Here is a 56,223-nt window from a genome sequence, read left to right on the forward strand (position 1 = left end):
CCACCCGTGCTTCACTCTGAAGATTGGCCGCCAGGCATATAGATGTGAAACCTCCAACATTGGCCAGTGTTTCAGTTTCATTGTCCAACCCCTGTAGTACTCTTTAGAAGTGGCATCTTCTGGATTTCTTTGATGCAAAGTCTTTGATCAAATCAGTAAAATCCACTTAACGTAGAAGGTCACTCTCTATTGACATCAGAGTGAGATGATTTCATTTCTGCAGCACAATTGTGGATCTTAGTCTAATTTTTACTAGTTTCAGTTTGGAGAAACTGCACTCCCCACTTGCATTTGTGACAGGTAAAGTCTGAGAGCGACATCCACGTTTGGGAAGATGGTCTGTTGTTCTCTTTTTTTTAATGCACAAAAGAAGTTCCCAAGCAGATGATGGCTCATCATGGCAGATGAATTCTTTGAACTGGATGATTTCTTCACAAAATTTATTTTCCAGGTCAGTATCTCTTCTGCAGATCTGTTGCTTTTTTACGAAGATGTTCTGCAGAGAGGGTAGGTATGTTGTTCAAGAAACCAAAAGTGCTGTTGAGGTTATTATAGGACTGAAAGTTCAGTTCAATCAAGTTCAGCCAGCAGCCTATCCATCACAACTAGAAACACAGCAGATGAGAACCGTTCTCTTCCTGATAAGTGAACCCCAGGTGTTGCAGACTCACCAACATGAGTCTTTGTGTGTCTTGTATGTTGCTGAAACGGTGGGAGACATTCAAACCAACAATATATTCCTGCAGTGACCTCACCAAATCAACAGCATTGCACAGGTCCAGATCCACAGCTTGAAGTGCAACACTTGTCCCATTAAAACGTTGGAGAACATAATTCCACATAGTGCAAAGAAAAGCAGTCGTGAACAGGTCTGTTCATGTTTTTATGCAGTGACCAAGCCTCATTTTGTGTGGTCGGGTTCTGTTTGCTTTCTTCTGCAATGTTCATCAGTGACTCTTGAATATTGGCATAATTTCTGCACAGCCTTGGTGGCATGTGTCAGAGAGAGATTTTAGTGTCTCAATTCGGTGGTTTTCATTAGACTGCCAACTTCCATCTAGCTGTGGATTTCGAGCAGAATGAATGGGAGTCAATGGGGTTTCACCCCCAGAAATCCACTTTTCTCAGGATGTAATTTTTTGTCAAGTAATCTGAAAGTTGCATTCAAAAAGGAGGGCTAAGAAAATACACTCAGCTGAAAATTGCATTTTTAAGTTCACTTATCTATTCTGAAAATCTGTGATGACGTCACACAATAGCAGAATGCTAGCGTGTCCCGGCCAACAACAGCCTAACCTGTAGGAGATCAAAAGGACATAAATACTCGTTCATTCGACTTTTGGCCTATAATCTATATTGAACTTGCGGAATCAACAATAAAATCTATTTTGATTTAACGACAAGCAGGTGAAAGAGACACATTTAGCCGTTTAGCCCCATAGACTCCCATTCATTCTGCTCTCGCCCGTGATCACCCCCAGTGGAATTCTAATGGAACTGCAACCAGGATGATACACAACGGGGCTAATAGGAAGTGCCAAGGCTCTCCGTTAGACGGGCTCTGACATTTCTCAACTTTGTAGCGTCGCTGGACACGCCCCATCGGTCGCTGTCGCGCGTGTCGTCGGAAGTCGCCCGCTCACCTGAATGAATGGTATCGCGTCGCTTGGTCCACATTATATTGTGGATAATGAATAATGAAGTTTGTAATGAATGATATCGCGTCGCTTGGTCGCGTGTAGTGTGAACGGGGCTTTAGGTCATGGTTAAATAGTGGACCTAGTTTGGACGTCGAATAGAAGGATCCAATATAGACATGATCTGCACGTCTAACCGATGTCCAGTGTTTAGTGGAATATAGGATATTATCTTTATGCTTAGTTCTTTATATTGCTGTCATTTTTGTATCATCCGTGTTTGGTGCATTTCAATTGTCAAAGTCTGCGGTTGATGTATTCTGAAGTTGTAAAAAACGTAATGCTTGCGCAAGTAACAACAAGCCCAGACAGAGCACCGCTGGCAAACCCAGATGAAACTGGTTGGTTTGGTTACTTTATTAATACCCGTAGGTAATTGGTTTTACAGTCTAAGAGGCAGGGCATCCTTAGAACATTGTTGACCACAACATGACATACGACACACAAAACATTTAAACATGTAAAAACAGGCAATTAAAATAAATTAAAAGAAGGAACAGAGAACAGTGCATGACCAAAGTTCTTGTGCGTTTTTGTGCAAATAGTAATTGTACAGCTTGTTTAACAGAGTGATTGCTGCTGGTACAAATCGAGTGGTTCAACAAATAGGGACTTTCAACCTTCATCCCGAAGGAAGACTCTGGAATTCCCTATTCAGAGGATGTATCATTTGTGATAGCCATAGCTAACCTCTGTAATTGCTTTGCATACAGAGTCAGGGTGCAGCTGAGATTCACCAGTCAGCTTACTCGACCACTTTACAATTTGGTCAACCCGGTCTCACCCCAAGACGTCATATAACTGACGTTTTGGGACGTCTTTTGACCATACGTCAATATTCGCCTTTTTAGGACCCCCTTAAACGTCGGTAGATGAGGTTATGGGATCCTAACTCTACCCCATACCTAAACCTAACCCTAAACCTAACCCGTCACCTAACTGACGTTAAAGGTAAAGCGTCAGTTGTATGACGGCCCGGGATCGCCATCTACCGACGAAGGCTGATATTGACGTATGGTCAAAATACGTCCCAAAACGTCAGTTATATGACTTTTTGGGATGAGACTGTGTTAATTTGGTTTAGGCGATTTTTATGCTTGACTGAGACACAACCAAACCATGACAAGTCAAATGAACTGTTTCAATAAAAGACTTAAGGTCATCATGGTCTTGTCTATATTGAAATGATGTGATTTTCTCAAACAGTATAGGCGCTGTTGTCCTTTTTTACAGACAGCCTATAATTGTCCCTAGGTATCTATAAGATTGTACTTGGTCCACTAGTTGACCATTTATAACTATTGCTTCATATCCTGTAGTTTTTCCAAAATCAATGTACATATCCTTTGTTTTGGATATGTTCAATTGAAGATGTGACTCCTCGCACCATCTGACAACGTATTCAATTATTGGACCATGGCCTCTTTCATTTTTATGGAGCAGACTCATATGGCGGTGTCATCAGCATATTTTATAATGGTCCTATTTACATATTTGCTCTAACACATATTTGTATAAAATGAACAAAAGGGGTGAAAGTACACACCCCTGTGGTGAACCTGTAGAAGAGCAAAGCTGACCAGATAGAGCTGCATTCACCTTCACTCTCTGTGTCCTGTTTTTGTTAAAAAAAAATCCAGAATCCAACCAACAAGATTAGAAGAAAAATCAAATTGCTCAATAAGACGATTAGCTAAAATGTATGGTTGGATTGTATGAAAAGTTTATGACCGTTGTCATTAAGTGTCATTCGGTAAATTATGACACTTTGGCAAAGTTGACATTGTTTAAAATGTCTTTGTCATGACAACTTAACCAATAAATCATAACCTGTCACAAATATGTCATAACAGGTATAATTATAACACTTAAAGAAGGTATTTAGCTTTGTGTTAACATTATATTACCTTGTCAAATGTGATGGTTGGTTTTAACTTTAGTTGTCATGACACCATTATATCTGTGACATGAATATTTTACTTGTCCTCAAGTAAAGTGGAACACATTGTACTAGTTATAAAGATGTCATTAAGGGTTATTACACTGTCAAATGCTTTAACAACCGTGTCATTAATATTTCCCTTACCTCAAGTAAAGTGGAACACGTTGGACTAGTTATCATTTCTTGGTTAATGTCAAGTTGTCATAATCAAGACATTTAAAACAATGTCAACTTTGCATTAAAAGTGTCATAATTTACCGAATGACACTTAATGACAACAGTCATAAACATTCATAAAGACTCCTTCATGTTCATGACAGGTGTTATGTCATGTTTATGACAGTGTCGTGTCAGTCTTATGCACACCCCTTCAAATAAAGTGCTACCAAAAAAACACACCTACTTATACACCCTAATTAAGGACAGCTGCTTTATTATCTGAGTTGATGTGGTGACTAAAAAACAGGGTATTCCCAAATATCGGACATCTACTGACCAGTTTCTTAGCAGACACCCTGTGGTGGGTTTTCAACCTAACTGGCAATTAAAATTAATGTGTTTGTGCTATTTCTAATTTCTTCAACATTTATGCTGTGTTTTGGGGGATATTTTGTTTCTGGATATTGATCTAGGTGTTAAAGTTCTGCCATTTGCTGGTTAGATGAAAATACCGTATGTTGGAATCACAATTTTAGAAAAAAAAAGGTGTTTTGACCATATATATCCACCAGAGGGCCACAGAAATTCATTTTCTGAACGTGACCAACTGCTCCTATCACAACTTATTTAAAAAAATATATATATTGTGTGAATATGTCTATTTAAACATTATAAAATACATTAAAATGATTTGCAGTAATGGCATGTGAATTAGCAAAAACATAACTAAAATGCAGTGAAAAAAACTAGTCCAATTATATTCACAAATTTATTTCAATAAACCAAATTTTAAAAATCACTAACGTTAAAATAAGAAATTTGTTTAAAAATTGAAAAAAAAAAAACGTAAATGAGACAATTAGCAGTTAGCAGAATTTAACGTGTGTGTGTGTGTGTGTGAGCGAGCGAGCATGTTTATTCCACATTGCATTTGTGGTCTAATACCAGACCTTCATTTATGTGTGGAAACTTTCAGATTTATTGATTTTAGAAAAAAAAAGAAAATATTTCTGTTTTCAATGTTTGGTCTGTTAGGTCCTGAAGACATTTTTTACACACCTTCAGAACAACCAAATCAGCCAAAGTGTGTGTGTTTAGATAGATTGTGAGACAAAATTCACGAAATCTAATGCAGCAACAATAGCTGAGCTGAAAGAAACTATTCTTTTTAGCGAGGGAAACATCAAATGTCTCGATCAAAGACCCAGTGAGGGTTAGCCTACTTCCATTCCTAATGCAACAATCACTCAATCGTTGTCTGCGGTCTCCTGTGTCCTGTTCCGTACTGCAGTTTCCTCGTTCTGTCTGCATTACTTCACCCATTCACCAGCGAACTTCACTGCTTCACCACCATTCATCTGTGTTGTCCGTCGAGGTCCCTGAAGCTGTCCCAAAGCTTGCCTACTCTTTGCTACACACTCAAAAGTATGTACGTTTTCTTCACAAAAAGAGTACATACTTTTAGGGCGTAGTATAAGTAAGCGAATTGGGACGCAGCATGTGACACTTACATTGGCCATTGACTTACAACCTGAATGTGCATAAGTACAGTGGATAGATATGCCCTAAACACATCACAAAAAGATTATAATATAATTACACAAAATTAATAATATTACTAATAAACAATGTGTTATTAAGAACTAAGATATATTTACTTCGTGATTTACTAATTTAGCACTATCAGAAGTAAAGAAGTAAAGTACGTCACTCTGTACAGCTCCTCGAAACACAACTACTACTAATGTTTTATTTGATTTTATATTTGAAAAAACTTTGAATATACTGTAGAGTTATAAAACAAAAGAACATTAACCATTTTTTGTACTTATAAGATACGCATGACATAAACCAAAATTAAACGAAAACAATTTTCTCGATTGTTATAGGAACTTTATAGTGGACTTTATAGTTTATGCAGTGAAGCCGGAGCGGGATACTTTCTTCTTTCCAGTAAGTGTGAGTGGTGTGGATCTGTCGACTGATCGTTGAATGCTTTGAGTGAGGAGAAGAAATTGTTGTTGAACAATCCCTTCTGAGAGTGATCCAGTTTCTCGTATATAAAAAAAAGAGGAAAAGGATGGATTACATATTGACAGCAATAAACAGTTAGCAATAGAGATGAATGAAAACGTTCAACAGTTGCGATAACAAATGAGAGGCTGTACAGGGACGTGCAGAGAGTTCCTGAGTAAAAAAGGGGCATATATATAGCATTTTAAGTATAATAGTATATAAGTAGCCAACCAGCCTTTTTAAAAAAATACAGAAAAAAAAAACAGTAATATTGTGAAATATTACTTCAATTTGAAATAATTGTTTTCTGTTATAATATACTTATAACCTTTGATAGTTTTTTCAGGATTATTAGTTAAAAAAAAAAGAACAGCATCTATTTAAAATATAAATATTTTACCACAGCCATGTGCAAGTGATCTGTGGGCACAGGCACTTTGTGGCTGTAGTTACAAGAGGTAAAAACGATATAATACTGTTCGTTTTCTCATACAAACCGCTCGTTTCGTGTCTTAGGCCATCAATGTGTACTTACATTTACGAGTCATTAAATCATGTTTAATTTGGACTTCTCTGTGCATGCTCTTTGAGGTGGTGACCATAGACCTCCATTATATGATTGACAGACAAGAACGGTTTGACCTAAAAATATCAAAATTGAAACTACTGTGGAAACAAAGACACCTACATCTTGGATGCCCTTGAGGTAAGATAAAACATATCAAAAATTAATTTCAAAGGAACTATCCCTTTAATTTTTTATTCATCAATTAATCCTGAAAAAAAGTATAAAAAAAAACATTAAAATAGAAGTGTCCAAATATTTGACCAGCAGTGCAGTACTATTATACTATTTCTGCATAATTACCTAGTGTAATTATGTTAAGGCTACAGTGTATCAATTTACATAGACAAAATTCAAGTGACTTGTATACTAGTATAAATGCTACTTTTGGTGCAGTGCTTTGTAGCAATTAACATCCAATGATTCAACGACGCAGATTCAGATCGCTTCATAAATGTAAATTCATCTGTCCATGTAATTTTCAAACAATTTATGAATGACCTGAAAATTACCGCTCCACTTGAACTTGTTGTGCCAGATGACGATTGGTCGGTGTATTATACATGACAAACAGGCTTCAATGAATTATGTAATATTTAAAAATGTGATATGTGGATTTTTAATTGAATCGACACACGTTAGCCTAGTTTGTTATTGAAAAAACTATATAAAAATACTTGTTACTGAAAGAACCATATTTGTATCGCGAGCATCGGTTCCCGAGCAGCTGTGGAAAAGCCAATACCTAAGTTATACGTGTACTCCAGTGCATTTTCATTTTAACTAACTTTCATTACGGTTGCGCCTGCCGTCCACAGAGTTTTCGACCCTTGAAAGCGGAGATTGACCTCTAATTTTATCGGGTTTGTCTCGGGTCTGGTTTTTCTTTTATAAAAAGTTATTTATGCACGTAGGGTTCGGGTAAGTAGAGATTGACCTCTTCAGTGAGTCAAGTCCGAAGCAAGACAGTCACATACAAGTGACGCAACCCACAGCAACGCCAACACATTATGGCAACGACACCCCAGACTGACAGAAACGTAAAAATTAAGGGTACTTTGGTCTTGTACACATTGTCATGTTAATTATTATCAAAATGCATTTTGTTTTATTGACCACAATATTATCATTGATATTTGTTTGAGAAGGCACTTTTGCCTGCACATGCCTGCTTCTTTTAAAACATGGCCCAAATATTTTATTGGTACCAAATAGTTGTAGTCTTTGCTCATAAAATATCTGTGTAAGTGACGTACCATCTACTGACAAAAGAAGTTGAGCTTCTCCTCACAGTCTCTGTGTGTCCAGTCCTCTGTTAGCAGGTCCAGGGCTCCACAACGAAGGTTTCTTGCTGGACACTGGGGCAGTCCCGTCTGAGGCCAGGCCGTAAAGTCAAGATCATCTCCATCGACCCATCTCCACTCTCCTGCTAGAAAGCGCAGACCAGTCCACACATATCCAGTTTCAGCCAGTGGGATTTCTTCTGAAGTAGAATTCATCATGTTCATTGAGTTCAGACTCGCCAGATCATTATGATGTTTTCTGCAGTATTCCAGAGCGCCTTCCCAGCTCTCATTCTTCAACACCAGAACAAACGTTTTCATGCAGAAGAATTTAAGTTTAACATTGCATTGTTCGTCATGCAGCTGCTTAGAACTGCTGTGTATAAAAGCACAGTTTTCATTAGGAACTAACAGATTAGAACTATCCCAGATTATTTGTGTTGCTTCTTCTCCTCCGGCCCACTTCCACCCTCCTGCTTCTTTGAGGAGACCAACCCAGGCATTAGAAGTTTGACCAACTGCATCTTTCAAAAACTGCTGCTCCTCGCTCTCAGTGGTGAAGGTGGACAGCTCTTGAAATAAATCTTTGCAGTGCTGTCGCGCAGAATCCCAGTCCTTGTTTTCATTGACAAAGTAATGTTGTTTAAGGAGACCGGAGGAAAGTCCGTAGAGCTCCAGGATTAGGAGCACAGCGAGTGTCGTCTTCATCTTCATCCAGTGACGAGGTTTGGTGATTTTTCAATGATTAGTTGAGGTAGAGGCCAGAATTGTGCATGATGACACTGACTCTCTTTTACTTAAACTGACATACAGCCAATGACAAAAGAGTGTGAGGGTGTGACCAATCACAGCACACCTTTACAGTCAGAACAAACAAATCAGCTGCATTTAACCAACCAAATAACCCTCACAAAAATAAATACACTAAAACGTATTTGACTTACACTTATTTTATGCTAAGTATACTACTAATACATTTACATATAATTTTTTATTCTTAATATAAATACCTTGCAATTGTACTTTTTGTATAAATTGGTACATTTAAAGTCTGCTTAATTGGAACAACTAATGTGTTACTTTATACTTTAATAATCCAGAAATAGTGCTGAGGTCCAACTAAAGATATATTTTAGTATATTTGATTGTGCTAAAGTCAAGTCAAGTCACATTTATTTATATTGCGCTTTTCACAATACAGATTGTATCAAAGCAGCTTCACAGTGATAACATGAAAGTAGTACAACACAGATCAACAACATTGCTAAACACTAAATAACCCCAACTGAGCAAGCCCAAAGCAAGGCGACAGTGGCAAGGAACCAAAACTCCATCAGATTGGATGGAGAAAGGTGAACTGTTGAAAGTAAACTTTAAGTACACTTTAAAAATCTGTCATTTAAAACCTGCTCTTATGAAAAAAGTACACTTAAATGTATTGAAAGTGTGCTTTTGTGTACTTCAAGTCTACTTTTTTTTTAAATGCACATGCAGATTATATGTTCAGATAATATGTTAACATTTTTTTTTACAAACATAGACTATAAATTAAAATACAGTTATTTTACTACTCACTACACTAGACTGTAACTTATTGTGCACTTTCTTTGTGGAACGTTTGCATTCACGGCTATATTACACACCATAATAAGTGATAAAGAAATGTACATTGGGCAATAAAGAAGTACTCAAAAAAAGGTTAAATTATTATATTAATATGAGTCTTAAGCGATATGCAAGTAAATATGTTAATGGGTTTGTTGTAGAATGCTTGGTATAAATTAAATGTATTTTCAATTAGAAAGAACCTGTGGGCAGATAAAACTGACATGAAAGTTTTTTCATGTGCTTCCTAGTTTGGTTAAAGTAGTGTTCCCAGATTAGGCTCTCATTTGATCAACAAATATATATATATATATATATATATATATATATATATATATATATATATATATATATATATATGAAGAGTTCAGATGCAAATGGTATTTGAAATTTTCTTCTAAAATGGTCATTTTTATTAAGCTTGTATATTTAAGTTCAGTAATTTCACTTAAATGACAATTAATAGGTAATCTTCATTGCCATTTAAGTGAAATTACTGAACTTAAATATCCAAGCTTGATAAAAATGACCATTTTAGAAGAAAATTTCAAATGGCACTTAGAGGCTTTTGCATCTGAACTCTTATATATATATATATCAGCTAGTTCCACTATAACCCTTAAAAAAATAGCAATTCTGGCATTCTGATATACCTCTGTGTCTGTTATCACCTGGCTTTCTCTCATGTACGCTGTTTTACAGGATTGTATTTACATAGACAAGAAATATGGAAAGGTATGGAAATGCAAAATATGCTAATCAAATCCAGTAAAATCAATCGTGAATGCCATCCAAACAAGCTGTCAAACATTTTCCTTTGGAATCAGTGGTGATTGATGGTAAGACAATCTGCAGACACTGAAGGACTATCCATGAACAATGCCCATCAAATGAGCACAAACACCACATTGCAAAGATCAGAGATTCCCCACCGAGCCATTAGAGAGTCGTAAAAATAAATCCATGGTGCCCTAATTTGCTGAATTGACCATCTCTCCCATGCTTACCTTATCTAAAACACCAGGGTTTGTGATGAAATTTCTAATCAATAAAGTAGACCTTCCTTGTTCCACAAAATTAAAAGCCCTGCATGACCAAATGGCCAAGAGACACCTTTGTAACTAAATGCATAAATCCATGTAGTAGTAAATTTATTTGATTAGGATAAACCCCTTGAGATGCAACATCTCGTTTTCGAGGGGGTCCTAAAGAACATCACAGCCATCACAAAAGAACACCAATCAAATAAGCAAACAAACAAACAAACAAACAAAAAAACAACAATTACACATATTGGACAAACAAGTACATACAGAACCACAAAATAAAAACGAAATATGCAGAACTTTACAACCACTAGATCAAATTGGCAGAAATACATTGTATATAGTATATATATAAGCATTTTGTGTCAGCATCATACATTACAAGAGCAGTCAGTCATAAAGTAAGAAGACAAAGTATACTTAAACATCCCAAATGAAATGATTGATCTAATATCGGAAGGTAAATTATTCCAGTCTAAAGTGGCTTTAAACATAAAAGCTCTTTTACCAACTGTCTTCTTGGCTCGGGGGACAAAAAAATAAAGCTGAACAGAGTGCCTCAAATGATAATTTGAAGTATTAAGAACAAAATACCGTTTTAAATAAGAAGGGTAATTGAAATGGATACATTTGAATATTAGTTGAAGCCAATGGATTTGTCTTCTTATATTTAAAGAAGGCCAATTAAGAGCGGAATACATTGTGCAATGATGTGTATAAGAAATAGGCATCCCCAAGGACAAATTTGCACAGTCTGTTATAGGCTGTTTTGAGACGGGAAAGGTCTGATTTTACAGAGTTATGATAAACAACATCACAATAATCAAAAATCGGAAGTATAAGTTGAGAAGCGAGTTTCTTGCCCACACTATAAGTAAAGCAATTATGAGAACGATATAAAGCATTAATTCCACAATTGACTTTACGTAAGATATGACCAATATGAATTTTGAAAGAAAGCTCAGAATCCAGCCATACACCAAGATATTTGAATTGTCAGAGAACAGAGACTGGTGAAGACAGACCCAATGCCCAAATCAACACAGTCCGAAAGAAAGACATTTATTTTCTCCCGTCAGGGCACCTCCTCTTCCCAGCAGCACGTTCTAGAGACATTATTAAACCAGCAGAGACTTCAACAATTTCTACCATTAAGCTGAATTAATCACCTGTAGTTGCCTTAGATATATCTTATGAATCATGTATGTGTTATACCTGTTACTAATTGTGGTGTAACAGTGGTCGAGTATATAACTGTCTCTGGTAGGACATGTAACATGCTGTCTGTATTTTGGCAGTTCACGGGAGATATTTGCTTTGTTAAAATCCCCAAGAGTGATTTATAAAGACTCTGGATTAGAGGTCTTCACGGGTCCACTTGGATCCGAAATCCCGAGGTCCGACCCGAGACCCGAGCGGGTTCGGGTCCAAAACTCCGACGAGTGTCTCGGACACGGGTCGGGTTCGGTATTATTGGTCTCAGGTAATTTAAAATAAATATGCCTTTCCAAATGGACCCGAGAATACCCAAATCATTTTAAACTATGTTGGGCATTTAACAAAATTGCAGTATTTAAAATATCTTTTTTAAGTGAGAGAGCGAATCCGCGCTTTTACGTGCAATTGGATATAAGCATAAGCACGGTTACTCAGTTGCTCGCTCCACATAACCAACCCCTCCGTTTGCCAAGAAGAACTAGTGCGCCATCATGTGGATGGATGGTTGACTACATGCAAGTATTTGAATTGTCGTTAAGCCAGGCCTGTCAATCAATTTTAAAAATACGCAACGCTAGCCATGTTTCCATCCACTTGCCCAGACAGCAAACTGACCTTGAATCAAATTTATAAAGACTCTGGATTAGAGGTCTTCACGGGTCCACTTGGATCCGAAAGGCTGAGGTCCGACCCGAGACCCGAGCGGGTTCGGGTCCAAAACTCAGACGAGAAGACCGAATTATTTTAAACTATGTTGGGCATTTAACAAAATTGCAGTATTTAAAACATCTCTATGACATTGCTCTCTGACTTTTTTTTAAGTGAGAGAGCGAATCCGCGCTTTTACGTGCAATTGGATAGCACGGTTACTCAGTTGCTCGCTCCACATAACCAACCCCTCCGTTTGCCAAGAAGAACTAGTGCGCCATCATGTGGATGGATGTTTGACTACATGCAAGTATTTGAATTGTCATTTTAAAAATACGCAACACTGCCAAGCATGGAGGCGATAACAGACAAATCCTGAAAAAGGTGAGGGAGAATTTGATTGAAAATCTTTTATAGGCTACATTTTAAAAACAGCCATCGGTAAATTTAACCCTGTGGTGGTTCTAATCATCGTATGGTCAGGTAAATAAAATTATGCCAAATTTTATAGGACGTAATGGGTAACAGTGATGTGTGATTGACATTTAGCACTTTAGCGCTTACACTTGCGCGTCTATATTAAGTGCATTTTCAACCCGATCTCACGACCAAGTCGTACGAATTCGACGAATGATTAAAAAGTGGCTAATTCGTAACAATTCATACGACCTCACTCGTATGAATTAATACGATTTTGCTAAATCGTACATATTTTACGAATTGGCCAATTCGTATGAATTCGTAGGAATGACCTACCCCTTACCCCGCCCCTAAACCTAACCATCACGTGGGTTTAGACAAATCGTACGAATTAGTACGAGTGAGGTCGTACGGATTAGTACGAATTAGCCACTTTTTAATCATGCGTCGAATTCGTACGAATTGGTCGTGAGATAGTGTTGGCATTTTTGAGAAACGCAGAGCTGCAGGCTGTGCACAATAGCCGCTTTCCGACCAAGTAGTTACAGGAACTTAGTTATAGGAACTGTCCACTTCTAAACAGTTCTAAGAACTACTTTCCCCCAAACTCGGTTTTGCTGCTTGCGTTCGCACTGGCCAAGTGACTATAGGAACTGGTAGGACGCAAGCACGGCGACGGTCTTTATGGCTTCATCACTAGACGTAGTGCGGCCACATACGACAACAACAAACCAGCATGGAGGAGGCTATTGCAATGTTCCTGGTTCCTGTTCTGCCTTGCCGGGACCTTAATAACGGAGAACGAACGGCGGCATTGAAAGATTCTGTACAGCGTTTGAGTTCTGTACAGAGAAACACAGAAGACGAAGGCTCCAGCGTAATATGATATTAAGTAATATGATGGAAGAAGATAAAAGAGCAGAGCGCAGGAGGCAAACAAAACGACGGGTAAGTTTAGCTATTATTAGCAATCAGCTGGTTGAAAGCGTTATGTTTGTCTTAATCCTCGTTGTAATGTTTTGCAAAAACACACTGCGTATGGCAGACGGCGCGCTACAAGTGCCGTGTTGACCGTGGGCATGACGTATAAGTTGAACCAATCAACGTAGACCTAGGGAAAGGGAACTAAAAAAAGTCCTCGCTATAGACTAGGTACTGAAAGAGTTATAGGAACTACGGTCTGAGGAACTAAAAAATCCCCAATTTAGTCCGGTCGGAACACGAGAAAAGCCTGAGCTCCTACTCCGCTGGTCCCGTCCAGTCCTGAGCCAATCCCAGAGCATGTTCCTGAGCCTGTCACTCTCCCCAAGAAAATTTTGGGGGGGTGGGGATATAGGACTCCGCCATGGCCACCTGGAAAAAATAATCCACCCTGGGCCCCTGCGCTACCTGATCCACCCTGGCCACGCCCACGTCCTGCTCCGCCCTGGCCACGCCCTCAGCCTGCTCCGCCCTGGCCACACCCTCAGCCTGCTCCGCCCTGGCCACACCCTCAGCCTGCTCCGCCCTGGCCACACCCTCAGCCTGCTCCGCCCTGGCCATGCCCTCAGCCTGCTCCGCCCTGGCCATGCCCTCAGCCTGCTCCGCCCTGGCCACACCCTCAGCCTGCTCCACCCTGGCCATGCCCTCAGCCTGCTCCGCCCTGGCCACACCCTCAGCCTGCTCCGCCCTGGCCACACCCTCAGCCTGCTCCACCCTGGCCATGCCCTCAGCCTGCTCCGCCCTGGCCACACCCTCAGCCTGCTCCACCCTGGCCATGCCCTCAGCCTGCTCCGCCCTGGCCACACCCTCAGCCTGCTCCGCCCTGGCCATGCCCTCAGCCTGCTCCGCCCTGGCCACACCCTCAGCCTGCTCCACCCTGGCCATGCCCTCAGCCTGCTCCGCCCTGGCCACACCCTCAGCCTGCTCCGCCCTGGCCACACCCTCAGCCTGCTCCGCCCTGGCCATGCCCTCAGCCTGCTCCGCCCTGGCCATGCCCTCAGCCTGCTCCGCCCTGGCCACACCCTCAGCCTGCTCCACCCTGGCCATGCCCTCAGCCTGCTCCGCCCTGGCCACACCCTCAGCCTGCTCCGCCCTGGCCATGCCCTCAGCCTGCTCCGCCCTGGCCACACCCTCAGCCTGCTCCACCCTGGCCATGCCCTCAGCCTGCTCCGCCCTGGCCACACCCTCAGCCTGCTCCGCCCTGGCCACACCCTCAGCCTGCTCCGCCCTGGCCATGCCCTCAGCCTGCTCCGCCCTGGCCATGCCCTCAGCCTGCTCCGCCCTGGCCACACCCTCAGCCTGCTCCACCCTGGCCATGCCCTCAGCCTGCTCCGCCCTGGCCACACCCTCAGCCTGCTCCGCCCTGGCCACACCCTCAGCCTGCTCCGCCCTGGCCATGCCCTCAGCCTGCTCCGCCCTGGCCACGCCCACGTCCTGCTCCGCCCTGGAGGCTTCCTGCTCTGGATAGGCCTCGCCCGGGTCAGCCCACCCCCCCACCCCATTGAAGTTCTACGGCGCGAGGTCGCGCCTTTTCGGGTAATGTTACATGTGTGTCCTTAAATCCCCCATTTTTTGTGTATTTGGTTCAGTCCTATTTCTATTTTCCCGCTCCTCGTTTGTATTCAATCCCTTCACCTGTGTTTAGGTTAATTTGCCCCAGCTGTGCCTTGTTCCCCTAGTCTGTTCTAGTGTATTTAAACCCTGTGTTCTCCTCACTCCTGGTCCGTTCTCGTTTATGTAATGTGTGATATTGTGGTTCCTAAGTTTTGTCTCCTCGTGTTTCCAGTATAACATGACCGTAACAGTTAGATGTTTTTATCACTTATTACAGTATTTATTTTTATATTTTAATCATTTCTAACTAATTAACAACTTTGTTCATTGTAATGTCGGAGTCACCACCCACTACCAGATCATGGGAACAAGTAAAAGGGAAGTACTACTAGATTTACATCCTGATAGCAATCAACAATAGAGGGGTCTAAATATTTAAAAAATGTACATATATCTTATGTGGAAGTCTCAGGACTAAAAAAATGTAATCAGTACTTTATTAGTACAGTGATAAAAGTCAAACGTGATGAAAACGGAACACAAAGACTTTTATTTTTGTAAAACCACTAGCCAAGTCAAAGTAAAAGCAGTTTTAAGCTAATTCTACAAAAATGTGTCAAAATGTGTAATGTTTGATGGCTTAGTGACTAACCCTGAGCCTCAAATCATGCAAATTTTAGTCACTGTTGCATTTAAATTTACATTACATTTCCATTTTGGTTCCTTCTGAGGAAAAACAAATGCATGTCTAAGAAAACCAGCAGCAAAAGGGACTTAAAGTATTTCATAGAATTAAGTACATTTTACAATAAAGAATTGTATTTCAAAATGTTTTTCCATCATGTCATTTTTTCCCATTATAATTAAATTTTTATGAATCTAATAAAATGAAAAAGCTTTCACTGAATGTTTCCATTTTATTTTTTTACGTTGTTTAAGAGTCTTTGCAGAATTTCTCTTTCTGTTCAACCTTGCTATGCTTTGTTAATTACCATCCCTTGGGTCTAAGAAGTTAAAGTTCAGCAAATTGTTACATACAACAGGCAAATGCATACTCGTCTGTAACCACTTCCCATGCAAACATATTTATTTAGTCCTCACTTTGTTTTAAAGAAAATGGTCTTGATTTGTTTTTGAAGTGAACTTTGAGTGAATGAAAGTAGCAACTTTTTAGAAAAGGCTGCTTTGTACTTACCCTCGTTCACAAAGCAGATTCGCAGAAACAAACACAAACACAGACTGGGGGGCACATTACCTTCAAAACCAAGAGCAATCCACTGTGCCTTCAGCAGCTCAGATGTTGGGGGTAAATGACAACTGCCTTGGTAATAAAGAGTACTTCACAATCAACAGTCTTGTTTCTACCACTTTCACTTAGGAGAAGAATCTGCTTTTAAAATTGAAGACAAAAAAAGATCATGATAAGTACTGAATATTGTATGGACTGTGAAAAACCTGTTTCACAGGTTCCTCGCTGTTTCTTGACAGCACTAAAACTGGTATGGTCTTTTTCACTATAATTGCTGTTTCAAGACAGCAGTAAGATTGTATCATCTACCTTTTGGGAACTGGAATCAACGTTATTGATCCCATCAAGTTTCTGTTATAAGTGGTAGAGAGAGAACCCAAAAGCGAGGTGCGGCAATCAACAGTCTTTAATATTGATTCAACTGTCCACAGGCAAAAGAGACAATAGTTCAGGGGAAAAACAGAGAAATCAGGAACGGCCACACGGCTCTTAACGAGAACAGAAATCCCCTCTTCTGAACAGCATATAGCGCAGATGCGGTCGGTGACTGGTGATTCAGAGAACCCTCCAGCCTCCCGTGAAGAGAGTGGGAGCCGGTTGCAGGTCTAAGGCGAGGCAAAGGATCTCAACGTCCAGACAACTGGGCAGATAACAGAGCAATAGAGTAATCCTTGCAGGTAATTAAGCTCCAGCACAAACCAGGAGAGGACAAGACAGGTCACGAATGATGAGAGTGAGCAATCCGTGTGAGTTTAACATCAAATAATCTAACAATGACTACATTTACATGCAGCCAATTTTCGGGTTATTGTCGGGTTAAGGTCACTATTCGGGTTTCTAAAACATTAGGAATAACACGTTTACATGTGTGAGCAGAGCAACCCGGTCTCATCCCAAGACGTCATATAACTGACGTTTTGGGACGTCTTTTGACCACACGTCAATATTCGCCTTTTTAGGGCCCCCTTAAACGTCGGTAGATGAGGTTATGGGATCCTAACTCTACCCCAGACCTAAACCCTAAACCTAACCCGTCACCAAACTGACGTTAAAGGTAAAGCGTCAGTTGTATGACGGCCCGGGATCGCCATCTATCGACGTTTAAGGGGGCCCTAAAAAGGCGGATATTGACGTATGGGCAAAAGAGAGAGAGCGTGAAGGAGAGTGCAGGTGTGTGTGTGTGTGTGTGTGTGTGTGTGTGTGAGAGAGAGAGAGAGCGTGTGAGTATATGTGTATAACCACAAGAGGGAGACTGAGAAGGAGGAGAGAACCAGGATCATGACAGTTTCTCTCTCACACGCACACCGCAGAGCTCATGCCAGTCCCCCGACCCCGCCTCAGCCCTTCTGTTGTCATGTAATTCATTTAATGTAATAAGCACTTGATGTCTGATCACGTTTGTGTTTAGTGTGATCATTTGGAGTATTTTTTTGTGGATTGAGTATCTAGTGGAACTTTGTTGATCAGTTTTGTCTTCTGTGTGCAAACATCAGGGACAATCAACTGATGTGAACAATTTTATTATCATAGTTTTTTTGGCAATGTCGCCCAGCCCAATGTTAAAGGCATACTGGGTAGATTGTCACGTGGAACAAAATGAACCTTGCGCTGTAAATATAGACCATGTTCATGCCTGTAGTATTCTCTCAGATTAAACTTGAACTAAAAAAAGTTGGACAGTGACACGAGGCGTTTCTCAATGTCAAGGAAGGATCCTCGGAAGCCGGAATTTCGAGGATGCTACATCATCGATGTCCGTCGGAGTACTGTTCCAATGTCGAGGATCCTCAGAATTTCAACCAAGGACTGAGTCCTTCGTTCGGAAAATATCCCATACACAGGAAAGGATGCATGTGTGTAGCCTTCGCGCTCTTAAATCACCCACAATCCTATGCGCAGCTTTGCTATCTTGTTCAAAAACTAAAAAATGTCGACCGTTAGCGGAGTCGGAGTGATAACGGCAATATCTTTCAAATGTAAGCAAGTATAATTTCAGTTTAGCCATTTATTTAATGTTTGTTAAACTATTTAACATATCGGCTCAAATTTGCTGAGGGGATTTAAAGCTGTTCCCTTTTACTGGTGATTAACTTTTTAATTTTTACTTCATAGCCTTTTTTGTTGGTCACACATATTTTATATTTTACACATATTTTGCATGTGTTTTAACAGCTAACGTTAGATCATGTTGCTATGGAGGTTCTGTTAACCCCGGTAATATAATCGTTTTTGAATGAATAAACTCCTTTTTAAATTAATATTTTGTGTCAAATTATTGATTTATTTGGAAGGTAGCCATGTTATAAGTGGGAAAATGTATAGCGAGGCGGTTGTTACAGCGAATACAACCGGCTGATCAAGACCCCTCTGCTTTAGAGTTTGCGGGGTTGTATTCACTATAACAACCGCCTGGTTACACATTATCCCTTTATTTATTTATTTCTATGAGGACTGACAAGACAAAATAAGGACTGTCAAGTGTATTTAAACAGTACGGTACACCAGCACTATGATTTTTGCAGCGCCGAAGCGGACCTTTCACTGATGTAATGACGCAATGACGTGCACTTGCTAGCCTGTTCCATTTACATGTTCTCCGAACGCTAAAGAGGACCCTTGCCTAGCCTCTGAAGGAAATGACTTGGAAGGACCCGTCCTGCAAAGGAAGTATCCTTGACATTGAGAAACACCTTCAGTTTTCTTTCATGAACTCACTTTTACTCTACTTCTCTTTTCTTTTGGCACAACATGTGAACAAACCTACAACACCATCTACTGGACACAACAATTTCCATTTCCTTTTTTAACTTAATTTTTTTGTACAAAGCAGTCCAAACACAATTATCATCATTTCTTCTTGTCTGTTGTCCACCATATTTGAATACTCTGAAATCATGTTTGATCGCAGGACTTTTTGTGAGATTCTCCGTGTTCACAGGCAGGAGTGTGTGCTGTGCTTTTTAATTTTTTTACGTATTTTTTATCATCATGTTTGTGATCTTGCACATTTTTAAAATCTGATAATGTGTGGGCCAGCCTTTTGTTGTTTGTCGGTGTTTTCTGCATTTTCAGATCATAAACGGCACTTCCGCATTGTAGACATCAACAGAAAATGTAATCTTGTAACAGAAAAGCTCTGATTGGGGGATTTTAATTCTTGACATCTGCCAACTGCATGAAAATCTATAGGCTTGTTAAAACAGTCTGTAATATTTTGTGTCCTCTTTTTATTCGTAGAAACCAAAGAGGGATTTTGGTCAAGGTTTTATTTAACTACATTTTAGTCTTGTCTTTTTTCATCAATGTTGATATAGTCACAGTTATTGTTTAAAAGTGTTAGTGTCACCTCATCATCATCTCATCTAAGATATGAGGGAAAAAAAATTAATCAAAGATTTAGTTAACGAAAATAACTAAGTTAACACTAGCACAAGCCTTCGATCATTTGAAAATTGCACAGAATTTTAACAGCATTTTAAAACAAGTTTAAGACAGAAAAGCACCAAAATAACTTATATCCAAAAACACAGGCAAAAGACACTGACAGTGGCTCTTCTTTAGAGTTCCCAGTGAAAATCCATTGTATATTATCAGCAACACTTACATCCAGTAAATCGGATTATAAAACATACCATTCTGGGGTGCGTTTCCCAAAAACATAGCCAACTATGGTCACAAGTTTTGTCGTTATCAGCAGTTCAACAAGTCGATGTTGGACTCAAAAAAATGCGCCAGTGTTAGTGTTTATGTGTGTCTGTGTGTGTGTGTTGCACAACCATAATTGCAAAGGGGACGCGATTACAACTCTATAAGTACATAAATGTATCAAATAACCATACCGAGATGTACTGGTCCATTCTCATTTGCGTTTATTCTGCCGGAGTTTCTTCATACTATTTATGTATTCCGATTCAAACGTACGCTGAATGACGTTCAAAACAGCGGTTTCTCACTCTCTCAGCCCGTCTGCTGCTTAGAGTGACTGCCATAGGTATCAAGTGACGCCCTCGTCCAAAGGCAGGGCGGGAATATGCATTTAAGGTGGTATACACCAAAACAGGTCACTTTCAAACAGGCCCCAAAAATGACATTTTCAAATGGTTGTAATAAATTAACTGTGGGGTATTTTGAGCTGAAACTTCACAAATACATTTTGGGGACACCCGAGAACTATATTACATCTTGTAAAAAGGGGGCATAATAGGTGCCCTTTAAAATGTAGTGAGACCATTAGTGCATGTTCCTTGAGGCGGTCACTGAGCTGTGCCGAACCATGGATCTTGCTCCCTGGGCCACCAAACAAGCTGCTGCTGCGATTGGTCAGTCGATGGCAGTGATAGTGGCCATGGAGAGACATCTGTGGTTAAACCTGGCCGACATCGGGGAGAAAGAGAAGGCTTTTCTCCTCGATTTGCCGGTTTCACCCTCTGAACTCTTCGGCACCTCCATTGGGACTAGAGGGTAAGGACTTGCTCGCTTTCAGTCAAAGACTTGTGCCTGGAATTCAGGCCGGCTATCTCTCACGAGCTGAGACCCCATCCTGGATATGTGCCCAAGGTTCCTACCTCTCCCTTATTCTGGGACCAGGTGGAGACCCTGCAAGCACTGCCTGGATGAGGCAGACCCAGCCATGGTTTTCTCTGTCCGTCCGCTTCATTGCGCTTTTACGTGTACAGAACGCAAGCCTTAGGACCTCAGACCAGCTCTTATCTGGAAATCTGCAAAGAGGGAAGGCTGTTTCCAAGCGAGGTTGTTCCAGTGCAAGTTGCTGCCTTCATCTTGGTGAAATTCCCGAGATGCACATGTACACTTAGGTGGTGAGCTCCTCTTAAATGAGTGTGTGCTCCCACTTAGGCGTTGTCACAGAGTGCTTCGCTGACAGATATTGTAGAGTTGAGGGCTGGGCGAGACCTTAGTCGAACCGCTGCTTTCCAGGGGACAGAAGATCGCGAGGGAGCTGGAGAACCATAGTGACACTGCTGGGCCAGAAGGCAGAGGTCGAGTCAAGGGGTCCAAGGACGATGGCAGAGCCAGGAGCTGGGGCTGGAGAGAGCGAAGATTATGGTAGAGCTGATGGGATAGAGGAGCCTGATGAAATCCACAAACCCAAAAGTTTGTGCAGAGAAAGTGCAGAGGAGCCAGAGGGGATGATGAATCCAGACAGAGACGTTAGGATGAGGTACCCCAGTACAGTCGGAGGGATGACAGGCCATGAAAAAAAGCCGAGAGACCTTAGAAGCAATCCCAAAAGAGAAGTGTTATGTGGGAGTCCATTCTGAGGTATGCAAATCAATAATTGCTACCTTCGGGACTACCAGACTGGGGATCAACAACTGGGGAGCTTTGGGACCATCAGACTTGTCGCAGAGGATCTACCTCCTCTACCTCCTCCTCTGCGCTGGGGTCAACAGGATGCCGGCTGGAGGATGGAGAGGACTCCTGAGGTTCTGGAAGGGCTGGAGTGGAGCCAAGAGACTTCTGGTGGATGAAAGTGAACTGTGGAAGCTATGGGTAAACTGGATTTGGTACTGAGAACAGGCCGCTCAACCATTTATGGGTGTGAGTCATAAAGAAGTTATCAAAGAAAGACAAAAAAACACACTCTCTCTAGTTAGATCTCATATATATTTATTAATACCATGTCTACACAGACACGTTTCAGCCTAAGCCATCATCAGTGTGTGGAAACTGGATTTGGGCCCTCTTCCACTTCTCCCACAAAAAAGGAGGACCCTCTCAACCATAGAGCATAATCCATGTATTTTGCCAGGGTACAGTTGGTTTCTCCCACTGGTATCATGGATAATGAGGGGTAAAACAAGGCAAAAGTGCGAAAAATAAATCAACTAATTTTGGCAGCCTAGGAAACAGGGATCAAACACAAGAAAAGAAACCAAAGACAGACAAGATGTGACAGATGGCAGTGTACATAATCTTCTGTTAAGCCAAGTTCACACTACAGGATTTTAAGCTCGATTTAAGCCATATTTACAAATGGTTGAGTTTGCCGACAGGTCAGGGTGTTATCGCGTGCAAATCGCGGGGGATTAGCGGACGATGAATGCTTGCCAATCTGTTAGTATGAAAGAGACAACAACGCATCAAAGACGCTCGCAGACGCGTCGCCAAGCCCAAAAAAATATTTAGCATTCTAGACATCCAGAGCTGTCACATGACTCAATGTTACACTTTTTGGAAAGAGGCAATGTCACTTCCGGGTGCAACACATTTATTTTTCTGTATGAAACACAAGAAATTGCAATGTTCAAACAAGGAGCACATTTCTCTGCACATTCGCGCTTCATCTCGTGCTGGACTACTTCTATACTCTTATCCTGTGATATATTCACAAATTATCTTGACTCGCATGACTGATGTCTAGGCTGATACGTCACACTAGACTAGACTCCTTACAATACTCCATTTTCAGAAAATACATGTTCTTTACACAAACACATTAACATGGATCTAAACATGTGCTATGCCCGTTATTAAACTGATATAAAAGGAAAAGGTCTGAAAAATAACATCTTTAAAGTACAATAAACTCTATGAGTCATACATTTAAACTCAAACAAGCATGTGAATAGTATTTGGAATTAAAATAGATTTTCAGGCATCAGCAATAGTTCAGTCTATACCCACATTACTCTAACATTGATAACTGCACGTGTATTCCTAATACTCTTTCATATCACTGTTTAACTTGTCTTTAATCTTTTTACTCTTCCATGAAATATGCTAATGACCTGACTACATTATGAACTAAATTTTAACCATTTAACAGTTACTGTGTTATCACTATGAACTCACAAAATTATTAATAAACTGTTTTACCTCTCAATCTGACTATGGTTCTTAATTTAACAGTATGAACGTCCTTTATTTTTACATGTAATGGCTGACAAAGCAATGCTAAATGAGGGTCACGTGTATATACGAGGGCTAAGAACAGTCACGTGTGCCTCATTAACTCCAATTGCCCAGACTTGTCTCTACACGCATTTCAATCAATGTTCATACACATATATTCGGTTAATTATGCCTCATCCCACACTCACGTCGAGTATATATGCTTTTAAACCTTTATTACTCCGTTTTGCTCACGTTAAGAGTTACTAGTTTTCTACTAATTAAATAGTTAACACTCCCGTCCGCCATTTCACGACATAACTCTTAATCACCGTTAAAACTTCACTTTTGTTAACGTTTCAGGCACAAACTATGGCTCTATAAGAATATAATACTGTTATACATATACCAGTGTAAGGTTATTGTCAGCTTACCTGTATGAAACACAAGAAATTGCAATGTTCAAACAAGGAGCACATTTCTCTGCACATTCGCGCTTCATCTCGTGCTGGACTACTTCTATGCTGCTAACTAGTCAGCCACTCATGCGCCGCGCAACTCCCGGGTGCCCCCTGCTGGCGACTCCGAGTCTCACCAAATTGAACACAATGAAAGTCATACAAGTAACTAACGATAATATGAACAGTTTGAAATTTAAAGGGGGGTGCTTTGATATCTGTCCCATTTTACATTCTTAGTGCTACACTCTCCCCCACAAAATTAAATGTCTCCTGACATTTCCCAGAACAAGGGAACATTACTTTAGAAAACCTCAGCCATCCAAGGCCTCCAGTAACCCTTCGTCTGCGTTACCTGATTCTCTGTTACCTTACAGTCTCGATTTACCAAGGATGGTTGACCCAATGTGTCATAACTCAGTACAACCGGCTGACGTCTCAGTCTCTGGGGTCGAGGTCCTACCGCATGTCGCTCTCCTAGCGTCCGAACCAGCGGATCGGCCTCTGACTCAACATTCTCAGACCTGTCAGAACTCAAATCAGGTCTCTGAGATTGTAGTGGCACATCCTCTTCGCTTTGTAGTGGCACATCCTCTTCGCTTTGTAGTGGCACATCCTCTTCGCTTTGTAGTGGCACATCCTCTTCGCTTTGTAGTGGGTGAAAGGGTTCTGCCAGAGGATTCAGTGGAGTGGGTCTCTGCTGTCTCCCGCTGCCAGATCTCAGATTCCATTGGTAGGGACCACTGCCTTCATCGTCAGAGGTGTCACTTGGCTCTGGTTGCTGCTGTTGTTGTGGTTTGGTTCTTTTCTTTGAGGAGCTCCGGGAGTCTTTCCATGGCTGACGAAGCCCTGCTGGTGGCTGATCAAGAGGTAGGAAATCACAGGGCAACAGAAGATTTCTGTGAACCACTCTGTCCCTTCCTTTGCCATTTTCTGGACTGATCTCATAAACGGGACTCCCATCAGCTTTCCTCTCCTTCACTCTGTACACCTGATCTTCCCAGTAAGATTGAATTTTTCCAGGCCCGCCTCTGGGAGTGAGATTTCTGAGAAGGACTCTATCACCTGGCTGGAGGTCTCTTCCCTGCACTTTCCGGTCATAGAGGACTTTTCCACGAACTGCTCCTTTGACCACTGTTTTAGCCGCAATCTCGTATGCCTCTTGCATTCTTGTCTTCCATTTACTCACGTAGTCATCATAGGTGTCGTGGGCCTCATCTTTTTCAAGACTAAAGAACAGATCAATGGGCAGGCGAGGAGAACGTCCAAAGATAAGGAAATAAGGCGCGTAACCCGTTGCCTCGTTCTTGGTGCAGTTGTACGCGTGGACAACTTTCGCGAGGGACTCCTTCCAATCCTCCTTCTCCTCGTCCTCCAAGGTGCGCAGCATGGACAACAGGGTACGGTTAAACCTTTCCACCTGCCCGTTACCCTGGGGGTGGTATGGCGTTGTGTGTGAGCCCTGGATGCCAGAGAGTTTCTTTAAGCTCGCCATCAGTCTGTTCTCAAACTCTTTGCCCATGTCGTGATGTAGTCTGCTTGGGAACCCGAACTTGAGTGCAAAATCGTTGAAAATCTTGTCAGCTACTGTTTTGGACGATTTATTCCTTGTTGCGTAGGCCTGCGCAAACCTAGTAAAATGGTCCATGACCACCAGTATATACTCATAGCCATGCTTGCATTTTTCCAAATGCAAGAAGTCTATCGAGACGAGCTGAAATGGATAAGTGGTCTGAATGGGCACCAGAGGTGCACGGCTCTGCTTACTCGGCTTCTTCTTCTTGAGGCATTCACACACCTTACTGACAAAATGTTCAACATCCCTGCTCATCTGTGGCCAGTAAAATCGTTCTCGTACCAGGTCGAGTGTCCTTTCGACCCCCAAGTGACCCATGTCCTGGTGCAGTTCTTTGAAGACCAGAGGATGATAAGCTTTGGGGAGCAGCAGTTGTTCTCGACGGGAAGTTCTGCGGCGCAAGACGCCATCTGGACCAACTTTAACCTTGAGCCATTGTTTCAGCAATATGGCCACTGCGGGGCTCTCTGCTTTCACTTCAGATCTACTTGGCCTCTTGTTCTGTGACTTGTACCAGAGGACTCTGGACAGGATTTCATCCTCTTCCTGCGCTTTGCGGATTTGATCTGTGGTAAGAGGTTTGCTGGTCTCCCGGTCCTTCACTAAGCTCAAAGCACTGACCTGGATCCACCCAACACCCCGGCAAGGGCTTGTCTTTTCCGCTGTAACTCTCTCCATAGATGCACTGATGACATCTTGACTGGCCTCAGCCGTACAGCTACACATGTAGTCCTCAAAGTCCAACGGCATCCTTGATAAGCCATCTGCATCGGAGTTGTTTTTGCCTGGGCGGTACCTGATTGTGAAGTTATAATCGGCCAGCTCCGCCACCCATCTGTGTCCTGTTGCGTTGAGTTTTGCGGTTGTGAGCACATACGTTAACGGGTTATTATCTGTATATACCACAAATGATGGGGAGTGATAAAGATAATCCCGAAACCGTTCGCAGATGGCCCACTTCAACGCTAAAAACTCCAGTTTTCCAGAGTGCAGATGGTACCTCTTCTCTGCTGTACTCAAGGTGCGGGAGCCATAGGCAATCACTCTCATCCTCCCCTGCTGTCTCTGGTATAACACCGCACCCAGGCCAACTTGGGATGCGTCACAATGCAATACAAATTGTTGGGTGAAATCTGGATATCCGAGGACAGGCGGCTTCGTGAGTGCATCTACCAGCTGATTCAATACTTCCTGATGGGAGCTGTTCCACTCTATAGGTGTCTGCGATGGTAAGTGACCCTTGTTTTTCTTTCCTGTCTTACATGGCTTCTTCATGGTCTGGTCTAGAGTGCCTTTCTCAGGGTTAGGGACTGTGAGTAAGTCATAGAGTGGGTGAGCCACGCGGGAGAAATTGGGAATAAAGGGTCTGTAGTAAGAGAGAAACCCAAGGATCTGGCGCACATCACCCACTGTGGCAGGGGTCTTCTCTTTTAACGCCTGCACCGGAGCCACCTCTGCAGGGTCCATTGTGTACCCCTCTCCAGTCACCAACTTGCCAAGAAACCTCACACTCGATTTAAACAGCTCACACTTCTTTGGGGTCAGCTTCACACCGTGTTCCTTATAGCGCTGGAGAACAAGACGGATGTGCTCCACGTGTTCCTCAAAGCTACAACTGTGTACCAGGTTGTCATCCAGGTACGGGAGGCAACTTGTGTCCCTCAGCCCAGTCAGACAATGCTCCATGCTCCTCTGAAACTCTGCGGGTGCCGAGCTCAGGCCAAAGGGTATGCGCACCCATTCATAGAGCCCCCAGGGTGTGATGAAAGCTGTGAGCGGGCGGCTCTCCTCATCCAGATAACCCTGGTGGTACGCTTTACCCTGGTCTAAGACCGAGAACCACGAGCTCCCACCTAGAGCATCCAACATGTCTTGAATCCTCGGTATCGGATGGCGGTCGGGGACTGACTTACGGTTAAGTTCTCTGAAGTCAACACAAAGACGAAGACTTCCGTCCTTCTTACGGACACACACCACTGGGGATGAATAAGGGGATCGAGAAGGTGTGATCCACCCTCTTCTCAACAGATCCTGTAGGTACTCCTTAACTTCATTGTGCAGAGGCTTGGGTACAGACATGTAGGTCTTTTGTACAGGGCTCGAATCGTGGAGGGTGATATGCATCTTGAGTGATGGTATACAACCCACATCGTCACTGTCAAAGGAAAACGCTTCACATTCCTCCCGCAACATCCTCCTTACCACCTCCTGCTGTCCTTCCGAGAGATGGGAGAGATCCACAGGAGGGTCCCATGAAGTTGGCCTACTCGCCTGAGTGTTATCTGGTTGTGGTGTGCTACTTGCTTCACTGGTCTTTGTCACTGTGCTGTCCTTCATTTCAGCCCTTGTCTCATTCTCATTAATCTTTATAGGCGCTGTGTATACGGTCTTGACCGGTTCCAGATATCCAATCACCCTGTGACGGTCCAGACAGATGGTGTGATCAGTCGTGTTGGTCATGGAGATGGGTATGTATGGAACTCTCCTTTCTGGGATCTGGACCAGTACATCATTGTAAATAACACCTTCTGGAGGAGGATTGAGTAAGTCAGGTGAAAAGAACATATGTTGACCTTGGGTTCGTGAACTCACATGTGCTCTTATGTAGACAGTGGTGACTTGGTTAGCTGGTAAGGGCACTTTTTTTCCACAGGTACGAACTACACCAATCTCCGAATCTGAATCACCGTTCTGCATCAACTTGACTACCTGATGAGCAGTTTTCACTGTTATTGCAAGGGCTCTACTCACTTCCTGTGCCAACTGCTTTCTTTCACTTTTCGTCTTTTCCTCGTTGCGGTTAATGATCGCCTCAATGACGTTGTAGCCAATGATGGGGTCGCTGGCAACTGCTGGGTCGCTTGACACAAGCATTGGTACTTGAAGTTCATTCATCTTGGTGGGGTCACTGCCTAATCTGAAACTGACTTCAATCCAGCCAATATATGGAATGGGCGTGTCATTGGCAGCAAAGACTGTCAGGGTCTCATCTCCCAACAACTCTGAGATGGGTTTGACAATAGTGTGAGGAAGGCAGCTCAGTCGCCAGGGCTCATTCACTATACTGGACTGTGCTCCCGTGTCCCACAGGGCTCTGACTGGTCGATTGTCCATGAAACAGTCCACCATACATCGGCTTCCTACAAGGCTTACTAACTGTGGCTGGTGTCGAGGTGGTATATAGTGAACTACACTTACAGCAGGTGAGGCGCCCGATGCTCTCTTTCCCAGGGCTGTTGTCGGTTGAATGACTGAGCTGGGTGGTGGCTGCTCATTTTGGGGCGCTGTTACTTGGACTACTGCTGGCCCCATCTCAGTAGCCCCTGCCCGTTTCCCGACAACGCTCTGCATCCGCGAGAGAAGTGGCCTTCCTTCCCACATTTGAAACAGTGTGAACAGCTCTCACCTGTTCTCTCATCCCTACATTTCTTGCAACCTTTTTCTCTCGGCCTTTGTTCAGGAGAACGGGGGTTCGCTTCCATTACAGCCAGAAACATTTGCTTTATCTCTTTACGAAGTTCTTCCATCATCTGCTGTACATTCATGCTGTCAGGTTTAGTCTCGTTCCCTTTTACTGTTGTGATTTCTGCTGCTGGGTTGGACTCCTTAAGTTTAGAGGGGCTCTGGGCAGGTTTGGATTTTACCTGAGTATCTGCTTGAAGCTCCTGCACTTTGGGCGTCTTACCAGCGGTGGATCTCTTGCGCTTTTCTTGTCTCTCACTTTCGACTTTGGCCGCCTCATCCACTTTCTGTATAAGCTCTTCATCTGAAATACTCAAATCACTGAGGTAGGGCAGAATTTGGAATTTCACAGAGTCACTTAACAGTCCAGTTTCAATTGAGCGGAGGAACTTGCGTTGAATGACGGCTCGGCTGTACTGTTCATCTGTGTCCTCATTTGCTGCTTTCCATAACAGCTTCTCTTTCAGCTCGATTGCACGGAATACAAAGTTCAGGACAGTTTCTTTGGGCTCTTGAGAGATGTTTAGTAGCTGATGGTAAAGTTCAGTGGAGCTATCTACACGATAGTGGCCTTTCAGGATGGTGAGAAGTGAACTGAGGGTCAGACCACGTTTAATCTCTAGCATGTCTCTCAAAGGCAGCCCTGGACTGACAGCCCTGATCACAGCTTCGACTACTTCAGTCTGCGTGTGCCCTTTTTCTATTCCCATCTCAATCTGTCGAACTAAACTGGGGTACGACAATTTATCCCTCTGACCACCCTCTCCAATTTGACCACAGATCTTAAACTCTCTTCGCATGGTTACCTCAGGCAATGGGTGAGTTGGCTCTAGTCGGCTCCTGAGCGAGGACTCTGCCTTCTTTACAGGGGGACTGGGTGGTGCAAAACGCTTTTTTTCTTCTTCCTTTGGAGCTGGCTTCTCTGATGGCTTCACTGCATCTGGTTGACGACCTTCTTTACTTTGTCTTTCAATGTATGTCAATAAATCAACACAGTACTGTTTAACTTGATCACCTTCTTCGCTCTCCTCTAGATCATCCAATACGCACTCCGCCATCTTGATGAGCGCCCTCCGTGTCTTGCTGCGGGACTCTTCACTGTCCAGGCCATCACATTTCATGTACCTGCAGACCTCCCAGAGAGACTCTTCCCTTAGCTGCCACAGAGCTGCACTCACTTGATCACGCAGGATCTGACTGGCGTCCATCTTGTTTCCGGATCGACTCGTTGGGAAGGAGGGGGTTAATGGTGTTGGTCACTCTATCGCCTCCTCCTGGCTGGCTCGCCAAAATATGTTACACTTTTTGGAAAGAGGCAATGTCACTTCCGGGTGCAACACATTTATTTTTCTGTATGAAACACAAGAAATTGCAATGTTCAAACAAGGAGCACATTTCTCTGCACATTCGCGCTTCATCTCGTGCTGGACTACTTCTATACTCTTATCCTGTGATATATTCACAAATTATCTTGACTCGCATGACTGATGTCTAGGCTGATACGTCACACTAGACTAGACTCCTTACAATACTCCATTTTCAGAAAATACATGTTCTTTACACAAACACATTAACATGGATCTAAACATGTGCTATGCCCGTTATTAAACTGATATAAAAGGAAAAGGTCTGAAAAATAACATCTTTAAAGTACAATAAACTCTATGAGTCATACATTTAAACTCAAACAAGCATGTGAATAGTATTTGGAATTAAAATAGATTTTCAGGCATCAGCAATAGTTCAGTCTATACCCACATTACTCTAACATTGATAACTGCACGTGTATTCCTAATACTCTTTCATATCACTGTTTAACTTGTCTTTAATCTTTTTACTCTTCCATGAAATATGCTAATGACCTGACTACATTATGAACTAAATTTTAACCATTTAACAGTTACTGTGTTATCACTATGAACTCACAAAATTATTAATAAACTGTTTTACCTCTCAATCTGACTATGGTTCTTAATTTAACAGTATGAACGTCCTTTATTTTTACATGTAATGGCTGACAAAGCAATGCTAAATGAGGGTCACGTGTATATACGAGGGCTAAGAACAGTCACGTGTGCCTCATTAACTCCAATTGCCCAGACTTGTCTCTACACGCATTTCAATCAATGTTCATACACATATATTCGGTTAATTATGCCTCATCCCACACTCACGTCGAGTATATATGCTTTTAAACCTTTATTACTCCGTTTTGCTCACGTTAAGAGTTACTAGTTTTCTACTAATTAAATAGTTAACACTCCCGTCCGCCATTTCACGACATAACTCTTAATCACCGTTAAAACTTCACTTTTGTTAACGTTTCAGGCACAAACTATGGCTCTATAAGAATATAATACTGTTATACATATACCAGTGTAAGGTTATTGTCAGCTTACCTGTATGAAACACAAGAAATTGCAATGTTCAAACAAGGAGCACATTTCTCTGCACATTCGCGCTTCATCTCGTGCTGGACTACTTCTATGCTGCTAACTCGTCAGCCACTCATGCGCCGCGCAACTCCCGGGTGCCCCCTGCTGGCGACTCCGAGTCTCACCAAATTGAACACAATGAAAGTCATACAAGTAACTAACGATAATATGAACAGTTTGAAATTTAAAGGGGGGTGCTTTGATATCTGTCCCATTTTACATTCTTAGTGCTACATCAACCTCAGTGATGTCATGAGCTCCAGCCAATCAGAGCAAGGCATGGGTTGAGGTCACCGGGTAAATCTTATTTTTTCTTTTTTTTTGGCATTTTTTTCTCAGAGCAAATCATCTCGCAAACAGTTTGAAGCACTAGTTTCTGTCTGACGTCCGTATTCACATGTCGTGTTCTTCTCTTCTTCGCGCACGTGCTGTTTTGCGTCATTTCCGGTTCGTCTTGTCGCGTGATTTTTCGTGAGAAAACGTGGTTTGTAGACAAGATAAAATCGTTGGGTGACAGAGTTGTTGTCAGCTCGTGTAGTGAGTTACCTCCTGTTGCGGATCAATTACGTTGTGTCGTGTAGTGTGAACAGCTCAACAACTTGAACACTCCTGATTTCACTGAGAGCAAGTCATGTAGTGTGAACCGCACAGTTCAGCCCGACGTTTTAAAATCATGTAGTGTGAACAAGGCATTAGACTAAGACTAATGCTTATTTGAGATAAAAATACAAACTCTGTACCTTTAATTTTTTATTGGTGAAAATGCTCAATTATGCTATATTTCATATATAATATTAGGCTAATATGATTCTATTATAATGTATACAACAATTATATGCCGATTGTACATGTAGATTATTATGTTCTGTTGTATATTATATGAATTCCTTCTAATAGTTTTGATCCAGATGAGAAGATCCGCCTGTTGCTGGAGGACTCTATAAACAGAAAAATAAAGAGGAGATCATGTATTTAGCATCAAACACTAATTTGCATAAAAGCAGCAGTGTTGAAAGTTTCAAACACCAAAATAAATGTTACGGCAAAAAAGGTTGTCACGTGTTGTGTTATTTTACACGATTCATTAATGATACTTTCTTAGCCAAAACAATTCGGTAACAGTTTATAATAACTACACGCTAATAATCATTAGTTAAGTATGAGTAAACAGCTAATTCATCATTCATAAAGCATTAATAGACATTAATAAGCAGTTCATAAATACAGCTATAAATGCTTTCTTCTTGATTTAAAAGCATATCTATAATTTGTTTAATAATTGTATTTTCATCCTTTAATAATGATCAATTTATCATTTCTAAATGAAGAATTGCATTTTTTATGAACCAGTTATTTAAGAGTTTTCAGTGGTTCATAAGATTACTTAGAGTGTATAAGTAAATGATTAATAAACTATTTAAATGTACTTTCATACATCTTATCATTCAGACATATAGTGATGGTTACTTAGTGTGTTAATAAATGCTTTATTACCATGCATTTATGCTGTATTTCAGGGTTTATTATCGGGTAGTTATAAAGCATTTAGCAGTGGTCAGTTAACTATGTTTGTGAGCTCATCTAAAGTGAGGACTATTCATGCCTTGTAAAGGCATAAAGGCGGTTAAATATTTCTGTATCACTGTGTTGTGTTTATTACATTTTACTGTTTAGAAGATTGATGTGCCTTTAAATCTCCTTTATAAATCCTTTACAAGGCATGAATAGTCCTCACTTTAGATGAGCTCTCACAAATAGTCAACTGACCACTTCTAAATGCTTTATAACTACCTGTATTTACAACATTTACTTACACTTTCTAAGTGCTCTTTATGAAGGACTGACAACTCTTAAATAACTGGTTTGTAAATAATGTTATACTTCATTTAGAAATGATTAATTGATCATTAACAAAGTATGAAAATACAATTATTAAACGCATTATAGATATGCTTATAAATCAAGAAGAAAGCTTTTGTATCTGTATTTATAAACTGCTTATTAATGTCTATTAATGTTTTATAAATGATGAATTAACTGTAAGTGTTACCAACAATTCTATTATTTTATTTTTTCATAAATTGGTTTGTTTCACAAACCACATTTTTACAGATTCAATAAACAGCAATATATTGTTTCACAATACTTCACAATACAAAATTGCTACAATATGTATCGTGGATTGTGTTTTGTATTTTGCATAGTTCGCCCAGAATGTGTTAGAAAAAAGTTTACAGTTTTAGTGACAGTACTACATTAAATCACATTATTATATATCATATTCAATATCATGTATAATAATACAATAAGGGAATGTGTGTGTGTCCGGAAAATGCCGAATATCATGCCATGATATTACTAAAAAGTTGCCAACATATGTTTTAAATATATCTAGTCAGTTACAGAGTCCAAGCATATTCATCTAAAATAATTAGTATTTTCAGCTTCAGAATCATTAATGTCATTCTGGTGTCTCTATTGTCCTGTGCTTTGGGTCCAAGCACTATTCATTTCTACCCCAAATAGAATTTTAATCAACAGCACATTTTTTGACAATCTTTTATCATATGTCTTGGGAGTATCGCAATGAAATTGTATCATTCAGTTCAGTATCGTGATATGTATCGAATCGTGACATGAAGGATTCATTACAACCCTAATCACAACATTTTGAAATGTCTTGTTAACAATGGAAACGTTGAAATACATTTCAAATACATAGTCTCCCTTTAGTGATGCTGTGTAAGTGACGTACCATCTACTGACATAAGAAGTAGAGCTTCTCCTCACAGTCTCTGTGTGTCCAGACCCTTGTTATCTTGTTCAGGGCTCCACAACGAAGGTTTCTTGCTGGACACTGGGGCAGTCCCGTCTGAGGCCAGGCCGTAAAGTCAAGATCATCTCCATCGACCCATCTCCACTCTCCTGCTAGAAAGCGCAGACCAGTCCACACATATCCAGTTTCAGCAAGTGGGATTTCTTCTGAAACAGAATTCATCCTGTTCATTGAGTTCAGACTCGCCAGATCATTATGATGTTTTCTGCAGTATTCCAGAGCGCCTTCCCAGCTCTCATTCTTCAACACCAGAACAAACGTTTTCATGCAGAAGAAGGCCTTTTTTTGCATGCAGTTATAGTCATGCAGTTTCTGATTACCGCTTTGTAGAAAAGCACATACAGAATTGTCTGGTTGATTTTTATCCCAGCTAATTCGTGTTGCAACTTCTCCTCCGGCCCACTTCCACCCTCCTGAGTGTTTGCGGAGACCAACCCAGGCATCAGAAGTTTGACCAACTGCATCTTCCAAAAACTGCTGCTCCTCGCTCTGAGTGGTGAAGGTGGACAGGTCATGAAATAAATTTCTGCAGTGCTGTCGCGCAGAATCCCAGGTCTTACTTTCATTGACAAAGTAATGTTGTTTAATGAGACCGGAGGAGAGTCCGTAGAGCTCCAGGATTAGGAGCACAGCGAGTGTCGTCTTCATCTTCATCCAGTGACGAGGTTTGGTGATTTTTCAATGATTAGTTGAGGTAGAGGCCAGAATTGTGCATGATGACACTGACTCTCTTTTACTTAAACTGACATACAGCCAATGACAAAAGAGTGTGAGGGTGTGACCAATCACAGCACACCTTTACAGTCAGAACAAACAAATCAGCTGCATTTAACCAACCAAATAACCCTCATAAAATTTTTAAGAAAGAAACTGTGGGCAGGTAAATCTGGCATGCAACAAATAGATGTGGTGAAATTAAACACGGAAAAAAAGATTTTTGCTTCAGTTTACATTTGCCAATGTATTTTTTTTTTGTGCATTTACACTTTACAACAATTATTTCATGGTGTAAAATATATATAAGTGATTTTTGTCATTTTAAAGTATAAAACTATTAGATGTTGGTAACACTTTACAATAAGGTTCATTTATTAAACATTAATTCATGCATTAACTAACATGAACTAACCATTTGTTACTTTGTTTGTTATTCTTTGTTAACATTAGTTAACACAAATCTATCTGTTCATTGTTTGTTCATGTTAGTTCACAGTGCATTAACTAATGTTAACAAGATTTTAATAAAGTATTAGTAAATGTTGAAATTAACGTTACCAAAGATTAACAAATGCTGAAGATGTATTGTTCATTCTTTGTTAATGTTAACTAATGTAGTAACTCATGAACCTTATTGTACACTCTAAAAAATGCTGGGTTGTTTTAACCCAATTTTAGGTCAAATATGGACAAACCCGAAATATTGGGTTAAAAATGTAATGTAAAAATTTAACCCAACGGCTGGGTTAGTCCATATTTGACCCAAAGTTGGGTTAAAACAACCCAGCATTTTTTAGAGTGTAAAGTGTTACCTAGATGTCTAAATGTGAAACTTGCTGTTGGCCTATATCATTTGAAACTAAACTTTTACACACAACTACAAACAAAAAATATCACAGAAATATGTATTCATTACTTAATTAGACCAAATAAACTGCAAACTCAAGTGAACTAACAAAAAATTAACACATAACAAAAAAAATCACATAGTATTTTGCAAAGCATCTTGATATAACTCATGTCATAATCTGTCATAATGTGACTTTCTCTCATTCTCAGAATTATAGACCTAATGCAAATTAAAACTAAGAAAACAAATCATGAAACCCATCTAAACAAGCAGATCAGCATTTGCCTGTGAAAAAAGTGGAGCACAATGCAAACATTTAATGCAAACATTCACAGACGGCGACTTCTCAACCAAGGGCTCAATTACCTGCCTAATTATTTGAAGAGAACTACAACATTTATATGTACTTTTACATTTATTCCTTTGGCAAAATATTTAGCAAAAGCAACTGAGAGAGAGAGAGAGAGAGAGAGAGAGAGAGAGAGAGAGTGCAAGTGTGTGTGTGTGTGTGTGTGTGTATGTGTGGACAATCATTGATTCATTGATCAAGTTTAGTTGACTTAACCAACACTATCTCACGACCAATTCGTACGAATTCGACGCATGATTAAAAAGTGGCTAATTCGTACTAATTCGTACGACCTCACTCTTACTAATTCGTACGATTTGTCTAAACCCACGTGATGGTTATGTTTAGGGGCGGGGTAAGGGGTAGGTCATTCGTACGAATTCATACGAATTGGCCACTTTTTTACAAATTTAAAAATATGTACGATTTAGCAAAATCGTATTAATTCGTACGAGTGAGGTCGTATGAATTGTTACGAATTAGCCACTTTTTAATCATTCGTCGAATTCGTACGACTTGGTCGTGAGATCGGGTTGACTTAACTGTGAAGCTATGTAAGAAGGGGCATCAACTTTGTTCTTAAGGAAACTGTGCAAATTTCGCATGGACAAATCACTGTTGATTCTGTTTTATCGTGCTTTTATCGAATCAACTTTGTCCTTTTGTTCGGTGTCCTGGAATGGGAATGTATTTCTAAAGAGCCAGAACTCTATTAACCAAATTGTGAAATGGTCCAGTTCAGTCCCGCAGAATACAACAAAATGGTTTAAGAACAGCTTTATTCCTGTAGTGATTCATTGTATGAGTAGTAATAAGATGAAGTAATGGGTTTGTTATAATGTTTTAGTGGTTAGTGTTGCTTGTATAGTGTTATCAATTTTATTGTCTATGTCGAGATGCTTGAGAAACAGCCAGAAATTGTTCACAGAAGCCTAATTCATATGGGTATAAAATAAAGGAACCTGTACTTGATTAATGACTTGTAGATGTAAATCTCAAATTATACAAATTTTACAGGCAAAAGTGAAATGAAGCAGCATGCATATTTGCATTGCATTTGCATTTGGACTCATTTTCTCAGAAAGTAACATCATGTGTGTCCCAGTGAGTGACTAATGATATAATGACAGAAAAATTGGCATACATTATTTTAATAGTAATTACCATGTATAATAATTGAAGAGTTCAGATGCAAAAGCCTCTAAGTGCCATTTGAAATTTTCTTCTAAAATGATCATTTTTTTCAAGCTTGTGTATTTTAGTTCAGTAATTTCACTTAAATGGCAATGAAGATTACCTATTAATTGTCATTTAAGTGAAATTACTGAACTTAAATATACAAGCTTGAAAAAATTTCAAATGGCATTTAGAGGCTTTTGCATCTGAACTCTTCAATTAGTATAAAACAGAAATGTTTCAACTACTCCATAAAAAGCATGACTATTGGTATTCAAGTTGTGTAAGCAAATGTACATAAAATGATTTGTTAGACATTTTTGGAAATGTTTCCAAAAAATTAGCAGTGAAATGTAATTGATGTAAAAGCCTCTAAACCATATTTCAGCAAAGACAGAATGTAAGAAATAAAATATAACTGACTTGTGGATAAATTAATGATGTATTGGTTGATCTCTGTCCTGATTTATTTGATGCCTGAGAAATATCCCTCATTTAAAGTTGGATGGTGATTAATGAGAGTTGTGGTTTAAGATACAATAGATGCGTTTTAGAAATAGGCATGGGAAAGTAAAACTAGCTGATTATGTAGCTGTGTAGTGGTAGTGACATACACAGTTAAAGGATTAGTTCACTTTTGAAAAAACTTTTGCTGATAATTTACTCACCCCCATGTCATCCAAGATGTCCATGTCTTTCTTTCTTCAGTCGAAGGTTTTTAATGAAAACATTCCAGGATTTTCTCCATATAATGGACTTCAGTGGGAACCAAACGGTTCAAGGTCCAAAAGAAACTTTAAGTACAAACTGCAAACTTGTTCAAAGGGCTTTAAACGATTCCAGACGATGAATACGGGTCTTATCAAGCGAAACGATCGCTCGGTTTATAAATAAATAACAAAGTTTAAGTTTTATAAGCTCAAACGCTCGCCTTGCTCTGTTCTGTCACGCACTCCTGTTCGAATTCGTTCAGCAAAATGAACAAATCTTTTTCCGAGTCATTTGGTTCATTCGGCGAAAGAAACGAACGAATTGATTCGGAAAAAGATTTGTTCATTTTGTTGAACGAGTTCGAACAGGAGAGTCACGAACGCGCATCACAGAACAGAGCAAGGCGAGCGTTTGATCTTGTTATTTAAAAAAAAAAACGAGCGATCATTTCGCTTGATAAGACCCTTATTTATCGTCTGGTGTCGTTTAAAGCCCTTTGAACAACTCTGCAGTTTGTACTGAAAGTTTCTTTTGGACCTTGAACCGTCTGGTTCCCACTGAAGTCCATTATATGGAGAAAAATCCTGGAATGTTTTCATTAAAAACCTTCGACTGAAGAAAGAAAGACATGGACATCTTGGATGACATGGGGGTGAGTAAATCATCAGCAAAAGATTTTTCAAAAGTGAACTAATCCTTTAACATATGGGTCAAATAAATAACCAGTTCCCTTTCGTAGTCACTTCCAGTTACGTCGAATGACAACGAAATGGGGTTTCACTTAGAATTGGCAAATGAGAAAATGGCAAAGAAATGGGTCTGCGAAATTTGCATAGCGTAACTCCATCCCACCTCGTGGGTATAAAAAGAAGGATGCTGGCAACATGCAAGTATGTTTTCGCTTCAGAGCCAAGAGGATGTCTTCACTCCACAAGCCTGGAGTTTTCTTCACTCTACGAGACAAGCGACTATCCGGTTTTGGTGTGAGTGCGATCTCCTGCAAGTTCACATTGCCTGCTGATCTGTGCGTGGTCTGCCAGCGTGTGTGTTCGTGTCAGCATCCACAGAGTTTATTTCTCTCAAAAAGAGCTTGCACGTGGCACGTCTTTTGCAAGATGCCTTGCTCGTGCACTTCTGGTTGTGGTCGGACAGTCTCTGATTTCGATGGGCACAATCCCTGCTTTACGTGTTTGGGCTTAGATCACGCTGAAGCATCGCTTGTGGATGAATCATGTTCTCACTGCATGGACATGACCATAGTAACATTACTGTCGAGAGAGACTCGTTTAGAGGTGGAGTCCCCTCATCCACACCCTGATCTAACTGCTTTGCAGTTTGAACCACTGCGGCTCAAAGGGAAGTGTTGCCTTTGAGCCTCTGCAATCAGTGGAGCTAAAGTTCTTGTCAGTTAAAGGTATAGCGGAGGATTTTCTTTTTCCGGGTGGGTAGTCTATACTATTGGTTGATCTAAGTGTCAATCATTCTGGTGATATGTTTACGTAAGGCCGTCGTACGTGCTCGTCCCTATGTAGTTTTCACTTTCATGTGTATTATGTCGGAGTTGCGGTTTTCAGCCATTCCTTTGAAAATGGCTGAGGGTTGAAAGAAAAAAAAATGTATACGAAGTGTATGATAAGAAGAGAAAGGACGCAGAATATAGAAACAAGACCAGAGAGATTTTGGGTGAATATCACACGCTGGCGTGCGCTAAAAGCACAGGTTGGGCTTCTCACTGATGCCGCAGTCGGGAAGATTCTACTAGACGGATAAAGTTTGTCACGCTATTTGGAGAAATCCATTTAAAATCACTAGTAAAAGTTAATGCAAGCTACTTAGCAATGCTAGCCCTGGCACAAGTCATGCACCGCATAGACACGGTAAACATCTCAATTTGTCTAAAGTAGCCTTTTGACCAAAAAGGTAAATGGTATCACGCTGAAATATTCTAAAACCTTGCGTGTTCATGTGTTCATATTCTAAAACTTTGTGTTTATTATTACACAAATGCAACAAGCTACTTCTCCATATGCAACTATGTATAAAAATAACTTAATAATACGTATTAACAATGAGAGATATTAGGTTAAGGACCAACGTAATAGCACTGCTTATGTTGCTATGTAACGTAATTGCGATTTGCAAAATAGTTTCCTCAGATCGTATTTCGTGTGATACAGGGTTGCACATATCATGTCTTGAGTCCTCGGTCACTCAATCGATCAGTATAATAAGTAAATGAAACACGGAAGGGCATTTGACATGTTGTCTTTTTTATGAATGTTTTTGAGTTTTGAATTGTGCAAGGCGTAATAGTAGGCGTTCCCTCTCGGGAGTGTTGTGGTTGTGTTTGTGCATGTGCATTTTTTATTTTTATTTATTTTTTTTAATTGGAGAGGGCGGGTCTTCTCTAAAATTCGGAAAGATCCTCCGCTATACCTTTAAGACAGCGAACCTGGTTGCATCGGCCTCCATCAAGAGAGTAGGAGACCTGTACACACATTCTGTTGACGAAGCGTGCCTGGAATTCGGGCCGGCCTATTCTCACATAATCCCGAGACCCCGGCCTGGTGGCGTTCCCACCACTCCCTTTCGAGATCAGGTGGAGGAGGCTGACCCAGCTTTAGCACTGCTCTGTCCAGTATGCGCCCTCCGTGCTTACGTAGATAGAATGCAGTGTTTCAGGACCTCAGACCAGCTTTTTGTCTGTTATGGTGGGAACCTGAAGGGAATCCTCTCTCCAAGCAGTGGCTGTCTCACTGGATAGTGGACGCCATTGCTTTGGCATTCCAGCAGCAAGGTTGCCCGTGCCCCCTTGGTGTGAAAGCCAGAGTGTGGCTTCCTCTTGGGCTCTAGCGCATGGCGCCCTCCCATGTACTCGCATGTACTCACTTCAGCCGGTACTACGACCACTCAGGTGTCTTCGCTTGATTCCACTCCATGGACTGGATCAGGGATGGAAATTAACTTTTTTGTCCACCGGCCACTGTGGCTGCTGGATTTCAAAATCTACCAGCCACTCAATGTTTTTACCAGCCACTTTCTTGTTTTTAACCGACAATGTGTAGCTGCATGTGAAAATTAATACAAGATCTACAATACTTAACTAGTTTATTTAATCTCAAGTCTCAATGAAATACTCACATTTTCTCTTTCTTTCTTATACGCACACAAACCATGAACTGATATACATTTTGTTAAATTAGTAGGGCAGATTAAACAAAAAACTGAACCGATTCTAAACCGCACTCTATGCTGGAGGTTGCTCTCTCTGCGAGAGTACCGTAAAAAGTCCCAAATAGACACCTGTCTCTTGGCGTGTGGCGACAGGTTTGGGTAAATAAAGGCTTTTTTAGTTTCGGGTTGTATTTAATCTTCTAAAACCCGGCAGATCGTCAGCTTTTTTTTCACTTCTCGTGAGTGCATTGCTGCAGCAATGGCCGATGTGTACAACTCGCAGAGAACTCGATCAGGGCGGGTTATAACGGAAGTGTCAATCAACACTTGTGGGCGGGGCCTGTGGCTTTAGTGACGTCACTAAGGCCATTTATGGGTTTTTAAAAAAAGGAGTGAGTGGATTTTTATTACTGTAGGGTGGTTGTGTACACACACTGCCAACACACATTTATGTCCAAACACCATGCAAAAGTGAATTTTGCATAATAGGTCCCCTTTAATGTATGTATAAAAAAGAGAAAAGTGTGTACTTCTACTAGAATCGTGTTTGTATGTGGTGATCCAGATGTGTGCAGCTGTTTATGGAGGAAGAGTCTGTCGAGTGGAGCTGAACTGAGTACACAGTCTGTCGCTGGTAGATTCAGTGAAAGTAGGAGAAGAGGAGAGACCACTGCCTGCAACAAACAAACACAGAGAGAGAGAGAGAGAGAGAGAGAGAGACAGAGAGAGAGAGAGAGAGAGAGAGAAAGAGTTAAATTATTGTTACTATTATTAAATGTCATCTTGTTGTGTTGTTTGGTGCAAGAATTAATGAAAAATGAATATGCTGTCTCTGGAACTTTTATTTCTAGAAAATATTCACATCATTAATATCGCACTGTAATGTCACTCTTTACATTGTCGTGGTCTCGGCGCTGGCTCGGCAGAACTGCGGATCATACACACAAGTCTTGTACAGGACCATATAGGCATCTAAAGATTTATATGCCTCAGTTTCTCTTTACGATCGGTTTCTCCATAAGGTAGGTGTAGAAGTCAGGCCACTCAACCGAGGTAACGTACGTTAATCCTGTCAGATCGTCCATGTATTGAGTGAGCGTGTAGACGGCTACAGGTCGGCCAATCTGGTTCCGTCTGTTAAAGATAACTTTTGGAAATAACAATCGCGGTCCTGGACACTGAGTGACCTTACACATTAAGATAATATCGGATTTTCTCCAGTCATCGTTAAAGAACAAGCTAACAATCCTTGCTAACTAGCGTTAGTGAAGCGGCCAGAGGGATCGTTCTGCCTCCACCTAAGCTCCGCCCACAAAAAAACATCACCATGTTTACCAACTGAAAAGGGGTCTATACGAAGAGCAGAATAACATGTATTTAGTGAATAGCTTGACATTGATCTGCCCGCTCGTTGAAGCATTCATGAAGGTTCATGTGAAAGTAGGGATGTCCAATTCATGAAGGTATGAGTCTGATCATTTCCTTTATAAAACCGGTCAGGGGTGCGTTTCCCGAAAGCATCGTTAGCCAACTATGGTCGCAAGTTCCGTCGTTACCAATAGAGTTCAATGGAAATTGCGACCAACTTGCGACCATAGTTGGCTAACGGGAAACGCACCCCTGATCGAGTTGTTCATAAATCTGATTAGATTATTGAGTGATCCAGTCACAACAGTGACAGATCATCAGTGAAAAACGACATAAAAAAAGGAAAAAGAAAGATATAAAATTCTGACTTCAGAACACTCCCATAGCATATGGATATTTTTGTGATACTTTTATGGTGACTTTGCTTGAAATGTCCCCGTTACTTGCAGAGGGAGAGTGCACTACTCAAAATGCTCTCTTTTTATATTTCACAGAAAAAAGAAAGTAAGTCATAGCAGTTTGAAACAACATAAGAAAAGCTTCACACACTTGTTCCCAATGTTTTACAAAATTTTCAATAGCCACTAACAACACTAATGCTATGTATAGATAAATGAATTCATTATTAATAATATCAATTTACATTGGTGTACATGTAAAGTGTGCTTATGTTCTACATGTTCACTATAATTTAATCTACACAACAACCTATTTGGAAAAGAAACGAAAACACAGTGACTTCCTTTAGAAATGAACAAAGGATTTTCTGACACTGTGGTGTACAGTAACTGTTGCAGAGACTACATTGGTCAGCAATGGAATTAAGGCTTAGCAAAAACAATGTCAGCTCTGTCTCTCGCACTTACCTCTCATGAGATTGTACATGTTCAGGTAGTTTGTTCCTGAGTCTAAAATGGCATACCAGCTCCGAGAGATAGACCGGCCCTGAGGACAGATTGAATGTTTCCATTAGGATTTTGTCATTATTATTGTCAGGACATTCCCAAGACACTAGAAACACAGCATTATAAATAGAGTGTGTGCTTTAAGAAAGGTCATGTCACCTGAACATCACAGGCGTGTGTGTCTGGACTGCTGAGGTTGAAGGTGATGTCATCCACAAACCTCATCACGGGAGTTGTGTGTGTGGCAGTGATGTCCTCTGCATTAACAGACACCAGCTAAAGATAGGAAACAAAATCACATGTAAGCAATTACCAGTTTGAAGCAGGACCTTCACTCAACTAGTGACCGCAGCAAAACATAAAATAATACTTTCAAGACCAAGTTGAGTTCCTATAAGAGTAAATATGAATGCAGTGCTTTTGATTTCTGGCAGAAATGTTTAGGATGTTTTGAGCATTTCAGAGATTATAAAAGGTTATAAAAGTGCTGTCATTTGCTGTTGCTTGATCAAATTTTGCGGTGGTTTCAGATAGCATTTCCGTGAGAACGGACAGATTTACCTCATGCAAATTCACAAAAGAAACTTGCGAGCTTTGATGCTATTGACAATAGACTTTTTTTATTTATTTTGCTGAAATGTAACTAATGTGAGCGCACCTTGTTGTGATGTAATATGCATGGTTTAAATTTGTTCAATGTTAATACTAAAGGTATTTTTTAATGGCCTACCATGTAAATATCCTAGTGAATGAATATGATGTGGGAACCACTATTTAATGTGAGCTTGATTCATATTATTTGATGATACTTTAATTTATATTATATAAAACAATTGCATAAATTTACCCATGGAAGCTCCCTAGCACCCGTTTTCTGTCTTTTTCTTTACAGTAGCCTATATTCATGTGAAGAATATAGAATAATATATTCACTCACAGAATAAAGGCATCTTTGGCTCTTCCCATGACATGTTTCTGTTGACCACTCTTTAATCTGGTTGACCAAGAGGGAGGAGACGTCAAAGCAGGGAATATCAAGTTTCCTAAAATAAATAAAAATAACTATATTGAACAAATAATCAAATATGCAAAAATAGCTTATTTAATAGGCATTTCATACAAAGGTAATTTAGAAAAAAAAATTCAATGTAAGAATTTAAATATCTTGAATGTTTATAGAAATCAGGAGTCAGCAGCAAGACACATGCAGATATTAATGTAAAAAAACTGTGATGATTTTCTGTATCTGTGCCTAGTTGCATGACTGCGGTTCCGTACCACTCGACAGCGCACTGCGCATGGAGCGGCCCGGCCGCCAACGCGCTCAGTATCCCGATCCCGAGAACCAGCGCTGCGACCACCGACACGCACACCACCGTCGTGCGCGTGCGGGTAGAGCTGCACGAGGAAGGAGAAATCGCCTCGCCCGAGGTCATGCTCGCGTTATCGGCCGTGCAGATATAGGATCCAGATCAGCTGGACAAATATCTATTAGCTCCACCAAGGACGGCCAAGGCGCCACACTTCACACGAGAGGCCTCTATATGCATTACGATTCCGTTCAATGTCGTCCTAACACAGGAGCTCAAAGCAAAAACACGGAATATAAGGGGTCTCGATACGTCATTGATCACTCTCGGACCAATCCGCTGTAAACTCGACTCCAGAACGCAACGCGCCGCGTCGCAACGCTCCCATGTGTTCTAGATAGATAGCATGGTGTGAATGATAAGGAATGTCTTTTTCTGCACGGTCTCGTGTCTATATTGCACAGTGACGGAAGCGCGCACCGTCCTGGATCAGCACAGTCCAAGAACCGCCAGAGAAAGTTGTTTGGAAGTGGTGAGTGCGCGTTAAATCATTTAGTCAGTATAATGGATTTTCTGAAATGAACTCTAAATAATTATGTAAAGGAATGTAAAAGTTACAGAATGTAATTTTAGCATTTGCCCTGAGTAATTGAGCATGTTTGTCTATAGCACCCCTTTAGCAGAAACGAAACTTACTGACAACTCATTTGAAGGAACAAAAATATTAACTTCTAACATGCTCAACAACGACGACTATAGCCTAATAATAAAATACTTACACAACAATAACATGTCATCCAAATATGTATTTAAAATAAACAAAACAATAATCCACTAGTCTTTATAGGCAAATCAGTCATGTAAAGGGTAATTATGGGTTGAATGGTTGAGTTTAAAATTGAGAAAATCAATGGACAGTGTATACTTATATATATTCCTGTTTTGCTGTAGAAAGGGAAAGCATAGAGCGTTTATGGAATGATAATCATTTTGATATGGTGACATGGGCACAAATATTTTAGTTACACTTTATTTTAATGTGTCCCTGTTATAGTGTAAATATACATACTAAGTACTGAGTAATATTAACTTCATGTATAGGGTTAGGTTTAGGATTAAGTATTTGTTTAGGGTTAATTGCATGTAATTAGGCCTAAGCCTAATTTATAGTTAGTACTACATGTCACATGTAACAAGGACACATTAAAAGTAAGTGTTACCAATGTTTTATTGCAATAAAAAAGTTAATTAGTATAATTACACACACGTAATGTGTTTTTTGTTTGTTCATTTGACAAAAATCAGAACAAAAACAAATAATCCCTATAGAGAAGTACAAACCTTATTAATGTAAAATACTAAGAGAATCACAAAAAGGATATTATTATACATTAAAGTATTGAATCACATGGAACCAATGAATGTATTCTTATACATTTGAAGAATAGATAATCTGCATTCCCTATATGAGTTACCAATATTTTTATAAGAAATTTAAAACAAGTTAATTACACACAAGTATTGAACCTATAATAATATATCAATGGTACAGCAGTATGAAATGCATAATTATATCATTTCCTCACAATCTGCATCTCAGGTTGATCATGGCAGAAGATCTGACGACTCCCTTGCTCTCAGACTCTGAAGTTGCTGATGCACCGGGTGTGTGTCTAACCAGCCCTACGGTGGCCATACTCGGCTCCGGAGACTATTCCCGCTCGCTGGCTCGGCGGCTGCTAGCTTGTGGTGTTCGCGTGGTGGTCGGGAGTCGGTGTGTGAACCGCATCCCATCAGGACTGTTTCCTGATGCAGTGGAGTTGAGGAACCAGGAGGGGGCAGCATCACAAGCCGTGTGTGTGGTGTTTATGGCCTTGTTCCCTGAGAATTACCGCTCCCTGCTGGGACTACAGTCTGCACTTGCAGGGAAAGTGCTTGTGGATGTTAGTAACGCAGCAGAGATGAAAATCCATGGGCCTTCCAATGCGGAGCGACTAGCTGAGCTGTTTCCAGACAGTCTGGTGGTCAAAGGATTTAACACGGTTTCAGCCTGGGAGTTGCAGACTGGACCTCATGACGGAAGCAGACAGGTCAAGGCTACTGTTATGCTATCTGTATCTGTTGAAAACTAGCGCAGGGTTATTTGAGCTGTGTTAAATTTACATGATTTAATATTGTACATCGATCACGCATGTACCAATTAAGGTAAACAAACATAATGGGCTATATGCACGCATAAGTTCCGCATTGGCGCAAGGATGCTCGTCCATTTCCGGTTGTGTAGATTAAAGCGGAGGAAAACCGAGGAAAACGGGATTATGGCCCGAGTCTTCAAAATTTACTGTCCTCCCGTCTTTGAAACGAAACGTACATGTACGTTTAGATGTCATTTTATACTGTATATAGTTATGTTTATTTAATATAATTTTAAAAAGAAGCATAAACACAACGAGGGGTGCCTGTTTTATCTATTGTTTAGTATAACCATGGAGTATAAAATTCAATATAAATTCTCGGTTTTGCATTGGACTCTACGATCGGCGGAAGTTATCGAGCATCCTTACACCTTCACCGGAAATACCGCCGTGCATAGAGCCCATTTGTTTAGTTTTTTTGCCACTTACTATCAAAATTTTAACATTTGGGCATTAGCGAATAGCCAGCGAACTATGTTTCCGAATTTCCTACGGTGGTTTCGTCTCGATCGGATTAGCGGTTTCAAAGATATTCGCAAGTTTTTTTTTAAAGCTCTAAGTCACAACGTTGCACTAACAATAAGAAAAAACCTAGCATGTTTGGCAACGTTGGACTCTCCAAGGATTCGGGAATATAAGGAAATGACTCCTGTGAAGTCAACCACATTTCAGGGCATCGTACCGATAACCCATACCAAGTTTTGTAACAATACGTTCATGCGTTCATAAAATACAGCATTTTAGTACAAAATTTAAAATAGCTGTTATGGGCAAATAGGATATCATTCAACTCGGCATGACACCCCATATCTAATGAGACCACTTTTATGATTTTTAGACAAACCGTTCAGAAGTTATAAGCAAAATAGCAATTTTTTGTATCTAAGGACCAGTAAGTGGCGCTGTACCGAAACGTAGCATGTCGCCTCAGGTCTTGCTTGTGATGACATGTACCAAGTTTCGTCTGAATATGATAAAGCGTTGTAGCCTGGATGCCAGCCCGAACACAAATTTTTTTGGCCGGGAAGTTCGGTTTGGACTCGATCCATTGAGGAGTAATTATGATTATGATTATGGACAGATGATCTGCAGGGACGTAATCATCACGTTTTAAAAGATCGCTTAACTGGGTTCCCTCAGAGATGACTGCAGCTGGAGAATTGAGATGTTTAGATTGTCGTGTCTTTTGTAAAATAAATCGACAGCGCATTCATTTTAATAGACAAACAGAGAACTGCAATCAAGGCATTTGTCGATCGAAAAGATATTTTTGGCGTCCTTCCTACCTGATTCGGGAAAAGTGTAACTTATCAGCTGGCTCTGACGGTCGCTAAGAAGATGGGACGTAATGAAAAGCCTGTGGTCGTTGTGGTTTCTCCTTTGGTCGCACACTAGGGAGTACCAAGTAAAAGAAGCAACACTCGTTATTTTACTTCTAAAATAAGTAAGTTCTGTAGTTGAGAACTGCGCTATGCAAAGTAGTTGACTTACTGCGTTGCTCCGATTGGTTGTAGGTCTACCGACTATCCAATTGAGTGCAGAGGTTTTTTTTTCCTGGTTCGGTTAAGACACGCCTCATAATCAAAGCCCTACGGAGGAGTTTCAGACTCATATTCTCACTAGAATATGAGTAAGACGAAGTCAGGCTAAAAGCGTTGTGGATATACAGCCTTACGTATGTTTTCGCATGTGCTACTTAAAATTAGTTTACGCCATATTCGATTTAGACCAATCAACTTAAATTCCATAGCTTTTTGGCAGCATGGTTTTTCTTGAAAATCGGAGCAACCGTTTAGGACGAGTTCAAAAAAGTTGTTTTTCAGAAAATGTACAATTTTATGACGGAAAATGACGTCATTTTAATTAAGCAATTCGAACAAGCAGCAAAAATCTTTTTTTTTCCTTTGCTCCTTTCAATGCTGTAGGTCCTGATCTGCAGTAACAGTACTGAGGGGAAGAGGAAAGTTGTGGAGTTGGCTCGGAAGATGGGCTTCCACCCGCTGGATGTGGGCGGCTTGTCTGCTGCTCGAGAAATTGAGGTTGCATCATTGCGCCTGTTCCCATCTTGGAGCGGCGCGATCATTGTCACCTTCCTCCTCTTCTTCTTCTTCTACGGCTATGGCTTTCTGCGGGGAATTCTGCTGCCATTTCTTGCACAAGGACACAATGCTTTCTACCGTCTCGCCCTCAGTCTGGTGAATGAGAGCCTGCCAGCAGTGGCCCTGGTGACCCTGGCACTTGTATACTTCCCAGGCTTGTTTGCTGCGTGGTTGCAGCTCTGGAGGGGCACCAAATACCAGCGTTTCCCATCATGGTTGGACAACTGGTTGCAGCGGAGGAAACAATTGGGCCTGTTGAGCTTTCTGTGTGCAGCGTTGCATGGTGTCTACAGCCTTTGCCAGCCGCTGCGCAGAATCACACTGCACAGGCTCGTCAATACTGCCTACAGACAGGTGCACTTACAAAAAACACTGAGAGTAAAGATCTTGAGATGTTTAGTTGCAGGTAACACTTTAGAATAACGATCCGTCATAAGTAACTATGCAGGAAGTAATGAGTAGCACTAATGAGTAGCACTACATTAAAGCTGGTTTCTTTATTAGTTAATAGTAGTAGCTGAAGTGTTAAACAGTTAGTTCACCCAAAAATGAAAATTCTGTCAGTATTTACTCACCCTCATGTTGTTCCAACCCCGTAAGACCTTAGTTCATCTTCGGGACACAAATTAAGATATTTAAGATATTAAGATCACTCCTGCATACTAGTCCATAGGCTTCTTGAGGGACTGGCTCTTGCTGGCCCCGAAAAGTCATTAAAGACATCGTTAAAATAGTCCAAGTGACTACAGGGGCTCAATCTTAACTTTATCAAACGACGAGAACACTTTTGTGCGCAAAAAAACAACAAAAATAACGACTTTATTTCAACTATTCGTTTATTTCTCCCTCTGCGCGAGTCAGGTTACTAGTTTAATAGCGTAAGCTTCTGTTATTGTACGTCACACGCATCACACACACATGACCAGCGTCGGCCAATAGTGAGCCTACGTGTGGCGTAGCTCTACGCAATCACACTACGTTAACTGACTTACAGGCTCATGGAAAAGGAAGTGAATAGTTGAAATAAAGTCGTTATTTTTGTTGTTTTTTTGCGCACAAAAGTGTTCTCGTCGTTTGATAAACTTAAGATTGAGCCCCTGTAGTCACTTGGACTATTTTAACGATGTCTTTAATGACTTTTCGGGGACAGCAAGAGCCAATCCCTCAAGAAGCCTATGGACTAGTATGCAGGAGTGATCTTAATATCTTAATTTGTGTCCCGAAGATGAACGAAGGTCTTACGGGGTTGGAACAACATGAGGGTGAGTAAATACTGACAGAATTTTCATTTTTGGGTGAACTAACCCTTTAATGTAGTGCTACTCATTAGTCCTGCATAGTTACTTAAATGACGGGACATTATTCTAAAGTGTTACCCAAAAGCATAGTGAATGCTATGTTTTGTCTGAACGCATCAGGTGAAAGCAGGCGTAGAGGAGCCCTGGGATGAGCTGGGAGTTTGGCGATCTGAACTGTACCTCTCTTGTGGAGTGTTGGGCCTGGGCGTCCTCTCTTTACTGGCCATCACTTCCCTTCCCTCAGTGGGAAACACCCTCAACTGGAGAGAGTTTACCTTTGTACAGGTGAGCCCATGCAAAACATACAGGTGTTTCCCATTTCTGTTCCTGGAGGCACATTAACAGTTCACGAGTAGATCGCATGTGATATATTGCCGAAGTAACACAGTCTCATCCCAAGACGTCATGTAACTCCATTAGGAAGTTTCTTGAATTTTCTTAGGAAAATTCAACTGCAGTAGCCATCGTTCAACCTGAAGAGGGCAGCACTAAGACGCTTTTACACCATATATTGTAGAAATAAAACACTTTATAAACAAATGTCAAAAAAGTTACTCGAATCAATGACTGGTATTAATAAAGATCCATTCTTACAGATCATTAACTAAAAAAAGTTGGTTTAGTGTTTAGTTACTTTTTAAAGAAGAAAATACTCAGTAATGCTGTCGACTTATGAACTTACACATGGTTTGAAACAACACAGACATATAAACAACACTAAAAAGCTTAATTTTCACAACAGGGGTGCTTTAACAGATTTACTAGCACATCATCATAGATCTTTTAATTTGACTTTGTGTATGCTTGCAAATGAGTATGAAAAATATTTCAGAAGCCGCCACGTTTCTGAGCTTGCAGCGGGAATCTCCCGTGTAAAGTGAGGAAAAAGAGAAGTTGAAAACTCACAGGCTTCCGACAACAATGGCTTTTTTTGATTTCTAACTGTTCGATTCTCTAAAGTCTGCCTTATTTGCATCCATAATATCAAGAACACATCCAGGTGATTTGATGCGTCCTCTGTACTTGCGTTCTGGAGTATTTGAATCAGTCTTTCATAGTGGATGATGACGTAGAACGAGAACACGCAAGGACGCAAGATCGCACAAGAACGCATATTGAGAAACTGGGTCTCCAGTTTTGGGAGTTGAACAACTCCAAAAAATAAATGGTTGTTAGCATAAAGGCCTAGTTGAAACCTGGTAGCTTAACCACCAAAGTACACTTAAATGCACAATCTGCTGCGCTACATGTTGATTTGAGTTATATACCCAGCTAGTTTTGGTGCATTAATTGCTTGATAGTCAGACTGATCTCATGAAATAGCGTGTGTATGACACGCCAATTCGTATTTCCATTTTTGGCGTGCTATCAAGACGCATAATCGCCTTTCAGCGTGTTTATGAACGCCGTTGACTTAACGTTATATAAATATATGACTTACCTCAACCCCGTCCCTAAACCTAACCGTCACTGGGGTTAATGGCATTTATGACTGGATATTTGACTGCGTGTACAGACACGCGGAATGACGCGGACGTTAATGGCGTAGACGCATACACGCGGATAGCTCAAAATGCGTAGCGATAATACGCCACCTGGCGCGAAAGTGGCGTGTATGTTTACGCAAAAGTCATGATGTCGTGTTGTGATAGTCGACTTTTAGGCTAGTAGGAAACATGAAAATGTTGTTCTGGATGGAGAGCCTTAAAAAAAAAAACAGATACTGTGACATGATTTCAAATGTACATAATTTTGGCAATGTCTTTGATTAGCACGCAAATGAACATTCAACATACAGGCACAATAGCAGCTTTTTAACATTTACTAAATTTGAAGTTTCAACTCTCTTCTTCCTTCAGTCAGGTTTGGGCTACATAGCTCTGACTCTGTCCATCATGCACACGCTCTTCTTTGGTTGGGATCTCGTCTTCCACATCGAGGCGTACCCGTTCTACATGCCACCCAGTTCTGTGTTGGCCGTGGCTCTGCCCTGCGTCGTCCTGCTGTGCCGAGCCGTTCTGCTGCTGCCATGCATCTCCATCAGACTGGCACGGATCCGCCGCGGATGGGAGAGCAAACGCAACTGTCCAGTCTTACAGACTCATGTGGCGGATGATGGAATAGCATAGGAAGTCTGAGAAGAAGTACTAGGAGGAATATAAGGAGGACTCTTATTATAGGATGAAGTGATACGCGGATATACAGTTGCAGTGCCCAACAGTTTAAACATGCAGGTTAAAAAAGTCTAAGGGCAGAATAAAAAGTGGAACATGTTTATGAAGTATTTTAAGGCTGGTCAAAATCTCTGACTAGTTTGAGTCAGCCTTACCTGAAAGGGATATCGTGCCGAGGTATTCTGGCCTTAAATAACTCCTGACCCAACTTTTCCAAATCACGGAGTGGACTTCATATGTGCCTTATATTATTACCAAATCCCAATACTTCAGTTGTTCTTCCTCTGGGCCAGTTACTGTGTAAACTCCGTCTGTAACAGGGAGGCCTACATTATACAGAGTAATAATAATGACAGAAATTGCTTTGCATTTAATGCAAGTAAACTGTTGTAAACAAAGCTTGTAATTAAATGTAAAGAAACAAGTATTTTAATGTCTGTTTATAAATGCACAAAAAAAATTGTATGGACTGCATATTTTGCTCTGATAAACTTACATTTTTCATTTCACTTTTCCTCGGCCTGACTGATTGGCTTCAGTTATTGTGGATATTATACAGGAACTTTCAATCAATAAAATTTCTAGTGTTGTGAAAGCATGATTTATAACTTTATTTAACAAAAACAGCAAACAACTTACAATGTGTCATTTAAATTAAACAAGATTTCTGGTACGTGATTTGTTTTCACTGAAGAATAAAATAAAATAAAAAACACTTAAATAACTGGTACTCAACACACACATTTTGCTCTGAAAGAAAAGAAGAATATTCTTACGTAAGAATATTCAAACAAAAAATATTTTCACTCAAAATTGTACTTGCATATTTGAAACTGTGCTGACAACATATGAATTGTAAGACTACAATATAAAAAGTAAAGCTATAGATCTAATTAAAATATGTGTTTCAATCCCACGTCACAACCGAAAAGAAGCGCCTCTGGTGTTGGATCCTGATGGCCATCACCATTCTGTGTGTGGATTGGCCTTGAACTGTTTATAGTCGGCCATTTTGAAGAAGGCAAGTTCTGTTTCATTCGCTGTGAAGAGATGAAATGTGTTGAAAAAGATTTCAGCAGGTACACAAAAAGTAAATCAGGTTTAAATTTTATATATATATATATATATATATATATAGTTGTATTATATGCTTGACATACCAACTGCACACGCTCGTAACCTGCAGCCATCACGCAGAATCAACTTCTCATCGTCCTCTAAGCTCATTACAAGCTCATTCGTCTGAAATCATCAAAAAAATATCTTATTCATATTTATCATAATTATATTTCCTTTTGTTTTAAAGCTATTCATTGCCATAATTAAACAAATCTCTTGAATGAATGATTCAATAGCTATGTTGCCATCCTAAATTGCGAATTTATCTCAAGCGCATCCTGGGAATATTGCATAAACCATTTTATAAAAAAGCAGAATCTCCATCCAGTGAGTTTATATAAATAAACTTGCCTTGCCTTTTTTTGTGTGTGCGTGCCGTGTGTGAATTTTTATTATTATTATTATTATTATTTATAAACGCCTTGCCATTTCCATCCAGCAGTTTATGCAATATCCCAAAATTCCCATGAAATTAGGTGAACAAAAACAGCTAGTGACAAACTCATTTCCTAACAGTCTCTTGTCGCCACCTACTGCCGAAACAATGTACAATCATTATGTAAATCGTCAAGTTACTTTCAAAATGTGATTCATTTTGATCACTAGACATCATGTTTATATCCGACCTAGGTTAAAAAGACAGTTTGTGAAATGGTTTCACACATGAGAACTCTCCCACAGATTGACATTTAAGAATAAGATCGTGTTTGTAAAGACATCGCCCTGCTTCTCTACTTCACATGACTGAATACAGTTCAAATAGCCTACAGCACTTTCCCCCAACATCAATCGCAGATAGCACAAGTCTATTTGATGTGTGTTTACATCTGGAAGACGTATTTTTAAGTGTTTACTCATCTGCAATACGTCTACTATAGGACGTGTCCTGTCAGATGTCAAATAGATGTCTTTAAGATGTAATGTTTTAGAATGCATACTTCTTCTAAACGTCTATTTGACATCAGGAAACGTCCTATAGACGTATTGTAGATTGAAAAACTACGTCTTCCAGATGTAAACATCACATCAAATAGACTTGTGCTATCATGCAAATTTATGCCACAAGTGAATGTTTAAAGTTACCTTTGCTCCGTGTGCTTGGTGTATGATTTTCATCGTATCTGCAGCAATACAACAACAGGATAAAGCAATACGGCTTCTTTTACTGTATGGGGGAAAGTTGAGCATAATGTACACTTAGGTTACCATAGTCAAACTGCTTGAAGGGAGGAGGCAATCCAGCTCTGGTTGAAACTTCTTCAAAGAGAAAAGTGCTAGTTATTCATATTTGTCAATGTTATGAAGCAGCTGATTTACTTTTTACTCATGAGTCATGAGAATTATGTCAACCCGTTGTCATCGTGTCTACCTTGCTTAGCAAATGTAATAAACTCCTCCACGGTCTGGTCTAAATCAACGTCTTTGAAAACCAGCGGTTTAAAGTTGCGATGCTCGAAGGACCGAACCAGTCGAAGCGTCAGAACCGCGCGATCACACATCCTCTCAGGCAGAATCACTCAAACTACACGCAAAACACACACGGGGGTTAGCGCGTACAGACATGTACATTAACAAATTAACAAGGAGCTCCTCGCTATTTAGCGTAACGTTACTTCTATTTTTTATAATAACAATTTTAAAGCGTTTATTTCCAGCATGTTCTGAGAAGTGAAAGTCTAGACCAAACCAGTCGCTGTATGATGCGTCGATCGCAGGCAACAGCAGTATCTTCTTCTTCTTCTTGTACTTCCGGCAGCACAGCAGTATCAGGCAAGAGCAATAGAACTGATGTTCACGGATGAAATCTGAACTTGGAAGAATGTTTTAAAAAAAAATTCTTTCTGTAATCAATGATAAATACATGTCTGACCGTTGGAACAAACCAAAAAAACAAGAAAAATCGCATTCATGATGATTTATGGTGATTTTATTTCTGTTAGACCTGTGTCTACTATTGACGCTGATGCATTAAGCGGAGGGGCTCCCCTGTTTCAAGATGGCGGCTCTATTGACGCATTCGTTCCAATGAACTGCCGTATCCAAGGTGATGTCTAGTGTATGTCTATGGTGACTCCCTCACTGTGGAACTAGTGGTTAAGAAAAATAAATGTTTCCACACCACAACAATGCAATCCGTTACATTTTTTTTATTATATGGCTTATTTTTATGAGTTATTTTATAACCACTTATAATTATATTCACACTTGTCAGAAATGGAATGCCAAAAATATAATTTGAACACTTTCCAAATGGGATAAATAAAACAAAATCTTCAACAATAGAACTTAAAATTCATGATCTAGGGGAACATGACAGAACATGGGTTAGCTTCATATGTTTTTGCACAAGACTCTGGTAGTGGTAGCTTATAAATATGACTTTCTCTGGGAGTGATTGATTCATTTGATTTTTAAAAGTTCTGATTCTTATCGATTCCTGAATTTTGATTCCAATAAGTAAAAATTCTTTTGGTTCTGATTATGAGCCGATGAGTTGAATCAGGTGTGTTTGATAAGGGAGACAAAGAATACGCGCAGTGTTGGTGTGCCGCCAGGAACAGGGTTGGGAAACACTGTGTACCAGTTTCCGAACTTTGTAAAGTCACAGTATGTCTGTAAGACGAGTTAGTTGCAGATATCTACAGCCTTGATGGCTTACCAAAAAAGCTTCATGAAAAAAAATCATGAAAAAAAACATCAGGTAGCCTACCACAAAACTTTTTATAAATTACAGATATAAATAAAGCCGTTACAGAAAATATCTGGATGCAAATCA

General features: G+C 40.5%; 5 protein-coding genes across 6 annotated transcripts; 1 reads left to right on the forward strand and 4 right to left on the reverse strand.

Annotated features, from left to right (window-relative positions):
* Nucleotides 1-7,638: 7,638 nt before the first annotated feature.
* Nucleotides 7,639-8,531, reverse strand: LOC120492623 (macrophage mannose receptor 1). The gene has a single exon (XM_089133624.1). The coding sequence runs from the start codon at nt 8,374-8,376 to the stop codon at nt 7,639-7,641; it is 738 nt and encodes a 245-aa protein (XP_088989750.1). The 5' UTR covers nt 8,377-8,531.
* A 23,418-nt stretch (nt 8,532-31,949) lies between these two features.
* On the reverse strand, nt 31,950-36,189 carry LOC148978239 (macrophage mannose receptor 1-like). The gene is made up of 2 exons (XM_089132944.1): nt 33,922-36,189; nt 31,950-32,104 (listed from the first exon to the last, which is right to left on the reverse strand). The coding sequence occupies exon 1, from the start codon at nt 34,654-34,656 to the stop codon at nt 33,925-33,927; it is 732 nt and encodes a 243-aa protein (XP_088989070.1). The 5' UTR covers nt 34,657-36,189; the 3' UTR covers nt 31,950-32,104; nt 33,922-33,924.
* A 4,710-nt stretch (nt 36,190-40,899) lies between these two features.
* On the reverse strand, nt 40,900-44,688 carry LOC148978240 (uncharacterized). The gene is made up of 5 exons (XM_089132946.1): nt 44,531-44,688; nt 44,190-44,295; nt 43,412-43,528; nt 43,214-43,292; nt 40,900-41,653 (listed from the first exon to the last, which is right to left on the reverse strand). The coding sequence occupies exons 1-5, from the start codon at nt 44,686-44,688 to the stop codon at nt 41,559-41,561; spliced, it is 555 nt and encodes a 184-aa protein (XP_088989072.1). The 3' UTR covers nt 40,900-41,558.
* Nucleotides 44,689-44,982: 294 nt separating this feature from the next.
* steap3 (STEAP family member 3, metalloreductase) lies at nt 44,983-52,842 on the forward strand. Of its 2 annotated transcripts, none has more exons than XM_039690980.2 (5): nt 44,983-45,094; nt 46,163-46,652; nt 48,683-49,210; nt 50,275-50,439; nt 52,014-52,842. In XM_039690980.2, exons 2-5 carry the CDS (start codon nt 46,170-46,172, stop codon nt 52,281-52,283), a joined length of 1,446 nt encoding a protein of 481 aa, XP_039546914.2. In that variant the 5' UTR covers nt 44,983-45,094; nt 46,163-46,169; the 3' UTR covers nt 52,284-52,842. The 2 variants fall into 2 exon arrangements, with proteins under 2 accessions (XP_039546914.2, XP_088989071.1); XM_089132945.1 differs by lacking the exon at nt 44,983-45,094 and adding an exon at nt 45,690-45,771.
* An 82-nt stretch (nt 52,843-52,924) lies between these two features.
* On the reverse strand, nt 52,925-55,095 carry c7h2orf76 (chromosome 7 C2orf76 homolog). The gene is made up of 5 exons (XM_039690981.2): nt 54,817-55,095; nt 54,654-54,704; nt 54,531-54,568; nt 53,489-53,570; nt 52,925-53,368 (listed from the first exon to the last, which is right to left on the reverse strand). The coding sequence occupies exons 1-5, from the start codon at nt 54,944-54,946 to the stop codon at nt 53,292-53,294; spliced, it is 378 nt and encodes a 125-aa protein (XP_039546915.1). The 5' UTR covers nt 54,947-55,095; the 3' UTR covers nt 52,925-53,291.
* Nucleotides 55,096-56,223: the final 1,128 nt, after the last annotated feature.

The sequence above is a fragment of the Pimephales promelas genome, chromosome 7 (assembly GCF_988280905.1).
Source record: "Pimephales promelas chromosome 7, fPimPro1.hap1.1, whole genome shotgun sequence".
Classification (NCBI taxonomy): domain Eukaryota; kingdom Metazoa; phylum Chordata; class Actinopteri; order Cypriniformes; family Leuciscidae; genus Pimephales; species Pimephales promelas.

Bases quoted from the DNA above. Each gene is read 5' to 3' on its own strand.
- LOC148978240 (XM_089132946.1), bottom strand. From the start codon at position 44,688: ATGACCTCGGGCGAGGCGATTTCTCCTTCCTCGTGCAGCTCTACCCGC. The intron at 43,529-44,189 runs GTGAGTGAATAT...TCCTATCTTTAG, and splicing joins GCCAAAGATGCCTTTATTCT to CTGGTGTCTGTTAATGCAGA. The intron at 41,654-43,213 runs GTAAGTGCGAGA...TGTTTGTTGCAG, and splicing joins CATGTACAATCTCATGAGAG to GCAGTGGTCTCTCCTCTTCT.
- LOC148978239 (XM_089132944.1), bottom strand. From the start codon at position 34,656: ATGAAGATGAAGACGACACTCGCTGTGCTCCTAATCCTGGAGCTCTAC.
- LOC120492623 (XM_089133624.1), bottom strand. From the start codon at position 8,376: ATGAAGATGAAGACGACACTCGCTGTGCTCCTAATCCTGGAGCTCTAC.
- steap3 (XM_039690980.2), top strand. From the start codon at position 46,170: ATGGCAGAAGATCTGACGACTCCCTTGCTCTCAGACTCTGAAGTTGCT. The intron at 49,211-50,274 runs GTGCACTTACAA...TGAACGCATCAG, and splicing joins TCAATACTGCCTACAGACAG to GTGAAAGCAGGCGTAGAGGA. The intron at 50,440-52,013 runs GTGAGCCCATGC...TTCTTCCTTCAG, and splicing joins GAGAGTTTACCTTTGTACAG to TCAGGTTTGGGCTACATAGC.
- c7h2orf76 (XM_039690981.2), bottom strand. From the start codon at position 54,946: ATGTGTGATCGCGCGGTTCTGACGCTTCGACTGGTTCGGTCCTTCGAG. The intron at 54,569-54,653 runs GTAACCTAAGTG...GTATTGCTGCAG, and splicing joins CTTCAAGCAGTTTGACTATG to ATACGATGAAAATCATACAC. The intron at 53,369-53,488 runs GTATGTCAAGCA...ATCTCTTCACAG, and splicing joins GTTACGAGCGTGTGCAGTTG to CGAATGAAACAGAACTTGCC.